This window comes from Ranitomeya variabilis, chromosome 1, assembly GCF_051348905.1.
Source record: "Ranitomeya variabilis isolate aRanVar5 chromosome 1, aRanVar5.hap1, whole genome shotgun sequence".
In the NCBI taxonomy this organism is placed as follows: Eukaryota; Metazoa; Chordata; class Amphibia; order Anura; family Dendrobatidae; genus Ranitomeya; species Ranitomeya variabilis.
This window is the reverse complement of record NC_135232.1, coordinates 180,609,864-180,681,952: the sequence shown is the minus strand read 5'-3', so window position 1 is coordinate 180,681,952 and position 72,089 is coordinate 180,609,864.

The window sequence follows — 72,089 nt, the reverse complement described above, 5'->3', positions numbered from 1 at the left end:
ACCACCAGAGGGAACCCATGAGCAGAATTCACAACACCAAACTCAACTTTTTCTTTGAAACTCCTTTTCTAATTTTGGTCACCATGCAGAAAGAGCAATTGGTAGCATGATTGGTTGGCTCTTTCCAGATCATTGGAACTGCAAAACTGCTAAGTTGGCATTTTTTGTTTGGTCATCCCAAGATGATAGAATACTAAAGGCTAAAAAATGATGTAATATAATAGCTTCTAACAATGCAACACTGATGATGAAATAATAAAGACACATTTTTTCTATAATTCTGTATGAAAGATGTCATAAGTAATTACAACCTCATCTGGATGTTGAAAATTAGAGTCAATCAGGAAATGTAAGGATCATATTCATTTTCTGCACCACAAAATTAGTTAGGTTGCTCTTTTTTTGTCTCTGAACCAATTTGGCTATGGAATAGTGTAGTAAGACATTGGATCTCATATATCAAGGTATCATTTTACACAGCTTTCTTTGACCTAGATGTCCATATTGATGACATAGGAGGGTTGATGCTACTGAAAGTTTCCCTTTTAAAAATTAAGACTTAATAAGAACAAATGCTATGACTTCAGTGTCATTATTTACATGTTGTCTAGCAATAAAATCCAACATTACTCCAGATTAGGGAAATGCAAAAGGCCAAGAAAATAACCAATCTATTTTTGGACATGCACCATACATAAAGCTTGTTGGGCTAATTGTCATAGTAGTTCTCTAGAATTGCATGGATTTTTAGTGGAAAAAGTCAATAAAGTCACCTCTGCCAGCAAGCAATTTCCAGATAGAACAAAAAAATGGGCATTAAAATTCAACATGTCCCATTTTTAGTGTTGAGCGATACCGTCCGATACTTGAAAGTATCGGTATCGGATAGTATCGGCCGATACCCGAAAAGTATCGGATATCGCCGATACCGATACCCGATACCAATACAAGTCAATGGGACACCAAGTATCGGAAGGTATCCTGATGGTTCCCAGGGTCTGAAGGAGAGGAAACTCTCCTTCAGGCCCTGGGATCCATATTACTGTGTAAAATAAAGAATTAAAATAAAAAATATTGATATACTCACCTCTCCGGAGGCCCCTGGACATCACCGCTGGTAACCGGCAGCCTTCTTTGCTTAAAATGAGCGCGTTTAGGGCCTTCCATGACGTCACGGCTTCTGATTGGTTGCGTGCCACTCATGTGACCGCCACGCGACCAATCACAAGCCGTGACGTCATTCTCAGGTCGTAAATTCCGAATTCTGTTAAAATGTGTTTGTACAGTAGTCCTCAAGTCCAAGATACTATGTAATTGTTACCAAATCCTAAGTAGGTAAATTACCAATTATTGCAGTTAAAGCTACATTATTTTTCTAATAGATAATGAAATTTATAAGATAATGAAATTTATAAAAAAAAATATAAACAATTGTACTAGATGTTTTTACAATTTCATGTGAAGATTAACATTAAACAGGAATCATTTCTATTGTATGATTAAAACAATCTCTAAAATCATCATAATCCCTGAAAGAAAGAAACTATGATTCAGTTAAGACTTTTCTATGTAAAAACTTTGATGCCATGTCCTATCAACTAAGAATATAATAATAATAATAATAATAATAATAATAATAATAATAATAGCAATAATAATAAGCAGAATATAGTAGATAAATAAATCTTGGCACACAGTCTTGTCACTTATGTTTAGACATACAGTATTGCTTGCATTAGTATATAACAATGGTATATGACAATTCCACAGCATAGACATAGCTATACGGAATTCAGAGGCAGCTGCTGCAACAGGGCTGTAGGGGATCAAAGGTCACTTGAGAAGACACACGTGATAGATAATGCACGTAGTAGGTTCAGACCATGTTACAAGTTGCACTGAGGCACATGAGCCAATTTCATTCAAATAGTATTGTCTGGTTTTGCTATCACCATAGCTCATCACAGCCATCATAGTAGCAGCTCCTACATTTACAGTGGTGCTGGAACGTTTGTGAACCTTTCTGAATTTTCCTTATTTCTACATAGATTTCACCAAACGTTACATTAAAGGGGTTGTCCACTACTTTCAATTAACCCCCAATGTATCCCCCGGGGGCCCCTAAACAATTTTGTAAATACTTTATGCTGCTGTTTTAGCCTGTGAGGGGCACTTAGCCGGCCGCTGAGTCCGGGTCACGTGACCCCCAGGCGCCGCTAATTTCCACCAACGTCACATCAATTCCCAGACTCTGGAAATTGACATGATGTCATCAGTAGGAGTGACCCAGCCTCCACAGACAGTGGTCACTCATCAAGAGTGACTGGGCTGTGGGTGGTGCTGGGGGCTGCGCTGGGATCTGGGGGCGGGGCGGAGCGTGATGGGGCGGTCTGCTGGCTGTGCAGCCGATGCTGGGATCTGCATGCGGGGAAGTCTGCACGGTGGGTCTGTGGGCAGCGCTGGGATCTGCTGGCGGTGCTGGGATGTGCGGGCGGTGCTGGGATGTGTCGGTGGGGGGTCATTGGTGTGTGTGCCTCTGTGTGTGCAGGCATCGTCCAATGGGACTATAAGTCCCATCCGGCTATGCCTGCTACAGTGACAGTGAGTGACACATTATCCAATGATAGGACAGTAGTAGTCCCATCATCAGGCTAATGTGTTGAATGTAAAAAAAACACATAAACATATACAGTAGATACATACAACATACATTACACACATACATTACATACAACAAGCAACATGCAACATACAACATGCAACACACGACATGCAACATGCGACATACAACATGCACCATGCAACATACAACATGCACCATGCGACATACAACATGCAACATGCGGCATGCAACATGCGACATACAACATGCACCATGCAACATACAACATTCACCATGTGACATACAACATGCACCATGCGACATTTAACATGCAACATGCAGCATACAACATGCAACATGCGGCATGCAACATGCAACATACAACATGCGACATACAACATGCACCATGCAACATACAACATGCACCATGCGACATACAACATGCACCATATGACATACAACATGCAACATGCAGCATACAACATACAACATGCAACATGACACATACAACATGCACCATGCGACATTTGACATGCAACATACAACATGCACCATGCGACATACAACGGGCAACACACAACATGCACCATGAGACATGCAACATACCACATGCACCATGCGACATACAACATGCGCCATGTGACATACAGCATACAACATGCACCACGTGACATGCAACATGCAACATACAACATGCACCATGCGACATTCAACATGCGTCATGCAATATGTGACATACAACATGCACCATGCGACATACAACATGCAACATGCCACATACAGTACATGCATACAACACACATATAGACACAGTACATACAAATAGACATACAGTACATACATACATTACATACAGTACATACATATAGACATACAATACATAAAGCATAGAGTACATACTCACCATCACTTTGTCACCTTGATCCCCGAAGCCAGAGTCACCTGTAAAAAATATTAAAATAATAAACAAACACTATACTCCCTGATCCGCAGATATCCAATTAAAACTAGTGTCCCACGATGATCTCCCGTGGAGAGCAGCAGCATCAGCAGCTGATGTGATTGCTCTCCAGGGACTCCAGGAATACAATGACAGAAGGTATCCTTCCGCGCTGTATTCCTCCGCCCCTGTGTGAAATAGTCCCTAGTCTCACTTGTGGCACTGCTGTGTAAGAAAATTCCCACGCAGCATTGCCATAAAGTGAGACCCTGAACTCAGGTAACCTCTTCAGTGATACACAGCAGGAGCCATTGTCTCTTGTCAGAGTGTCACTGAAGGCCCTATCACCCGATGTCACTGTTCTTTAGGGGAGATCATTGTGGGACACTCGTTATTAATTGGGCTATGGCGGACAGGTAGTATACAGTTGGTTTATTATTTACATTTTTTTGCAGGGGATCGAGTATGGTAAGTATGGTTAAATTAAGAATATTAAAATACTTTTTTCAGGCTGTGTCTTTATTTTTTGTAACCTTTTCAGTACTATAGAATAATGGATAGACATCTTATTGACACCTCTCCATTATTAACCGGGCTTAATGTCACCTTTCAATAGCAAGGTGACATTAACCCCTTATTACCCCATATCCCACCGCTACAGGGGAGTTATTTTTTTTACTGAAACATATTGTTAATTAACCCCTTTTTGCCAGCTGACAGAATAGTAAGTCAGCTGGCAGTATGCACAGTTTTGAGGTGGGCTCCGGCAGTGAGCCCACTTCAAAGCCACAACATGTCAGCTGTTTTCAATAAAAAAAATTACATGATTGCTAAATGGCGTAGCGAGAAAAAAAATCAAAAGCCAAAATTATGTTTTTCTGGTTGCCGCGATATTGCATTAAAATGCAATAAGGGGCAATAAAAAGAACGTATCTGCACAAAAGTGGTATCGTTAAAAATGTCAACTCGGCACTCAAAAAATTAGCCCTCACCCAACCCGATATCTCAGAAAATATAGACGCTATGGGTATCGGAAAATGGCACAATTATTTTATTTATTTTTTTTAGCAAAGTTTGGAATTTTTTATCACCACTTAAATAAAAAAGCACCTAGACATGTTTGGTGTCTATGAACCTGGAGAATCATAATGGCAGGTCAGTTTTAGGCTGTGTGCACACATTGCAGATTTGGGTGCAGAATTTTCTGCATCTCCTAGCAGAAAATGCAGCTGTATTTTTTTTGCATGGTTTTGATGTGTTTTTGGTGCGGTTTTTGCACGGTTTTGATTCAGTTTTTGGTGCAGTTTTGATGCGTTTTTGATGCAGTTTTTGGTTCTTGATTCAGTTTTGGTTCTTGATTTGGTTTTGATTCAGGTTTTGGTGGTTTTGATGCGTTTTTGTTGCAGTTTTTGATTCTTGATTCAGTTTTTGGTGCAGTTTTGATGCGTTTTTGATGCAGTTTTTGGTGCGTTTTTTTGCGCGGTTTTGATGCGTCTTTGGTGTGTTTTTTATGCAGTTTTTGGTCTGGTTTTTGGTGCATTATTTGCACGGTTTTGATGCGTTTTTGATGCAGTATGGGGTGCGTTTTTTGAGCAGTTTTGATGCCATTTTTGCTCAGTTTTTGCGTGGTTTTGATTCAGATTTTGGTGCAGTTTTTAAGCGTTTTTTATGCAGTTTTTGGTACATTTTTTGCACAGTTTTGATGCATTTTTGGTTCCGTTTTTTGCACGGTTTTTGAGCAGTTTTGATTCTGTTTTTGATGTGTTTTTTATGCAGTTTTTGGTCCTTTTTTGTGTTTTTTGCGTGGTTTTGATGCAGTTTTTGGTGCGGTCTTGATGCAGTTTTTGGTGCGCTTTTTGCGCTATTTAGATGCATTTTTGTATGCCTTTTTGAAAGCTAAATAAAGATGTATTATTGAACAAAAAAAAAGATTTGTGATGTCATTATTGTCCAACCTCCTCTTTTACATTTGTCCAACCCACACTCCATTACACACACAGATAGATGATAGATGAGATGGATAGACAGATCTACATATAGATAGATCTATAGATGCATACATCTATCTATTCATGTATCAATCTATAGATATATCTAGATAGATATGTCTATTGATTAGTGTTGAGCGATACCTTCCTATATTGAAAAGTATCGGATTGGATCGGCTGATATTCAAATAAATATTGGATATCGCCGATACCGATACCCGATACCAATGCAAGTCAATGGGACCAAAATATCAGAATTAAAATAAACCCTTTCTTTCCTTGTAGGTTCATTCCATATGAAGGAAAACAACTAAGAATAATGTAGGATGTATTGGGGGAGGTGGAGGAGACAGCAAAGGCATAGAGGTTTAGCCCAATCAAATGGAATAGCAGGAATTAAGTTTTTTTTTAAGACGTTCGGAGTTACAAAGATATTGACTATGTTAAGATTTTTTATATTTGTCAGATATTGATGTTTCACTAATTCCATGCTCTTCACCTTCTTTATTACTTCTCCGACACTTTCATCATCCTCAGCAGCAGCATCTTTTACATCAACTTCTTCTTCACCTTATTCATCTTCTTTTTCATCTTCTACCTATTATTCTTTTTTGTTACATTCTTCATATTCTTTTTATTCAACTATTATTCTTCTTCATATTCTACTTCTTCTTCATATTCTTATTTGTGACAGGCATTCCCGTAGTTGTTATCTATAAAAGTTTGAAGATTACACCTTCCGTTCTGCCTGTCACAAAAGAGTTACATTTGTCCGCGTTCAGTTTGGCCTGCAGCATCAGGCTTTATCCAGGGGCACCACGAGGAGGAACGGACTCACCCCCATACATCATCGTCTCCAGGGTCGTCGTCATCTCAGTGGTTGTCGTCTCTGGTGTCGTCGTCATCTTAGGGGTGGTCTTCCGGGTCGTCGTCTTTAGGGTCTTGAACTTGGAACTCTGTGCAATGATATCTATGTACTTTATGGATTATCTGGCTGCACAGCATTCAGAAATGGAGGATCTTGCCTATAACAACGGCATGGATTTGGGAAATTCATGTATGAAGATCCATTGGACCAATCCAATTATGACTACCAAGGCTTATTATACTATAAATTGTTTGGTATAATACGGTATACAACATTGTTATTAGTAGTCTAATGTCTGCAACAGTTTGAATTTCGGAGATATCGAGACAGCGCCACGAGTTACTATTGTTGGCGTTGCCCCATTTTCTCTTTATGTTATAATGTACATATGGGTTGGGGTCTTTGTATGCTGATGGTGGGGTATATGTTTTATGTATCTCTATTTTCTGTCAGACATGTATCTGTGCTGGTTTTGCAATGCTCACTTTTTCCCTTGGTATATTGTTTTTACACTTTATAATTTGTAACAATGTTTCTGATCAGGTTCTTTTGTTAAGGTTTGGAATGTTGAGTTAGCAATTACCTGGGCACAGATGAGTGTCATATCTTGTTTTCTCCTTTTTCCGTGCACCCCTTCCTTTTGTCCGGGCCGGAGCGCGCACTGCGCATGCGCTGCCTCGCGCGGTGGTGGGAGGTGCTCAGTACAGGTGATACATTGCCATGGTCGCGGGTCCGGTCATGTGACCGGACCATGTGACATGATGACACGCACCTTGAGCGCCGTTCTCCTCGGCGCATCGCAACATGGCGGGGGCACGCTGCACATGGCTGCAGGTAATTGAATTGGATATTTCTACTATTTAAAGGGGTTATGAATGCCGCTTACTCACCTCCTGACGAAGCCACAGATGTGGTGAAACGCGCGTCGAGGTGTAGCTTTTACGGGACCGTACTAAGAACGCCATGACTGCAGGTATAATATGATTGCTACCATAGCCGGACTATCCTATGGGATGTATATGTGAATATAGGCTATAGGGTGGAGTGCAATAATTGTGGTTACTGTGTATTGGATATTTTGAGTGACCTTTTTAGGATTCACACATTGCACTTTCATCCCTTTGAAGCCAGTACTTGTTACCCATGGATCGTTGTAACAGGTTTACGGCTGTGAGCAGTCTATAAGATTCAGTGTGGTTACATGGTTTTTTGTTCTATGATCCTGTATATTCTCTCTCTCTGCCAAAACCTCTGTTTAGATGGATTTACCGTTTGTGTGTACTCTTCTCACTATATGTGTTTATAACTAATTCTGTACTGTAATAATTTTATGGAGAATAATTAATAAATATTGTTATACTGGGAACTGCTCCCTCAATTGTTTCTCTATTGGTATATATTTAAATGTGAAGGTATACCCCCTTTTTCTTTTTTTTTTTTCACGAGTATATGAGGTGCTCTCTTTAAGTATATCATTTGATGTCAGCCTGTGCGGTCGCGCTGCCCATGAATCCCAGCCCCGCAGTGTCTTCTGATTTATTCACACTGCGAGGCTGGGATTCATGGCCTTGCGCAGTAAATATGTTCGCCTCTCACTCATGTTCTTACGCCTGCTTCAGACTGTTCGGCGTCAGCTGATCCCTAATCACATGCCACGGTCGTGAAGCCGCACAATCTGAAGAAGGCGGAAGGAGATGAGTGAGAGGCGAAGATATGCACAGCGCATGCCCATGAATCCCAGCCCCACAGTGTCTTCTGATTTATTCACACTGCGGGGCTGGGATTCATGGCCTTGCGCAGTAAATATGTTCGCCTCTCACTCATGTCCTTACGCCTGCTTCAGACTGTGCAGCGTCAGCTGATCCCTAATCACATGCCACGGCCGTGAAGCCGCACAGTCTGAAGAAGGGGGAAGGAGATGAGTGAGAGGCAAAGATATGCACTGTGCATGCCCATCAATCACAGCTCTGCAGTAAGAATAAATAAGACACTGCGGGGGCGTGATCTCGGGCAGGGTGGCCGCACAGGCGCAGCCAGCCTGACAACAAATGATGTCAGAAGATGGGCAGCGCTAACTGCGCATGGCCAAGGGATAACATAACAGCGCAGGCTTAGGGACAGATTCAAACAGCTGAGGAGTAGTGTTGAGCGATACCGTCCGATACTTGAAAGTATCGGTATCGGAAAGTATCGGCCGATACCGGCAAAGTATCGGATCCAATCCGATACCGATACCCGATACCAATACAAGTCAATGGGACTCAAGTATCGGACGGTATTCCTGATGGTTCCCAGGGTCTGAAGGAGAGGAAACTCTCCTTCAGACCCTGGGATCCATATAAATGTGTAAAAGAAAGAATTAAAATAAAAAATATCGCTATACTCACCTCTCCGACGCAGCCTGGACCTCAGCGAGGGAACCGGCAGCGTTGTTTGTTTAAAATTCGCGCTTTTACTTGGTTACGTGAAGTCCCGGCTTGTGATTGGTCAGGGCGGCCATGTTGCCGGGACGCGGACCAATCACAGCAAGCCGTGACGAAATTACGTCACGGCTTGCTGTGATTGGTCCGCGTCCCGGCAACATGGCGCCGTGACCAATCATAAGCCGGGACGTCACTGGAGGCTGGACACGCGTGTTTTTTAAAATGCGCGCATGTCCAGCCTCCCGTGACGTCACGGCTTGTGATTGGTTAATGGCGGCCATGTTGCCGGGACGCGGACCAATCACAGCAAGCCGTGACGAAATTACGTCACGGCTTGCTGTGATTGGTCCGCGTCCCGGCAACATGGCGCCGTGACCAATCATAAGCAGGGACGTCACTGGAGGCTGGACACGCGCGCTTTTTAAAATGCGCGCGTGTCCAGCCTCCCGGCTTGTGATTGGTTGACCGCGGTATTTATTCTATTTATGTATTTATTCTTCTTTTTAAGATTTGAAAGCTAGAACGTCCATATCCATCACATTGATTTCTGGGCTATGAAAAGCCTCTTCAGTATTCCAAGAAGCCGCTGTACTATATCCATGCCAGTGCAACCTTCAGAGTGCTGTGCCACTGATGGAGCGTTGGCGCTGCATACTGAGCAGGACCTGGTGATTGATCTAGTAAATTAGAAATGCGTCTTAAAAAAAATGAGATTGACAAAGAAAGATGTAAGATTTTTTTCACAAAACTGAAAATCCGCATTTGAAAATGCGCGCGTGTCCAGCCTCCCGGCTTGTGATTGGTTGACCGCGGCGCAACCAATCACAAGCCGTGACGTCACGGGAGGCTGGACACGCGCGCATTTGAAAATAAGCGCGTGTCCAGCCTCCCGGCTTGTGATTGGTTGACCGCGGCGCAACCAATCACAAGCCGTGACGTCACGGGAGGCTGGACACGCGCGCATTTTAAAATAAGCGCGTGTCCAGCCTCCCGTGACGTCCCGGCTTGTGATTGGTCACGGCGGCCATGTTGCCGGGACGCGGACCAATCACAACGCCGGAACGTAATTTTAAAATCCTGCAGGACCTGAAATTACTTCACGGCTTGCTGTGATTGGTCCGCGTCCCGGCAACATGGCCGCCGTGACCAATCACAAGCCGGGACGTCACGGGAGGCTGGACACGCGCTTATTTTAAAATGCGCGCGTGTCCAGCCTCCCGTGACGTCACGGCTTGTGATTGGTCACGGCGCCCATGTGACCACGACGCGCCAATCACAACGCCGGAACGTAATTTTAAAATCCTGCAAGGACCTGAAATTACGTCACGGCTTGCTGTGATTGGTCCGCGTCCCGGCAACATGGCCGCCGCGACCAATCACAAGTCGGGACTTCACGTAACCAAGTAAACGCGCGAATTTTAAACAAACAACGCTGCCGGTTCCCTCGGTAAGGTGCAGGCTGCGTCGGAGAGGTGAGTATAGCAATATTTTTTATTTTAATTCTCTCTTTTACACATTTTTACATTAATGTTGTTTCGATACCGATACCCGATACCACAAAAATATCGGATCTCGGTAGAATTCCGATACAGCAAGTATCGGCCGATACCCGATACTTGCAGTATCGGAATGCTCAACACTACTGAGGAGGCAGCGCATGGCGACAAGGATGTTTCTGCGTGTCATTACGAAGGAAAGTCACACCTCCGGGACGGTTTAACGGTCTCAGGGGACACGTTTTATAAGTGTTTAGGTCTGCGTGTGCAAGGTGACTAACTAAAAGAGACACCTTGTCCAAATGCAGCATTAGTGCTGCACAAGGTGGCTCTTTTAGTTACAAACGCCTGGGGGGGGAAAGGTTCCGTTTAATTTCTGTTGTTGTGTCAGCATGGAGGTCGCAGGACACATTGCCGGATACACAGCAGGGAAGCAGCTGACGTTACTGAACCCCACTAACACTAGAGCAGGTGTTTTTCTCTGTGCAGGCAGCACTTCCGGGAAGCAACTAGCGGTGTTGGAACCCAGGGACAGCAGGAGGAGCAGACTTGAGTGAATGCCACACACACAATAGAGGAGCATCTGACATTACTGAACCCCACTAACACTGGAGATTATGTTTTTCTCTGTGCAGACAGCACGTCCGGGAAGCAACTGGTGGTGTTGGAACCCAGGGACAGCAGGAGGAGCAGACTTGAGTGATTGCCACACACACAGCAGGGGAGCAGCTGGCGTTACTGAACCCCACTAACACTGGAGCTTGTGTTTTTCTCTGTGCAGACAGCACTTCCGGGAAGCAACTAATGGTGTTGGAACCCAGGGAATGCAGGAGGAACAGAGTATCGGTCAAGGCCTAATTGGAGCAAGTTGAAAGGGAACCTTTAATCCACCGCAGGCGTTAGTAACTGAAAGAGTCACCTTGTGCAGCACTAAGGCTGCACAAGGAGGAAAATGTGGCTCTTTTTACTATGCTCCTTGCACATGCTGAGCGAAACACTTATCAAATTTTGTCCCTCATACCGTGAAAACGTCACCGTGGTGGGACTTTCCTTCTTAATGAGATGCAGCACAGCTGTCAAAAAAAAACCCTTGGCGCTGGGCACAGCCTCCTGAGCATTGCTATTTTATGTACCAGAGTCTGCGCTGTTATGTTATCCCTTGGCCATGCGCTGTTAGCGCTGCCTGTCTTCTGACATCATTTAGTGTCAGCGTGTGCGGTCACGCTGCCCATGAATCCCAGCCCCGCAGTGTCTTCTGATTTATTCACACTGCGAGGCTGGCATTCATGGCCTTGCGCAGTAAATATGTTTGCCTCTCACTCATGTCCTTACGCCTGCTTCAGACTGTGCGACGTCAGCTGATCCCTAATCACATGCCACGGCCGTGAAGCCGCACAGTCTGAAGAAGGCAGAAGGAGATGAGTGAGAGGCGAAGATATGCACAGCGCATGCCCATGAATCCCAGCCCCGCAGTGTCTTCTGATTTATTCACACTGCGGGGCTGGGATTCATTGCCTTGCGCAGTAAATATGTTCGCCTCTCACTCATGTCCTTACGCCTGCTTCAGACTGTGCGGTGTCAGCTGATCCCTAATCACATGCCACAGCCGTGAAGCCGCACAGTCTGAAGAAGGCGAAAGGAGATGAGTGAGAGGCGAAGATATGCACAGCGCATGCCCATAAATTCCAGCCCCGCAGTGTCTTCTGATTTATTCACAGTGTGGAGCTGGGATTCATGGCCTTGCGCAGTAAATATGCTCGCCTCTCACTCATGTCCTCCTGCGTGGAGGTTGCAGGACACATTGCCGGATACACAGCAGGGGAGCAGCTGACGTTACTGAACCCCACTAACACTGGAGCAAGTGTTTTTCTCTGTGCAGACAGCACTTCCGGGAAGCAACTGGTGGTGTTGGAACCCAGGGACAGCAGGAGGAGCAGACTTGAGTGATTGCCGCACACACAGCATGGGAGCAGCTGGCATTACTGAACCCCACTAACACTGGAGCAAGTGTTTTTCTCTGTGCAGACAGCACTTCCGGGAAGCAACTGGCGGTGTTGGAACCCAGGGAATGCAGGAGGAGCAGACTTGAGTGATTGCCGCACACACAGCAGGGGAGCAGCTGGCGTTACTAAACCCCACTAACACTGGAGCTTGTGTTTTTCTCTGTGCAGACAGCACTTCTGGTAAGCAACTGGCGGTGTTGGAACCCAGAGAATGCAGGAGGAGCAGAGTGTAGGTCGAGGTCTAATTGGAGCAAGTTGAAAGGGAACCTTTAACCCCCCGCAGGCGTTAGTAACTGAGAGAGTCACCTTGTGCAGCACTAAGGCTGCACAAGGAAAAGGTGGCTCTTTTAATTATGCTCCTTGCAAACGCTGAACTAAACACTTATAAAATGTGTCCCCTGATGCGGTGAAACTGTCCCGGAGGTGACTTTCCTTCATAATGAGACGCAACACAGCCTTCATTCCTACCCCCTTGTCGCCGTGCGCCACCTCCTCAGCGTTGTTTGAATCTGTCCCGGAGCCTGCGCTGTTATGTTCAACCTTGGCCATGCACAGTTAGTGCCGTCCGTCTTCTGACATCATTTGGTGTCAGGCTGACTGTGACTGTGCGGCCGCGCTGCCCGAGAACCCACCTCGCAGTGTCTTCTGATTTAATCCCACTGCGGGCCTGGGATTCATGGCCATGCGCAGTGCATATCTTCGCCTTTCACTCATCTCCTTCCGCCTTCTTCAGACTGTGCGGCGTCACGGCTGTGGCATGTGATTAGGGATCAGCTGATGCCGCACAGTCTGAAGAAGGTGGAAGAAGATGAGTGAGAGGCGAAGGTATGCACTGCGCAATGCCATTAATCCCAGGCCCACAGTGGGATTAAATCAGAAGACACTGCGAGACGGGTTCTCGGGCAGCGCGGCCGCATAGGACAGTCAGCCTGACACCAAATGATGTCAGAAGACGGACAGCGCAAACTGCGCACGGCCAAGGTTGAACATAGCAGCGCAGGCTCCGGGTCAGATTCAAACAACGCTGAGGAGGCGGCGCATGGCGACAAGGGGGTAGGAATGACGGCTGTGTTGCGTCTCATTACGAAGGAAAGTCCCACCTCTGGGATGGTTTCACGGTATGAGGAGACACATCTTATAAGTGTTAAGTTTAGCGTGTGCAAGGAGCATAACTAAAAGAGCCACGTTTTCTTTGGGCATCATTACTGCTGCACAAGGTGGCTCTTTGAGATACAAACGCCTGGGGGAGGGGACAGGTTCTCTTTAATATCTGTTGTAGCATCAGCGTTTTATTCGCAGGACACATTGCCGGATGCACAGCAAGGGAGCAGCTGATGTTACTGAACCCCACTAACACTGGAGCTTGTGTTTTTCTCTGTGCAGACAGCACTTCCGGGAAGCAACTGGCGGTGTTGGAAACCAGGGACAGCAGGAGGTTTGAGTGATTGCCGCACACACAGCAGGGGAGCAGCTGGTGTTACTGAACCCCACTAACACTGGAGCAAGTGTTTTTCTCTGTGCAGACAGCACTTCCAGGAAGCAACTGGTGGTGTTGGAACCCAGGGAATGCAGGAGAAGCAGACTTGAGTGATTGCCGCACAAACAGCAGGGGAGCAGCTGGCGTTACTGAACCTCACTAACACTGGAGCTTGTGTTATTCTCTGTGCAGACAGCACTTCTGGGAAGCAACTGGCGGTGTTGGAACCCAGGGAATGCAGGAGGAGCAGACTTGAGTGATTGCCGCACACACAGCAGGGGAGCAGCTGGCATTACTGAACCCAACTAACACTGGAGCTTGTGTTTTTCTCTGTGCAGACAGCACTTCTGGGAAGCAACTGGCGGTGTTGGAACCCAGGGAATGCAGAAGGAGCAGACTTGAGTGATTGCCGCACACACAGCAGGGGAGCAGCTGGCGTTACTGAACCCTACTAACACTGGAGCAAGTGTTTTCTCTGTGCAGACAACACTTCCGGGAAGCAACTGGTTGTGTTGGAACCCAGGGAATGCAGGAGGAGCAGAGTGTAGGTCAAAGCCTAATTGGAGCAAGTTGAAAGGTAACCTTTAACCCCCTGCAGGCGTTAGTAACTGAAAGAGCCACCTTGTGCAGCGCTAAGGCTGCACAAGGAAAAGGTGGCTCTTTTAATTATGCTCCTTGCAAACACTGAACTAAACACTTATAAAATGTGTCCCATTAGGTGTACACCCAATAATCAGCCATGTTGAGAATGTGGGCGATGCGGCGGTCGTTTCTCAGGCACTGCAGCATGTAATCAACCATGTGTTGCAGACTGCCAACTGGCCAAGAAACACTGTCCCCTGCTTGAGCTGTGATCTCTGCCTGCTCTGCATCACCCCACTCTCGCTCTACACACTGACTACTGGAGAATTGTGTAACTCCCTCCTCTGGACCGATCTTTTCCTCCTCCATTGACTCCTCCTCATCCTCCTCACAAAGTGTCCCCTGCCTAGGCCTTTGTGAGGAACCACGTAGCACTGACTGTCCAGAAGCTGATGGAATTGGTGACTCCTCATCCTCCACCTCTTCCACAACATCATCCCTTAGCGCTTGCAGTGTTTGTTGAAGCAGGCAGATAAGGGGGACAGTCATGCTGACTAGTGCATCATCTGCACTCGCCATCCGCATGGAATCATCAAAGGAATGCAAAACCTGGCAGACGTCCTTCATAGTGGCCCACTCAGTGGTTGTGAAGTCTGAACGGCATGCAGTGTGACTTCTTTGCGCCTGATGCAGCTGGTACTCCATTACTGCTTGCTGCTGCTCACACAACCGCTCCAAAATATGTAACGTGGAATTCCACCTGGTGGGTAGGTCACATATGATGCGATGTTCCGGAAGGTGGAATCGGCGCTGCAGAGCTGCAATGCACGATCTTGCCATGCTGGAACGCCGCAAGTGAGCACACTCTAGGCGGACCTTGTGCAGCAGTGTATCAAGATCCGGATAGTCCCTCAAAAAACTCTGCACGACCAAGTTGAGCACATGTGCCAGACATGGGATGTGAGTGAGGTTGCCTAGGCCCAGAGCTGCCACAAGATTTCGGCCATTGTCACACACTACCATGCCTGGCTGGAGATTCACTGGCACAAACCACACGTCGCTCTCCTGCTTCATGGCATTCCAGAGCTCCTGTGCTGTGTGGCTTCGATTCCCCAAAGAAATTAATTTCAATACGGCCTGTTGACGTTTGGCCATGGCTGTGCTCATATCGGTCATAACAGGTCCATTCACAGGTCCATGTGGAGGTGGACTGTGATGGCTCCTGCAGCGATGATTCTGAGGAACTTGAATATGAGGAGGAGTCAATGCATACAGACTGGATTCCTGCAATCCTTGGAGTTGGCAGAACACGTCCTGCGCCACTCGCATGATGTGTACCCGGCTCAACATCATTAACCCAATGGGCAGTGAGGGAAAGGTATCACCCCTGTCCATGGTGACTGGTCCATGCATCGGTGGTGAGGTGGACCTTGCTACTGACGGCGTTCAGTAGCGCGTGTTTTATGTGTCCCTCCACATGCTTGTGCAGGGCAGGGACGGCTTGCCTGCTGAAATAAAAGCAGCTGGGCACATTGCATTGTGGGACTGCCAATGCCATTAAGTTACGGAAGCTGTCAGTCTCCACCAGCCTGAATGACAGCATTTCAAGGGAGAGTAGTTTTGCAATGCCAGCATTCAGAGCCTGTGCTCGGGGGTGGTTTGCTGAGAATGGCCACTTTTTCTCCCATGCCTGTGCTACCGATGGCTGTAGACTGGGCTGGGAGTGTGAGGGTGACTGAGAACGTGGTGCTGTGGGTGGAATTACACTGGGTTTCTGGCCAACAGTGCCAGAGGTTCTTCCATGGCGATCCTGTGAGGAAGCCGAACCAGCTGTGTGTGAGCTAGAGTAAGAGGCAACAACACGAGCTGAAGAGGTGGTAGCTGCCGCTGTAGGTTGGCCTAGGTCTTCAGTGTGTTTTTGTAACTCCACCGCGTGCTTGGTCCGCACATGTTTCCACATATTTGTGGTATTGAGGTTGCTGACATTTTTCCCTCTTTTGACTTTCTGATGACACACCTTGCATTTGACAAAGCAAATGTAATCTGCAACTGTGTCAAAAAAGGACCAGGCACTGCAAGTCTTGGGAACGCCCGTTTTGGCTTTTGGAAGAGGCATGCTCCTAACGGGTGCCGAAGTGGAGGCTACAGGCACCGCAGTCTTCACCCTCCTTCTCCCTGTTTGTGTCGTTCGGGGAATCTCTTCCTCAGAGCTGCTCCCACCACATTCCTGTACCTCACGCCATGATGGGTCAAGGACCTCATCATCTACACTCCCCTCTTCCACCAACTGATTCTCCGGGGTAGTCTCGGCAGCACAGTACGGACCTGAAAGTGGCACCTAAGTCTCATCATCAGATGCGTACTGAGGTGTGCTGACCGGAGGCACTGGCCCACCCGTCTCTTCAGAGTCAGAGAGACAAAGCTGTTGGGCATCACTGCATACTGCCTCTTCTTCCATTTCTCCAATGCTGCTTGGCTGGCCCCCTCTTTCCAAGCCAAGAGATTCAGAGAACAGAAGTAGAGATGGCTCCTGTCCTGGGCTCTCTGACTGCCTGGGCAATTTGGCAGGTGGTGAAGAGAAAAATGGGTGCTCTTCATTGCTCTGTGCCTGAGAGGATGTAGCACTAATTGAAGTCCATGCATTAGCTGCCATCCATCCGACAATGGCTTCAATTTGTTCGTCCCGCAGCAGCGGGGCACGGTGAGCTCCTACAAAGCTGCGCATGGAGGACTGTTCCCTGCTAAAACTGGGGGATTATGATTCACCGGAGCCCGCAGCAGGCACGGAATCCCCACGTCCTCCCCCTGCTCCACGCCCACGTGCCTTACTCCCTGCCTCCTTCATCCTTGTAGACTGATAAAGATAGGCAGAAAGGTACTAAGGGCTTAGGCCCCTGTCACACTAAGCGAGGTCGCTAGCGAGACCGCTGCTGAGTCACAAGTTTTGTGACGCAACAGCGACCTCAGTAGCGATCTCGCTATGTTTGACACGTAGCAGAGACTAGGCCCCTGCTGTGAGATCGCTGGTCGTGTCGGAATGGCCTGGACCTTTTTTTGATCGTTGAGGTCCCGCTGGGTAGCACACATCGCTGTGTTTGACACCTTACCAACGACCTCGTTGACTACAACGTCACACAGGACGTCCCTCATCGAGGTCTGAATCGTCATAATAGCTGCCATGTGACAGGGTCACAACGACCAATGACATAGTTGTACATGTCGCTACAGGTCGCCGCATCGCTGCTGCGTCGCTGGGAAGATCTCACTGTTTGACATCTCACCAGCAACCACGTAGTGACGCAACAACGATCCCTGACAGGTCGTATCGTTGTCGGGATCGCTTTAGCGTCGCTAAGTGTGACAGGGCCTTTAGTGTGCTTATTCCTGAACAGCTGCTAACAGTTATAAGGAACACTAATTTTATCAAGTGTTGACTAGACTTTAATATGAGCTAATGTGGCATACACAACTCTAAAGTGGAGTGTTTGGTGAACTTTATAAACTTTTTGTTTTTTCCGCAGAACAGACTACAGAGCAAGCTGCACTCACACACAGACCGTGCAGACAGCCGTAAACGGCGCTGCAAGGCCAAAAAAAGCTATAGTGTTTTTCCACAATCTAGCAGGAAACAGATGGAAAGCCACTAATAGGATAAATTTTAAAAAATGTGCAGCAGGATGCACTATTTGAAAAACGGACACTGGAACGGTATGAGGCAGTGACGCACCCTGAGCTGACTACAACCGGCTGTGGCGGCAGAACAGATTACAGAGCGAGCTGCACTCACACACAGACAGTGCAGACAGCTGTAAACGGCACTGCAAGGACAAAAATAGCTCCTCTATGTAATCCTATATAGTGTTTTTCCACAATCTAGCAGGAAACGGATGGAAAGCCACTAATAGGATAAATTTGAAAAAAAATGTGCAGCAGGCTGCACTAATAGCTAAAAAGGACAATGGAATGGTATGAGGCAGTGACGCACCCTGAGCTGACTACAACCGGCTGTGGTGGCAGAACAGACTACAGAGTGAGCTGCACTCACACGGAGACTGTGCAGACAGCTGTAAACGGCGCTGCAAGGCAAAAAAACCCTCCTCTATGTAATCTTATATAGTGTTTTTCCACATTCTAGCAGGATATGGATGGAAAGCCATTAATAGGAGAAATTTGAAAAAAATGTGCAGCAGGCTTCACTAACTGCAAAAAAGGAGAATGGATTGAACAGTATGAGGCAGTGACACACCCTAAGCTGACTACAACCAGCTGTGGCTGCGGACAGACTACAGAGTGAGCTGCACTCACACACACAGAGACCTTGCAGACAGCTGTAAACAGCTCTACAAGGCAAAAGCAAGGTTCTCACACAGCGGTTGCTAAATTAGCCTGGGTAAAGCACAATGAAGCAATTCACTATCTCTAAACTGGCCCTCAGTCAGAACTCAGCATCCTGTCCCTAACTGAATTCACAGCAGAGTGAGCCCAAAATGGTGGTGGCGACTTTTATAGTGCATCATGACATCATTTCAGCAGCCAATCACAGCCATGCCAGTAGTTACATGCCTACCATGCAGAACAGGATGTACCCACACTTCTAATTAGTCCTCATTGGCTGAATTCTGGCTCTGTGAATTATGGGAACTTCCGATTCCGGTATCCAATATATTGAAAGTATTGGAACTCGGTATCGGAATTCCGATACCGCAAATATCGGCCGATACCCGATACTTGCGGTATCGGAATGCTTAACACTACTATTGATAGATGTATGGATATTGTAGGGTGCGTGTCCACTGTCTGGATTACATCCGGATTAGCTGCAGATTGGATGCTGCGTACTTGTAGTCCCATCGGATGATGCCTGCACACACACGCCCAAAGACCCCCCAAACAGACCCGCACACACCCTAACAGCCCCGCACACACCTGCACACGCACGAACAGTCCCGCACACACCCGAACATCCAGGCACACACCCGAACAGTCCCGCACACACCCGAACAGTCCCGCACACTCCCGAACAGCCCCACACACACCCGAACAATCCCGCACACACCCGAACAGTCCCGCACACACCCGAACAGCCCTGCACACACCCAAATAGACCCTCACACACCCGGACAGTCCCGCACACCCGAACAGCCCTGCACACACCCGAACAGCTTCGCACACACCCGAAAAGCCCCTCACACACCCGAACTGCTCCGCACACACCAAAAACAGTCCCGCACACACCCGAACAGTCCCGCACACATCCAAACAGCCCGCACACCCCGCCCGCACACACATACATGCACACATTCACCGCCCACACACTTTCCTCCTCCCGAACTGCAGTGTTTCTCGGACGCACATCCGCAGCAAAACTGCAGATCTTTTTTACATCTGCGGTTTTGCTGCGGATGTGCCCGACTCACTGCAAGTCTAAGGGTGCAGAAAAGCTGCAGTTCCGCACAAAAGAAGTGACATGCTGTGGAAAAAAAAGCTGCGTTTTGGTGCTGCTTTTTCCGCAGCATGGGCACAACAAGTCTGCGGCTCCCATAGACTTACATTGGTTGTGCACTACACTGCGGATTTGATGCAATTCCATGAGGCAAAAAATGCTGCGGATCTGCAATCAAATCTGCAACTTGTGAACATAGCCTTAGCATTTAGTGAACCTAGCAAAAAAGCCAAGCAAAAAACAAGTCTAGGATTGCACTTTTTTTGCAATTTCATCTCACTTTGAATTTTTTTCTCATTTTCTGTTACACGACATGGTAAAACCAATGATGTCGTTCAAAAGTAGAACTTATCCCGCAAAAGATAAGCCCTCACATGGCCATATTGACAGAAAAATTATGGCTCTGGAAAGAAAGGGAGCGATAAATGAAAACGAAAAAACGAAAAAAGCTCCAGGGGTGAAGGGGTTTAGAAACATGGATATGGACATATCTATGGAAATAGATATAGATATATAGATATATCTCTGTATGTATCTATCTATTATCTATCTATCTATCTATCTATCTATCTATCTATGTGTAATGGAGTGTGGGTTGGACAAATTTAAAAGAGGAGGTTGGACAGAAATGACATCACAAAACTTTTTGAAGGTTTGGGTGTGTTTTGGAGTGGGTGTGCTAGGTTCGGGCATAGAAGCCAATGCAATGCAGCATGGAACTTGTAGTATTAGAGCACAATGTCAGGAGAAAGGAAGTTGTCGATTAACCCCATGAGAGCTGGATCCAGCACTGAAGATGTGTTGCTACAGCATGATAAAAGGTAATATTGCTAAAATAAACACAGTGGATCTTTTCAGTGGCACATAATAGCAAGATTTATAAAAAAAAAGTTATTGTGGTGGGCAACTTCTTTAATATTTCACAAAAATAATAAAATTGGATAAAGAGAACAAAATCAAACAAATAAATAAAATATGTTAGACTAGTAAAGTTTTAAAAAGGAAATTATCCAATATCACAAATCTGTGAGTGCAAAAGTATGTGAATCTTTAGAATTAGCAGATAATTTGAATGTGAAATGGGAGTCTAGTGGTTTTAGTAGGGATGAGCGAATGTGCTCGGTGATACTCGGGTATCACTTGAGTATCTGGGTGTTCGGATGCACTATGCACATTATGAGGATTGGCAGATGCTTGATTTGAAGCTCAAGTCGCAGCCTGTTACACAGCTAATAAACCTGCGCAGATTACCTGCCAGTCACTGTAATGCCATAGCCATCTTGGTAGTGGCATTATTGTGATTGGCTGGCCGCATTACCTCATCACAGGTTATAATAGGAGGTTATAAAACTGGCTTGAATAAAGAAGAGTTTTCTTCTGACACCGAGCGCCACCTATTTATTTCTGAACCTGGATTTACTAAGATTTTGATGGTCTACAGTGTTGCACCTGTCATCCAGGAAGCTAATCAGCTGCATTCAGTTATTGGACTCCTCACAAAGTATGGTAGCATTGAATTTTGTCGGCGTCATTGTATTCTCTGCATCATACTAACAGTCTTTCTAAGAGCTAATCCTGTACTTTGCTGTTTGCATCAGACAGTTGCAGGAGCAGAGAGAGTCAGACTTTAACGCACTGCTAAGTGTTACTTTATGGTTGGATAAAAAATGCAAAAGCATTAAAAAAAATTCTGGATTCAAATAGTTATCTATACAGTTTAACATGGATAGTGTTAAATTACAGTGGAATATACAACTAAAAAAAAGTTAACATTTTTTTCTGGATTCAATTAGTCATGCATAGACTTCAACAAATTGCTGAGTGTTACATGTGGTATATAAAACTCTAAAGAAACAATAAATTTTTTTTTCTAGATTAGACCCCCAAAACACATTGTCTGCATATTGAGATTCTGGTTTGGCTATTATCCTAAGTCATGTGACAAGGCTCGTTAAAGGGCTAACATTGACTTGTAGGATTGCTGCTTCCAATAGGTGGCACTAGAGTTCTTGTCCTCTTCCTCTCTGAAGAGACAATTTGCATACATTCCCCTCCCCTCTTGTTAATCTTGTTTTTAATAAATAAGTTGTAGCCTTCAAGGTTTGTATTCCAATCAGGTGTATCATCCCACCAAGTTTCAGTAATGCCTATGACAACATATCTCTCTTCCTATGTTAGCAGCTCCTATTCTCTTTATTTGATTCCCATGCTCGGTGCATTTGTATAGACACATTTTAGTACGTAGTCAGTTTCTATTGCTCTATTTTCATTTAGAGTTTGTTGTTTTTGTTCTTTATTTCTACTTCTTATAGCAGGGTTCTCAAAGTAATTCATTATCTGCATATTTTTTTCTGTCCTTATATTTCCCATCCCATTTTGCTTTAGTTTAAAGCTTTCCTGATGAGTGCAGAAAGGTATCTACCAAATATGTGTTTTCCGCCTTTCTTAAGATGCAACCCATCTCTTGCAAGTAGTCCATCATACAGGAAATTCTCCTCATCTCGACATACTTAGCATGTCAATCTCCGCACGGAGAAATGATACTTCTTGGATATTGGTCAGACGCCTCTCACACAGCCAAACCAGATCTCCACTTTGCACTGACGAGGGGCTGTACCCCGAAACACAGTATCTGCAAATTGAGATTCTGGTTTGGTCATTATCCTAAGTCATGTGACAAAGCTCGTTTAAGGGTCAACATTGACTTGTAGGATTGCTGCTTCAAATAGGTGGTACTAGAGTTCTAGTTCTCTTCCTCTCTGAAGAGACAATTTGCATAATTAGCAAATTTCCCAGAGGAGCATTCCAGCACTTGGCTGCACAAGTAGGCGCACAATACGCACTGTTCAGCAATAGGAGAAATCCATTTGTATTACCATTTTTTATCTATTTAGTGACCATTACCAGTGTCTTTACCAATCGGATCGCCATCACCCAAACCCATACATGCTGCCTTTTTCTATTCTGCAGTAAGTGTATGCCATTTATGATACCAAGTGTACAACTAATATAGGTACTACACTCATTATTTTCCTATCCTTTGAAGCACAATCTTGCTAGTGCAAGCATACTGACAGCAAGTGCTCTGATTCCTGCCCCTATGCCTATTTGTACTCATCACAAACAGCGGAATTTTATGGACATATAAATCTCAGAGTAAGTACTACATTTCAGTTTATAGCATATCGGCACCATATAAATCACATCATTTTTATGCAACTTATACTGTTACTATTTTATCAGTATCAACCACAACCAGAGGAAATCCTCACTCATTCCCTGAATGCGCTCCGTACCTAACACCAAGTAACACCAAGTGAGTATCCAATCACTTATTATCGTATTATCTCAGCATTGCACAGTGATTCGTTTTTATAATTCTATTTGCGAAGCGATACTTCTGAGACATAAGCTTGCATTTCTGACATTTAACCCCTTAGTCACAGAGCCAATTTGGTACTTAATGACCAAGCCAATCTTTACAATTCTGACCACTGTCACTTTATGGGGTTATAGCTCTGGAACACTTCAACGGATCTCACTGATTCTGAGATTGTTTCTTCATGACATTGTACTTCATGTTACTGGTAATATTTCTTCGATATAACTTGCATTTATTTATGAAAAAAACTGAAATTTGTCAAAAACTTTGAAAAGAGAGGTGTCACACAAAATAGTTAATAAATAACATTTTGCCACATGTCTACCATACATCAGCACAATGTTAAGTGTGCCTTGATTAGCTGCCGGAATCAACATGCATAAAGTTAAGGAGAAAAAAAATGGTGCTCCTCTAACCTCTCCACACCTCCTCCCCTCATCAAACACGTCCTCTCCGTCCCTCCTGTTCATCCTACAGCACCACTATCCTAGCCAAAGTAATAACAAAAACATTAGCGGAAATGTGATAATTTACCAAATTGTGACTGAATTTTGTTAACTTTGAATAAAAATGCTTGTGAAGCCGAAGATGAATCCGAATGTGCTACATTTGTGCTGAACATTTTCCGAACAAGTTTGCTCATCTCTAGTAGTCTCAGTGTGCTGACGCATCGTGTAGTGTATGTATATAAAAAAGAAGAGAATGTCCAGCTTCACCGAATCTGTAAAAAAGAGTTTTCTTTATTCACAAACTTTAAGCATAGAGGATACAGACTTCAGCACGAGCCATACGGGTAAGAATCTCAACGCGTTTCTGGAGACCAAGCTCCATTAATCATGACATGTCTTTATTACGGATTCGGTGAAGCTGGACATTCTCTTCTTTTTTGGATTCTATATGCCTGAACACAGCGGGTCCGTGCTCCCGAAAATTGGTTTATGCATCACGGGTGAGCTGGTTTATATTCCTTCTTTCTAAGTGTATGTATATAGCCATATGAGGGCTTGTTTTTTATTGGACGAGTTGTACCATTCAGTCTACTACATAGTGTGCTAGAAAACAGGAAAAAAATGACAAGTGTGTTGAAATTGCAAAAAAAGTGCAAGTTTACAATTGTTTTGTTTTTTTTGATAGATCAGACTTTTACAAATGCAGTTATACCAAATATGTGTATTTTTTAAAATTGCTTTATTGTTAATGGGGCAAAAAGGGAGAGATTTTAACTTTTGCATTTTTTTATTTTGTATATATTTTTGAAAATTTTTTATTTCACTTTTTAATGTATTTAATAGTCCCCTTAATGAACTTGAAGCTGCGAGCGATCATCTCATCGCTTATGCTATACATACCAGTGGATCAGCACTGCTACGTATAGCTAAATTCACTATAGCTAAAATCAAGATCTCTTATAAATGTGAGCCGTGGACTGGCTTATATAGGAGGATCATATTGACAGGCACAGGGGTTTAAAGGAGACCCCGGACTGTCATGACGACCCATCACATTACTAGTGCATCGATGGGAGTGTGGAATTACATGAGCCCCTCGGGGTGCGTGTTAAATGCCGCTGTCAGAGATTGACAGGAGGATTTAACAGTTTAAAGGGAACCTGTCATCTCCCTCAGGCGTTTGTAACTAAAAGAGCCACCTTGTGCAGCACAAATGCTGCATTCTGACAAGGTGGCTCTTTTAGTTATGCTCCCTGCACACGCTGAAATAAACGTTTATAAAATGTGTCCCCTCTTACCCTGAATCCGTCCCGGGGGCAGGACTTTCCTTCTTAATCAGGCACAGCACAGCCGTCGCTCCGGGCCTGTGTGCTGGGCACCGCCTCCTCTTGCTGCATTATCGTCCCCAGCGCCTGCACATTAAGTATGAAGAGCAGCGCAACTGCGCATGCCCAGAAAAAAAACTTAATGCGCAGGCGCCGGGGATGCCAATGAAACAAGAGGAGGCGGTGCCCAGCGCGCACAGGCCCGGAGTGACGGCTGTGCTGAGTCTGATTAAGAAGGAAAGTCCTCCGGGACGATTTCAGGGCATGAGGGGGCACATTTTATAAACGTTTATTTCAGGGATGCATGGGATCATAACTAAAAGAGCCACCTTGTCAGAATGCAGCATCAGTGCTGCACAAGGTGGCTTTTAGTTACAAACGTCTGAGGGGGTGACAGGTTCCCTTTAACAGCTGTGGGCAAAGTTTCACTCCACCTGTGGGTGTTAGAGGCACATGATGGCTGATGAAATCTGCCATCATGTGCAGGGAAAGATGCAGGTTTGGCAAGAAAGCCTGCATCAAAGGCGGGAACGCAACATATGGCTTACGTTTAAGTCATATGTCATGAAGGAATTCATGTTGGATGGTCGCTGCTACACACAATGCCTTTTTATGGACCAAAATAGCAAACTAAGTGCTCACTTCATCTCCATATCGGCGTCTGTGTTACATAGCTACTTATCTAGTGCAGTCGCATAAACACTTATATATTCTTCATTTTCATTGACATATACTTAGTTATTAATTATACTTAAAATGAATCTGTCAGCAGGTTTTTTCAACCTCATCTGAAAGCAGCAGGTTGTATGTAGGCAAAGAGAAGCTGAATCCAATTATGTATCACTTGGATTACTGGGTGCAGACATTCTGACACAAGCAGAGATATTAGATTTATCAATGAAGCAGAGCTGAGAAAGCTGCCCCTGCCCACACCAGGCTCTGTATATACAATGTCCATAGACAGTGAGCTGCTTATCACAGAACGTGGCGTTGCTGGACCAGGAGGCAAGCACTGCTGTGTCTAAGCCAGAGGTGTCAAACTGCATTCCTTGAGGGCCGCCAACAGGTCATGTTTTCAGGATTTCCTTGTATTGCACAGGTGATAATTTAATCACCTGCACAGAATGATTCCAGCACCTTGTGGAATGCTAAGGAAATCCTGAAAACATGACCTGTTGGCAGCCCTCGAGGAATGCAGTTTGACACCAATGGTCTAAGCAATGATATGCTCCTTATGCTAAAACAATCATTGCAAGTAAACAACAGCACAGAGCTTGATGAGAGTCATTGCTGAAACCTGTGTTTTAACCCCTACAGCATGTTGTCTTCTGCTTACACAGCACATTTTTTTTTATTATAGTCAGTTTTGTGAAACAGTAAAGTCGTTTTTAAAATCGGTACAACATTTTCGCTTTTTAAGATGCTGTTGCATTTATGGCTATCATCCTAAGCTTCTGTATACTGTACAAGAACAGTCATTTCGCTGTATATTTAGTCCAGTCATTTGCAAAAGAAGCTGAACACTTTGAATCCATTTGCAGAATGTTCAGACAGATTACTACTAGTGTTGAGCATTCCGATACCGCAAGTATCGGGTATCGGCCGATACTTGCGGTATCGGAATTCCGATACCGAGTTCCGATATTTTTGTGATATCGGAAATCGGAATCGGAAGAACCCAGTGTATGGTTCCCAGGGTCTGGAGGAGAGGAGACTCTCCTTCAGGCCCTGGGATCCATATTCATGTAAAAAGTAAAGAATTAAACAAAAAAATATGGATATACTCACCCCTCCAGAGGCCCCTGGACCTTACCGATGTAACCGGCAGCCTCTGTTCCTAAGAATGAGGAGTTTAGGACCTGCGATGACGTCGCGGCTTGTGATTGGTCACGTGACCGCTCATGTGACCGCTCACGTGACCAATCACAAGCTGCGACGTCATCACAGGCCCTACACTCACTCATTCTTAGGAACGGAGGCTGCCGGTTACATTGGTAAGGTCCAGGGGTCGCCAGACGGGTGAGTATATCCATATTTTTTATTTTAATTCTTTATTTTTTACATGAATATGGATCCCAGGGCCTGAAGGAGAGTTTCCTCTCCTTCAGACCCTGGGAACCATCCAGGATAGCTTCTGATACTTGTGTCCCATTGACTTGTATTGGTATTGGGTATCGGTATCGGTGATATCCGATATTTTTAGGGTATCGGCCGATACTATCCTATACCGATACTTTCAAGTATCGGAAGGTATCGCTCAACACTAATTACTACTGTACTCAATAAAGGATTTGTTCTTCTATGAATCTCTGGAATATTTCTTCTTTTCACAGTGTTCCCCCATTCTAGATGTCTAATTGCTTCTTTTTCGCAGGTAGAGATGATCAAACCGTTTCTAATCAAATTTCCAGAAACTTGCAGGTCCTTGCAAATTTGTAAAGTTTGCATTTCCATTTGAACGGTTCGGACAATAAAATAAAAGCTTAGCACCACTTCGCACACATTGCTGAAAGGGCTAATGATGACAGGCGCTGACGGGTGGACTTCCCCATAATGCCCTGCAACTATGATATCACATGGTCTAGCATAGCGAACAAGAGGAGACTATCAGAGCCAGTATAAAAGATGATGGCTGGCCAAGCAGGACAATTTTAGGTTTTTACAGTTTAGGGATAGAGGTGAGGTACACAATTTCTCTTTCAATAGAAGGCAGCAAAGTATTTTAATGCATACAATGTGCACATATTACTGATACCTTAAGGAGAGGTAAATTCAAAGAAAATGCCAGAGTGCTCTTTCAATTCCGCAAGACTTTGCTCTACTTATTGCACGACACTGCTATATGCTGACCGACCACAAATAGTTGGAATAAATAAGTATTGACTTATTCTTCTCTTCATAGGGCATATTCTGTCTATACCTGATGCTTAGGATGAGACTACATCAATCATAACTTTGAGTCCTATTCCAAGAAATTTACAGCCCCTAATGACCTAATGGAATGAAGCATTACTTCACTTTTACCAGCCGTGTACTATATCTATGACTGTCAATACCGTTCAGCCATTGTGATATGTATATCATAAACATAATGTATTGTATAATTAAATCTCAATCAGCACCCTGCATTGTTGACAGCTGGCAGGCCTAATTTATGTTGCTATGAAGCTTTTGCAATAAGCGCACCTCTTTTTAGTATGGATAAAGGCAAACTAGGTTATCACCATACTCATCAATCAAATTCTCCATTATCCATACCTTACACTCCTCACTCAGCAATTACGTGATAGCTGAGGAATTCACATGCGTCCCTTTGTTTCATAGCTTTGTATTGTCTATTTGGAGCATATGCCTCCCAGTCTAACACTTTACCTGCATGTTTCAAATAATATGAGACAAGATTATGGGGCATATTTATGAAAACCATTTAATTCTTAGACAAATCAAACTTAGAACAGACAGTCTTACAATTCATCTAATTTATCACAGCTATTCATGCTGCTTGATAAATCTGTCTCATTTTATGACTGTCTAGTAGTGTTGAGCATTCCGATACCGCAAGTATCGGGTATCGGCCGATATTTGCGGTATCGGAATTCCGATACCGAGATCCGATACTTTTGTTGTATCGGGAATCGGTATTGGGATCGATATAATGTGTAAAATAAAGAATTAAAATAAAAAATATTGATATACTCACCTCTCCGACGCAGCCTGCACTTTACCGAGGGAACCGGCAGCCTTCTTTGCTTAAAATGCGCGCGTTTACTACCTTCCGTGACGTCACAGCTTCTGATTGGTCACGTGCCGCCCATGTGACCGCGACGCGACCAATCACACAAGCCGTGACGTAATTTTCAGGTCCTGAATGCCTAATTCTAGGCCAATGGCTAGGGGCTAATGTTAAAAATCTGGCAGAACGGACAGTACCCCATAAGGCTCCCAAGCTATTAATAACTATAAATAACTATAAATTCAAACCAGCAAAGTCTAGACAGGCAGCTGTGGGTTGATATTAATAGCCTGTGAAGGGGTCAAAGATATTGCCCCCCAGGCTACCAATATCAGCCCGAAGCCAACCAAGAAATAGTGCATCCATAAGATGCATCAAATCTGGCACTTAGCCTCACTTTTCCCATTTGCTCTGTGGCAGTGGCAAGTGGGGTAATACTGTATTTGTGGGGTTGATGTCATGTTTGCATTGTCAAGTGACATCAAGTCCACGGGTTAATAATGGAATGGCATCTATAAGACGCCTTTCCATTACTAACCCCATAGTCATATTGTAAAAAAGAAACAGTATGGATAAAGTCCTTTATTTGAACTAAAATCCACGTAGTTTTACAGCTTTATTTAAAAATAAAAACCGTTTCATTGAAGCCCTTCTCCCCTGTAGCAAACAGAAAGTAAAAAACAACCATATACCTCACCTGTCTGAAGTGATGATTAGTAATACTGTTCAATGCCGTAATCCATGTCTGTGATATTAGGTGTACAAACTGGATGCTGGCATTATGTGACCATCCAGGCTGAAAACCATGGGAGAATGAGATACTGCAAGCACAGCCATAGTGATCAGTGGTGACATCATAGAGTTCATCGCCAGTCATTGAAGCTGAGTTCCCACACTTCACTGTGAGCGGCCTGATGAACCATGAGAAAATGCAATAGCTAACAGCCGTCAGCCAATCATAGGCCGGTAGCTGACGTCATCACGCGTGTCGCCTGCGTAAGACATCACCATCACTGCTTCAGGTGAATCAGGGAGAGGACACCGCTGAACCACAGCCAAGTAAGGAGAAACTTTTTTTTACTGTTTTTGTAAAGCCACACCATGGTGGCAGAATGAAGAGATATGGGGGCAGAATAGAGAGACATGGGGCAGAATTGAAAGACATAGGGGCAGTATGGAGAGATGGGGCAAAATTGAGAGTCATTGGGGCAGATTGGAGTCACATGGGGCAGTATAGAGATACATGGGAGCAGTATGGAGTGACGTGGGTCAGAATGGAGAGACATGAAGCAGAATGGAGAGACATAGGGCAGTATGGTGAGACATGGAGCAGTATGGAGAGACATGGGATCAGAATGGAGAGACTTGGGGGCAGGATGGAATTACATGGGGGCAGAGTAGAGAGACATGGGCCAGAAATGGGAGAACATATGGGGTGAATGGGAGAACATATGTGGCCAAAAATGAGAGAACATATGTGACCAGGAATGAGACATATGGGGTCCAGAATTGAGTACATATACGAGCAGGATGTGGGACATTATTACTGTAGGGGCTAATTAAGGGATATCGGAAGGTATCCTGGATGGTTCCCAGGGTCTGAAGGAGAGGAAACTCTCCTTCAGGCCCTGGGATCCATATTCATGTAAAAAATAAAGAATTAAAATAAAAAATATGGATATACTCACCCATCCGGCGGCCCCTGGACCTTACCGATGTAACCGGCAGCCTCCGTTCCTAAGAATGAGGAGTTTAGGACCTTCGATGACGTCGTGGCTTGTGATTGGTCGCGTGACCGCTCATGTGAGCGCTCACGTGACCAATCACAAGCCGCGACATCATCGCAGGTCCTAAACTCCTCATTCTTTTTACATGAATATGGATCCCAGGGCCTGAAGGAGAGTCTCCTCTCCTCCAGACCCTGGGAACCATACACTGGGAACTTCCGATTCTGATTTCCGATATCACAAAAATATCGGAACTCGGTATTGGAATTCAGATACTGCAAATATCAGCCAATACCCGATACTTGCGGTATCGGAATGCTCAACACTAGTGAGGACGTGAGTGGGTGGTGGGACTGTGGAATGTTCCTGGGGTGGAGGTGGAGGTGGAACTGGGGTGGAACCTGGGCACAGTGTCAAGCATGCCTGAACATTTTACCAGCATGGAGCCCTGAAATTTCTGGTGGCAGCCCTACCTGTAGATTAAACCTACATCTGCAAGTTATTAGTATTTCTGGACTTGACGGGTTCCCTTTAATTCTCATTGCTAGCGGGTGTAGAATTAGGCAACAAGTGAACATTCAGTTCTTGAAGTTGATGTGTTAGAAAATGGAAAAATGCTCAAATGTAAGGATCTTACTAAAATGTGATAAAAAGGCCACATTGTGATGGTTAGAAGTATCTCCGAAACAACAGATCTTGTTGTGCCTTCCCAATGTGTAGTGTTTAGTATAGTACCTCTCAAAAGTGGTTCAAGGAAGGGCATCTGTGAATTGACAACAGGATTATAGACATCCATCATCCAAGGGCCACTTATGAGCTTGGAGAGTGAAGGCAAGACAAACCAATCAGGTCCAATCCCACAGAAAAGCTACTGTAAAATTGCACAAATTAATTTTGGTTATAGTGAAAAGGTGTATGAACCCGTAGTGCACCGCATCTTGTTCAGCATTTGACTACATAGCCAGGGAAAAATCAGTGTCTGTTCTTACCTCAGTCCACTGACAAAGGCCCCTACAGTGAACTTCTCAGTAATGCATCAGTAGGAAAAAGTAGTTTCCCCTTGTAAATAATAGCTTCTTTTACATTATATGGATCTCATACAGAACTAGCTCAGAATTTGATCTTACTTGGTGGTTTCAGTTACACCAAATTGTGAATAACATTAATCTTTCAGGATGTGGGTACATGTTACATAGCTGAAGATTATAATCCAAAAATGGTAGCATACTAAGATGTTGACTAAAAAATATATTTTTTTTTAACTACAAATAGATTAATATCTCTGCTCCATTGTCTCCTAACACTGATTAGTCACTTAATTATCTAGAGAGGTAAAACTGTATCTAATAATTCACCTACTGGGATGAAAGTGTCAAAATACATTACATAGAAAAACACCGGAAAAAATAATGAACCATATATTTTTCCTCCAAACTGCTATGGATATTACCCTTCAGCAGTTTCAAAATTACTCTGAGTATTGATTTTCAATTGATTTTACGATACATATTTTTTCATTTGATATCACCTATTAAGAACTAATTAGCCGTAAAATATATATTGCGCTCTTGCATAATAAAATAATAAAATGAATTCTCAAAAATGTTGTATAGAAAATGACTACAAGTATGGATCATTTTAATAAAATAATGCAGTTCCTGTAGCCAATTTTTTTCTGTGATTTATATATAATTGCAGGTAAACTCAAAATAATTAGTTTTATTCATATAAATACAGTGGTGGAAATAAGTATTTGATCCCTTTCTGATTTTGTAAATGTGCCCACTGACAAAGACATGAACAGTCTATAATTTTAAGGGTAGGTTAATTTTAACATTGAGAGATAAAATATCAAAAATAAAGTCAAGAAAAATCAAATTGTTTAAATTATATACTGTAAATGTATTTGTATTTTGCAGTAAGAAATAAGTATTTGATCCCCTACCAACCATTAAGAGTTCTGGCTCTTACAGACCAGTTAAGAGCTCCTAATCAACTTGTTACCTGCTTTATAGACAGCTTTCCTACACAGTCACCTTTATAAAAGACTCCTGTCCACAGACTCAATTAATCAGTCAGACTCTAACCTCTACAACATGGGCAAGACCAAAGAGCTTTATAAGGATATCAGGGACAAGAATATAGACCTGCACAAAGCTGGAATGGGCTACAAAACCATGAGTAAGATGCTGGGTGAGAAGAAGACAACTGTTGGTGCAAGAGTAAGAAAATGGAAGAAATACAAAATGACTGTCAATCGACATCGATCTGGGGCACCATGCAAAATCTCACCTCGTGGGGTATTCTGGATCATGAGGAAGATGAAAAATCAGCCTAAAACTACACAGGGGAAACCTGATCTCAAGGCAGCTGGAACCACAGTTACAAAGAAAACCATTGGTAAAACATTACGCCTTAAAAGTTTAAAATCCTGCAGTGCCCGCAAGGTCCCCCTGCTCATGAATGCACATGTGCAGGCCCATCTGAGGTTTGCCAATGAACACCTGGATGATTGTAAGTATTGTAAGTATTTTTTCCGGGCATGAGCAGTTGCGCTGCCCTTCAAACTTACAGTGCAGGCGCCAGAGACGCTAATGAAGAAAGAGGAGGCGGCGCCTGGCGCGCACAGGTCTGGAGTGATGGCTGTGCTGCGTCTGATTAGGGGGGAAAGACCCGCCCCCCGGGACAATTTCACGGTATGAGGGGGGCACATTTTATAAGCGTTTATTTTGGCGTGTACACGGAGCATAACTAAAAGAGCCACCTTGTCAGAATGCAGCATTAGTGCTGCACAAGGTGGCTCTTTTAGGTACAAAGGCCTGGGGTGTGACAGGTTCCCTTTAAGTCTTCACTGTAGGTGAAATGAAAAATCTTATGGCTACAATATTGGTGTAAAATCTTTATATTTCAGTTCATATCTTATTTTATTTAGTCATTTAGTTCTTAGTTATAAAATCCTCAATACTCAGGATTCTGGCTCCTATAGCAATTCAGGTGATCAGCTGCTGGTTATAATCTGTGCTATTTGTCATAGGCTAGGTCAATTTTAGAACCCAGATTCCTTCATTAATTCAATTTGTTTAATTAAAAAAATTGTCATTTTTTTTAATGCTTTATTTTCTATTTTTTTCTATGGCATTTTTATGTACATGACATTTTTTTCAATATGCAGTATACCTCTAAAGGTCCAAAACAGTACCAGTTTTAGCACCTGGGAGTCAGTGTTTTTGATTAAAAGACATATGTTCCCATACGTTTGCATTGTTCATGTACATGTTTGTTTTATATTTTTATCATCTGCTCTACTTAAAAATTGCAAAAATAATTCTTAAAAAATTGAACAAATACAGATAAAACCACGCAAATCAGAACAAAATTGAACCATGCAAGAAAAAATACTAGAACTAATTGTAAAAATATATCACATAAAAGTCAAAAGCTGGCACTCTTTTAAATTTGAAATATATTTATTCAGGTAAAGCAATCCCAAGGATCATGTAACGTTTTAGTCTTACATACAGACCTTCCTCAGACGGATTGCTGTAGAGTTCATGTAGCATGCAAATAGCGCAAGGAAGTGGGAAAGTTCCCTGAGGAGAAGGTCTGTATGTAAGACCAAAATGTTACATGAATCTTTGGGATTGCTTTACCTGAATAAAAATATTTCAAATTTAAAAGAGAGACAAAATTTGACTTTTATGTGATATAGGAGTGGTATCCCTTTAAATTTTTCTCTCTTTATTTCATTGCATCCATTTGGTAAATTCAAAAAAGTTCATTTTTTTCTCATTAATGTATACTCTGCACCCCATCTTGACTGAAAAAAACAGAAATGTAGAAATTTTTGCAAATTTATTAAAAAGAAAAAACGAAATATCACATGGTCATAAGTATTCAGACCCTTTGCTCTGACACCCATATTTAAGTCACATGCAGTCCATTTCCTTGTGATCCTCCTTAAGATGGTTCTGCTCCTTCATTGGAGTCCAGCTGTGTTTAATTAAATTGATAGGACTTGATTTGGAAAGGCACACACCTGTCTATATAAGACCTCACAGCTCACAGTGCATGTCAGACCAAATGAGAATCATGAGGTTAAAGGAACTGGCCAAGGAGCTCAGTGACAAGGCAGAGATCTGGCCAAGGATACAAAAGAATTTCTACAAGACTCAAGGTTCCTAAGATAACAGTGGTCTCCATAATCCTTAAATGGAAGAAGTTTGGGATGACCATAAGTCTTCCTAGACCTGGCCATCCAGCGAAACTGAGCAATCGTGGGAGAATAGCCTTGGTGAGAGAGGTAAAGAAGAACCCCAAGAAGATCACTGTGGCTGAGCTCCAGAGATGCAGTAGGGAGATGGGAAAAAGTTCTGCAAAGTCAACTATCACTGCATCCCTCCACCAGTCGGGCATTTATGGCAGAGTGGCCTGACCGAAGTCTCTCCTCAGTGTAAGACATATGAAAGCATGCATAGAGTTTGCTAAAAAAAAAACACATGAAGGACTCCCAGACTATGAGAAATAAGATTCTCTGGTCTGATTCTAATTGGTATGTGTGGAGAAAACCAAGTACTGCTCATCACCTCTGAAGAGACCTGAAAGCGGCTGTCCACCAACGTTCACCATCCAACCTAATGAAAATGGAGAGGATCTGCAAGCAAGAATGGCAGAGAATCCCCAAATCCAGGTGTGAAAACTTGTTGCATCATTCCCAAGAAGACTCATGGCTGTACTAGCTCAAAAGGGTGCTTTCACTCAATACTGAGCAAAGGCTCTGAATACTTATGACCATATGATATTTCAGTTTTTCTTTTTAATAAATTTGAAAAATGCCTACATTTCTGTTTTATTTCAGTCAAGATGGGGTGCATAGTGCACATTAATGAGAAAAAATGAACTTTTTTGAATTTAACAAATGGCTGCAATGAAACAAAGAGTAAAAATTTTAAAGGTGTCTGAATACTTTCTGTACCCACTACAGTATGATGGCCCCACATATATACCTCCATATAGTATGATGACCCCCACATATACACCCCCATATAGTATGATGGCTCCACATATAACCCCCCCATATAGTATGATGGCCCCACTATAACCCACATGTAGTTTAATGGCCCCTCAAATAACCCCCCCATATTGTATGAAGTCAACATATACCCCCCATATAGTATGAAGGCAACATATACCCCCATATAGTATGATGGCCCCACAAAGTACTGATTGATTAAAACTAAATAAATAAATAAAAATACTCACCTCTCTTCATTCCCCGCTGCTCCAGCAGGGACACGGCTGCAGCTGCAGTGTTCCTAGAAGCGCAGAGAGCAGAACGCACACTCTCTACCCACAGGACTTGCTGACATATGACAGTGTCAGCACGTCTCTGGCCCAAGCCATATGTGCGTCACAGCGTTCAGTTGATGAAAGCTGCGTGCGCGCACCCCACCCCTGAAGTTACTGAACCCCAGCAGGCATCTGGAAAATTAAAGGGGCCAAAATAGTGTCACACCACGGCCATCAGGCAAGTGCCCGGAAGGGCAGATTAGGTGACCAGGCCTGGCCTTATTTCGACTTTAAGCTATGTATAAGCCTGAATTCACACATTTCAGCTGTGGGATGGGGGTGTATCACATACCCAAGAACTATGCGTTTTCTGCCACGTAGAAGTGAATCACATAAGCACTACCTGCTCAGCCTGTACTTTCAGCCAATAGGTGGCAAGTCGCTGTAAACGGCATGGCCTTTTGACATGCGGTTCTTACCTATGTGGAATGAAGAAAAAAAGAAGCATAACAATTCAAAGGGATCACCAATATGATTTTACTCATGAGGAAGCTACATAGTCAGTGGCGCTGCATGTGGGGTTCTTTCCCCAGTTTCATTGTTGCCAGTGTACACATGTTCTGGACTTTATAACACTCTATGCTCTTTTTTGCATCTAATGGTTATGTGGATTGAGGGTTGGGCTGTGCTGTTGGTAAACCATATTCCTATTTCTATTTGTGTCATTTATTAATATATAGGCCTTATATTTTGTGACTAGCACAGCCACCATTTTATGTTTATATCACATACATGCTGTCCGCTTTCCAGTGTACCATTATTTAAATAGGCATCTGAAGGTAGACATTTGCTTTATTCTGAGCCTGTATTTAATTTGTTCAGTCTATTGGGTATTTTAATTGTTTTTATACCATGCAGGTTTTTTTGTCCTTTCATTAATAAATAGTGATTATTAGTGTTGAGTGATACCTTCCGATATCGGAAAGTATCGGTATCGGAAAGTATCGGCCGATACCGTCAAAGTATCGGATCTAATCCGATACCGATACCCGATCCCAATGCAAGTCAATGGGACGAAAATATCGGAATTAAAATAAACCCTTTCTTTCCTTGTAGGTTAATTCTACATGAAGGAAAACAACAAAGAATAATGTAGGATGTATTGGGGGAGGTGGCGGAGACATTAAAGGCACAGAGGTTTAGCCCAATCAAATAGAATAGCAGGATTTTTATTTTTTTTTATGACGTTAGGCGTTAGAAAGATTTTGACTATGTTAATTTTTTACTTATTTTGTCAGATATTGATGTTTCACTACTTCCACGCAATTCACCTTCTTTTTTACTTCTCCGACACTTTCTTCTTCATTATCCTCATCATCAGCTTCTTTGACATCAACTTCTTCACCTTATTCATCTTCTTTTTCATCTTCTACCTATTTTTTTTTTTGTTACATTGTTCATATTCTTTTAGTTTAACTATTATCTTCTTCATATTCAACTTCTTCATCATATTCTTATTTGTGACAGGCATTCCCGTAGTTGTTATCTATAAAAGTTTGAAGATTACACCTTCCGTTCTGCCTGTCACAAAAGAGTTACATTTGTCCGCGTTCAGTTTGGCCTGCAGCATCAGGCTTTATCCAGGGGCACCACGAGGAGGAACGGACTCACCCCCATACACTGCTTAGTCTTCTTCTGCTTATAATTTAGATAATATCTTTTGCTCTGATATTTAGTCTTATGCTTAATGTTCTTCTGCTCTTTGTTCTGAAGCCTCTTGTTCTTCTGCTTCTCGGTCTTCCAGGTCGTCGTCGTCTCCAGGGTCGTCGTCTCTGGGGTCGTAGTCATCGGGGTGGTCTTCAGGGTCATCGTCTCCAGGGTCGTCGTCATCACGGTGGTTGTCGTCTCTGGTGTCGTCGTCATCTTAGGGGTGGTCTTCCGGGTCATCGTCTTTAGGGTCTTGAACTTGGAAATGTAGCAGAAGGTACAAGAAGGCTGAGAAAATGCCGAGAAACAGCTGATGGAACTGGAACTCGGATGGCTACCCGAAGGTCCAAGAGCCAATGGAACTACCGTGGACCAGCTGACGTTACTGGAACCCGGTTACTAAGCAGGAGGTACCCGTGCCTGAAAGCACTACCAAGGACCACCTGACATTGGTGGAACTCGGATACCCAGAGGGAGGCACCTAAGCCAAAGGCTCTGCCCGGAACCAGCTGACGGTACTGGAACCAGGATGGGGAGCAGAAGGTACAAGAGCAAAAGACACTGCCGAGAACCAGCTGACGGTACTGGAACCCGGATGGGTAGCCGAAGGTCCAAGAGCCAATGGAACTACCGAGGACCAGCTGACGTTACTGGAACCCGGTTACTAAGCAGGAGGTACCCGTGCCTGAAAGCACTACCAAGGACCACCTGACGTTGGTGGAACTCGGATACCCAGAGGGAGGCACCTAAGCCAAAGGCTCTGCCCGGAACCAGCTGACGGTACTGGAACCAGGATGGGGAGCAGAAGGTACAAGAGCAAAAGACACTGCCGAGAACCAGCTGACGGTACTGGAACCCGGATGAGTAGCCGAAGGTCCAAGAGCCAATGGAACTACCGAGGACCAGCTGACGTTACTGGAACCCGGTTACTAAGCAGGAGGTACCCGTGCCTGAAAGCACTACCAAGGACCACCTGACGTTGGTGGAACTCGGATACCCAGAGGGAGGCACCTAAGCCAAAGGCTCTGCCCGGAACCAGCTGACGGTACTGGAACCAGGATGGGGACCTATTCAAGCTTGTCTTCCTAGGGCCCCAACTGGCGGTGTTAGAGCCCAGGGTCAGCAGGAGGAGGAGCAGGAGGAGGAGCAGGGGGAGGGGAGTGTAGGCCGAAGCCTGCACTGGCGGCAGCTTTGGGTCTGTTGTGTCTGCGTGGCGGTCGCAGGACACGTTGCCGGCTACACAGCAGGGGAACAGCTGGCGGTGCTGGACCCCACTGACACATTGGCGAGGTGTTTGGCTCTGTGCAGCCAGCAATTCCGGACAGCAACTAGCGGTGTTGGAGCCCGGGCTCTGCAGGTGGAGCAGAGTGTAGGCCGACGCCTAATTGAACCGATTTCAAAAGTAACCTTTAACCCCCCCTCAGGGGTTACAAACTAGAAGAGCCACAGCTTATGCAGCAGTAGTGCTGCACAAGTCAAAGGTTGCTCTTTTAATTTTTCTCCTTGCACACGCTGAATGAAACACGTATAACATTTAGCCCTTTATACAGTCAAACTGTGTTGGAGGCGAGAGTTCCCTTCGTAATGAGACGCAGCACAGATGTCAAGAATCCCACCTTGGTGCTGGGCGCAGCCTCCTGAGCGTCGTTATTTGCTGTACAGGAGTCTGCGCTGTCGTGTTATCCCTTGGCCTTGCGCTGTTAGCGCTGCCCATCTTCTGACATCATTCAATGTCGGCCGTTGCGCTTTGCGATGACCATGAATCCCAGCCCCGCAGTGTCTTAACATTGTTAAAACACTGCGGGGCTGGGATTCATGGCCTGGCGCAGTACATATGTTCGCCTCTCACACTCGGGTCCTTACACCCGCTTCAGACTGTGCGGCGTCAGCTGATCCCTTATCGCATGCCGCGGCCATGAAGCCGCACAGTGTGAAGAAGGCGGAAGGAGATGAGGGACAGGCGAACATAGGCACTGCTCATGCCCATCAATCACACCCTCGCAGTCCAAATAAATAAGACACCAAGGGGCGTTGTGTGGGTCAGGGCGGCCGCAGAGGCGCAGCCAGCCAAACAATGATGCCAGAAGACGGGCAGCGCTACCAAGGGGGTTGCAGCGTGTCATTACAAAGGAAAGTCACACCTCCGGGACGGTTAAATGGTCACAGAGGACACATTTTAGACGTGTTCGGTTCCCCATGGGCAAGGAGAATGAGTTTCCGAGCCACCTTGCACACATGCAGCATTACTGCTGTACAAGGTGGCTGTAAAACATAGAAACACCTGGGGGAGGGGGGACAGGTTCCCTTCAATTTCAGTTCTTGTGTCTGCGTGGCGGTCGCAGGACACGTTGCCGGCTACACAGCAGGGGAACAGCTGGTGGTGCTGGACCCCACTGACACATTGGCTGGTGTTTTTCTCTGTGCAGCTAGCACATCTGGGCCCCAACTGGCGGTGTTAGAGCCCAGGGTCAGCAGGAGGAGGAGCAGGAGGAGGAGCAGGGGGAGGGGAGTGTAGGCCGAAGCCTGCACTGGCGGCAGCTTTGGGTCTGTTGTGTCTGCGTGGCGGTCGCAGGACACGTTGCCGGCTACACAGCAGGGGAACAGCTGGCGGTGCTGGACCCCACTGACACATTGGCGAGGTGTTTGGCTCTGTGCAGCCAGCACTTCCGGACAGCAACTAGCGGTGTTGGAGTCCGGGCTCTGCAGGTGGAGCAGAGTGTAGGCCGAAGCCTAATTGAACCGATTTCAAAAGTAACCTTTAACCCCCCCTCAGGGGTTACAAACTAGAAGAGCCACAGCTTATGCAGCAGTAGTGCTGCACAAGTCAAAGGTTGCTCTTTTAATTTTTCTCCTTGCACACGCTGAATGAAACACGTATAACATTTAGCCCTTTATACAGTCAAACTGTGTTGGAGGCGAGAGTTCCCTTCGTAATGAGATGCAGCACAGATGTCAAGAATCCCACCTTGGTGCTGGGCGCAGCCTCCTGAGCGTCGTTATTTGCTGTACAGGAGTCTGCGCTGTCGTGTTATCCCTTGGCCTTGCGCTGTTAGCGCTGCCCATCTTCTGACATCATTTAATGTCGGCCGTTGCGCTTTGCGATGACCATGAATCCCAGCCCCGCAGTGTCTTAACATTGGTAAACACTGCGGGGCTGGGATTCATGGCCTGGCGCAGTACATATGTTCGCCTCTCACACTCGGGTCCTTACACCCGCTTCAGACTGTGCGGCGTCAGCTGATCCCTTATCGCATGCTGCGGCCATGAAGCCGCACAGTCTGAAGAAGGCGGAAGGAGCTGAGTGACAGCCTGGCGAAGATATGCACTGCTCATGCCCATCAATCACACCCTTGCAGTCAAAATAAATAAGACACCGAGGGGCGTTGTGTCAGGCAGGGCGGCCGCAGAGGCGCAGCCAGCCAAACAATGATGTCAGAAGAAGGGCTGTGCTACCAAGGGGGTCGTTGCGTGTCATTACAAAGGAAAGTCACACCTCAGGGACGTTTTAATGGTCTCAGGGGACACATTGTAGACGTGTTCTGTTCCACGGGTGCAAGGAGAATAAGTTTATGAGCCACCTTGCACACATGCAGCATTACTGCTGTACAAGGTGGCTGTAAAACATACAAACACCTGGGGGTGGGGCGACAGGATCCCTTCAATTTCAGTTCTTGTGTCTGCGTGGCTGTTGCAGGACACGATGCCGGCTACACAGCAGGGGAACAGCAGGCGGTGCTGAACCCCACTGACACATTGGCTGGTGTTCTTCTCTGTGCAGCTAGCAGTACCGGGCACCAACTGGCGGTGTTAGAGCCCAGGGTCAGCAGGAGGAGGAGAGGGAGCAGAGTGTAGGCCGAAGCCTGCACTGGCGGCAGCTTTGTGTCCGCGTGGCTGTTGCAGGACACGTTGCCGGCTACACAGCAGGGGAACAGCTGGCGGTGCTGAACCCCACTGACACATTGGCGGGTGTTTTTCTCTGTGCAGCCAGCACTTCCGGACAGCAACTAGCGGTGTTTGAGCCCGGGCTCTGCAGGTGGAGCAGAGTGTAGGCCGCAGCCTGCACTGGAGCAAGTTGAAAGGGAACCTTTAACCCCCCCCCCCCCCAGGCATTTGTAGCTGAAAGAGCCATCTTGTACAGCACTAATGCTGGAAAAGGTAAACTTAGCCCTTTTAATTATGGTCCTTGCACATGCTGAACCTAACACTTTTGAAATGTGTCCCCTCACACGGTTAAACCATCCGGTCGGTGGAACTTTCCTTTGTCATGTGACGCAGCACAGCTGTCATTCTTACCCCCTTGGCACCGTGCGCCTCCTCCTCAGCGTTGTTTGAATCTGTCCCGGAGTCTGCGCTGTTATGTTATCCCTTGGCCAGGCACACTTAGCGCTGCCCGTCTTCTGACATCATTTGGTGTCAGGATGGCTGCGCCTGTGCGGCCGCGCTGGACGAGATCCCGCCTCGCCGTGTCATCTAATGTAATCACTCTGCGGACCTGTGATCCATGGGCATGAGCAGTGCATATCCTCGCCTCTCACTCCCCTCCCTACGGCTTCTTCAGACTGTGCGGCGTCACGGCCGTGGCATGCTATTAGGGATCAGCTAACAGCGCACAGTCTGAAGAAGGCGTAGGGAGATGAGTGAGAGGCGGAGGTTAAGATATGCACTGCTAATGTCCATGGATCACAGGTCCGCAGTGGGATTAAATCAGAAGACACTACGAGGCGGGATCTCGTCCAGCGCGGCCACACAGGCGCAGCCATCCTGACACCAAATGATGTCAGAAGACGGGCAGCGCTAAGTGTGCCTGGCCAAGGGATAACATAACAGCGCAGACGCCGGGACAGATTCAAACAACGCTGAGGAGGAGGCGCACGGCGCCAAGGGGGTAAGAATGACGGCTGTGCTGCGTCACATGACAAAGGAAAGTTCCACCGACCGGACGGTTTAACCGTGTGAGGGGACACATTTCATAAGTGTTAGGTTCAGCATGTGCAAGGAGCACCACGAAAAGAGGCACTTTTTCCCTTTGCATCATTACTGCTGCACAAGGTGTCTCCTTCAGTAACAAACGCCTGGGGGGGGACAGGTTCCCTTAAATTTAACTTGTTGTGCCTGCGTGGCGGTCGCAGGACACATTGCCGTATACACAGCAGGGGAGCAGCAGGCTTTACTGAACCCCAATAACAGAGGAGGGACTGTTGGGACTGTGCGGACAGCACTTCTGGACGGCAACTAGTGGTGTTGGAGCCCAGGGACAGGAGGAGGAGGAGGTGGAGGAGATAGGAGGGATTGCCACACACACAGCTGGGGAACAGCTGACGTTACTGAACCCCAATAACAGAGGAGCGACTGTTGGGACTGTGCGTACAGCACTACCAGGCAACAACTAGCGGTGTTGGAGCCCAGGGACAGGAGGAGGAGGAGGTGGAGGAGATAGGAGGGATTGCCACACACACAGCAGGGGAGCAGCTGACGTTACTGAACCCCAATAACAGAGGAGCGACTGTTGGGACTGTGCGTACAGCACTACCAGGCAACAACTAGCGGTGTTGGAGCCCAGGGACAGGAGGAGGACGAGGTGGAGGAGATAGGAGGGATTGCCACACACACAGCTGGGGAACAGCTGACGTTACTCAACCCCAATAACAGAGGAGCGACTGTTGGGACTGTGCGTACAGCACTACCAGGCAACAACTAGCAGTGTTGGAGCCCAGGGACAGGAGGAGGAGGAGGTGGAGGAGATAGGAGGGATTGCCACACACACAGCTGGGGAACAGCTGACGTTACTGAACCCCAATAACAGAGGAGCGACTGTTGGGACTGTGCGTACAGCACTACCAGGCAACAACTAGCGGTGTTGGAGCCAAGGGACAGGAGGAGGAGGAGGTGGAGGAGATAGGAGGGATTGCCACACACACAGCTGGGGAACAGCTGACGTTACTGAACCCCAATAACAGAGGAGCGACTGTTGGGACTGTGCGTACAGCACTACCAGGCAACAACTAGCGGTGTTGGAGCCCAGGGACAGGGGGAGGAGGAGGTGGAGGAGATAGGAGGGATTGCCACACACACAGCAGGGGAGCAGCAGGCGTTACTGAACCCCACTAACACATTGGCGAGGTGTTTGGCTCTGTGCGTACAGCACTTCTGGACAGCAACTAGCGGTGTTGGAGCCCAGGGACAGGAGGAGAAGCAGAGGAACACAATGTAGGCCGAAGCCTGATTGGAGAAAGTCGAAAGGGAACTCCCCCCCCCAAGGCGTTTGTAGCTGAAAGAGCCAGCTTGTGCAGCACAAAAGATGCAAAAGGAAAAGGTGGCTCTTTTCATTATGCTCCTTGCAAACACAGAACTAAACACTTATAAAATGTGTCCCCTGAAACCGTGAGACCGTCCCGGAGGTGGGACTTTCCTTCGTAATATGACGCAGCACAGCTGTCATTCCTACCCCCTCGGCGCCATGCCCCGGCTCCTCAGCGTTGTTTGATTCCATCCTGGAGCCTGCGCTGTTATGTTATCCCTTGGCCAGGCACACTTAGCTGTTGTGAAATTGGATTCTGGGCTCCCCCGGTGGCCACTGGTGGAATTGAACTTGTGTGCATCATCCTCTCTGTTCACCTGTTCCCATCAGGATGTGGGAGTCTCTATATAACCTTGCTCCTCTGTCAGTTTCATGCCGGTCAACAATGTAATCAGAAGCCTTTCTTTGCATGTTCCTGCTACTAGACAACTCCCAGCTAAGTTGGACTTTCGTCCTTGTTTGTTTTTGCATTTTGTTCCAGTTCACAGCTGCTGTTTCGTTACTGTGTCTGGAAAGCTCTTGTGATCTGAAATTGCCACTCTGGTGTTATGAGTTAATACTAGAGTCTTAAAGTAATTTCTGGATGGTGTTTTGATAGGGTTTTCAGCTGACCATGAAAGTGCCCTTTCTGTCTTCCTGCTATCTAGTAAGCGGACCTCGATTTTGCTAAACCTATTTTCATACTACGTTTGTCATTTCATCTAAAATCACCGCCAATATATGTGGGGGCCTCTGTCTGCCTTTTGGGGAAATTTCTCTAGAGGTGAGCCAGGACTGTATTTTCCTCTGCTAGGATTAGTTAGTCCTCCGGCTGGCGCTGGGCGTCTAGGGATAAAACGTAGGCACGCTACCCGGCCACTGTTAATTGTGCGGCAGGTTTAGTTCATGGTCAGTTTAGATTCCATCTTCCAAGAGCTAGTTCTTATATATGCTGGGCTATGTTCTCTCGCCATTGAGAATCATGACAGTTTGACCGGCCCAAAAGGGTTAAATTATTGGCTGAGAAAGGAGAGAAAAAAGAAGTCTGCTGAAATTTTTTTTTTTTTTCTCTAGTTCTGAGTGTGCTCATAATTGAATCACTTGCTAGTCTGCCTATACTGCAGCCTTCCTCTCTTTCTCTCCTTCTAATCCTTGAATGGCTCTGTGTTCACCTGTTTGAAATGGATCTTCAGAGTGTAGCTACAGGTTTGAATAATCTCGCCACGAAGGTACAAAATTTGCAAGATTTTGTTGTTCATGCACCTATGTCTGAACCTAGAATTCCTTTGCCTGAATTTTTTTCAGGGAATAGATCTTGCTTTCAAAATTTTAAAAATAATTGCAAATTGTTTTTGTCCCTGCAGTCTCGCTCTGCCGGAGATCCTGCACAGCAGGTCAGGATTGTAATTTCCTTGCTCCGGGGCGACCCTCAAGATTGGGCTTTTGCATTGACACCAGGGGATCCTGCGTTGCTCAACGTGGATGCGTTTTTTCTGGCCTTGGGGTTGCTTTATGAGGAACCTCATTTAGAGCTTCAGGCGGAAAAAGCTTTGATGTCCCTATCTCAGGGGCAAGATGAAGCTGAAATATACTGCCAAAAATTCCGTAAATGGTCTGTGCTTACTCAGTGGAATGAGTGCGCCCTGGCGGCGATTTTCAGAGAAGGTCTCTCTGATGCCATTAAGGATGTTATGGTGGGGTTCCCTGTGCCTGCGGGTCTGAATGAGTCCATGACAATGGCTATTCAGATCGATAGGCGTCTGCGGGAGCGCAAACCTGTGCACCATTTGGCGGTGTCTACTGAGAAGACGCCAGAAAATATGCAATGTGATAGAATTCTGTCCAGAAGCGAGCGGCAGAATTTTAGACGAAAAAATGGGTTGTGCTTCTATTGTGGTGATTCAACTCATGTTATATCAGCATGCTCTAAGCGTACTAAGAAGCTTGATAAGTCTGTTTCAATTGGCACTTTACAGTCTAAGTTTATTCTTTCTGTGACCCTGATTTGTTCTTTATCATCTATTACCGCGGACGCCTATGTCGACTCTGGCGCCGCTTTGAGTCTTATGGATTGGTCCTTTGCCAAACGCTGTGGGTATGATTTGGAGCCTTTGGAAGCTCCTATACCTCTGAAGGGGATTGACTCCACCCCATTGGCTAGTAATAAACCACAATACTGGACACAAGTAACTATGCGTATTAATCCGGATCACCAGGAGATTATTCGCTTTCTGGTGCTGTATAATCTACATGATGTTTTGGTGCTAGGATTGCCATGGCTGCAATCTCATAACCCAGTCCTCGACTGGAAAGCTATGTCTGTGTTAAGCTGGGGATGTAAAGGGACTCATGGGGACGTACCTTTGGTTTCCATTTCATCATCTATTCCCTCTGAGATTCCTGAATTCTTGTCTGACTATCGTGACGTTTTTGAAGAACCCAAGCTTGGTTCACTACCTCCGCACCGGGAGTGCGATTGTGCCATAGATTTGATCCCGGGTAGTAAATACCCTAAGGGTCGTTTATTTAATCTGTCTGTGCCTGAACACGCTGCTATGCGAGAATATATAAAGGAGTCCTTGGAAAAGGGACATATTCGTCCTTCGTCATCTCCCTTAGGAGCCGTTTTTTTCTTTGTGTCTAAGAAAGATGGCTCTTTGAGGCCGTGTATTGATTATCGGCTTTTGAATAAAATCACGGTTAAATATCAATATCCGTTACCACTGCTGACTGATTTGTTTGCTCGTATAAAGGGGGCCAAGTGGTTCTCTAAGATTGATCTCCGTGGGGCGTATAATTTGGTGCGAATCAAGCAGGGGGATGAGTGGAAAACCGCATTTAATACGCCCGAGGGCCACTTTGAGTATTTGGTGATGCCTTTTGGTCTTTCAAATGCCCCTTCAGTCTTCCAGTCCTTTATGCATGACATTTTCCGCGATTATTTGGATAAATTTATGATTGTGTATCTGGATGATATTCTGATTTTTTCGGATGACTGGGACTCTCATGTCCAGCAGGTCAGGAGGGTTTTTCAGGTTTTGCGGTCTAATTCCTTGTGTGTGAAGGGTTCTAAGTGCGTTTTTGGGGTTCAAAAGATTTCCTTCTTGGGATACATTTTTTCCCCCTCTTCCATCGAGATGGATCCTGTCAAGGTTCAGGCTATTTGTGATTGGACGCAACCCTCTTCTCTTAAGAGTCTTCAGAAATTTTTGGGCTTTGCTAACTTTTATCGTCGATTTATTGCTGGTTTTTCTGATGTTGTTAAACCATTGAGTGATTTGACTAAGAAGGGTGCTGATGTTGCTGATTGGTCCCCTGATGCTGTGGAGGCCTTTCGGGAGCTTAAGCGCCGCTTTTCTTCCGCCCCTGTGTTGCGTCAGCCTGATGTTGCTCTTCCTTTTCAGGTTGAGGTCGACGCTTCTGAAATCGGAGCTGGGGCGGTGTTGTCGCAGAGAAGTTCCGACTGCCCCGTGATGAGACCTTGTGCTTTTTTTTCCCGTAAATTTTCGCCCGCCGAGCGGAATTATGATATTGGGAATCGGGAGCTTTTGGCCATGAAGTGGGCTTTTGAGGAGTGGCGTCACTGGCTTGAGGGGGCCAGACATCAGGTGGTGGTATTGACTGACCACAAAAATGTAATTTACCTTGAGTCTGCCAGGCGCCTGAATCCTAGACAGGCGCGCTGGTCGTTGTTTTTCTCTCGGTTTAATTTTGTGGTGTCATACCTACCGGGTTCTAAGAATGTTAAGGCGGATGCCCTTTCTAGGAGTTTTGAGCCTGACTCCCCTGGTAATTCTGAGCCCACAGGTATCCTTAAGGATGGAGTGATATTGTCTGCCGTTTCTCCAGACCTGCGGCGGGCCTTGCAGGAGTTTCAGGCGGATAGACCGGATCGTTGCCCACCTGGTAGACTGTTTGTTCCTGATGATTGGACCAGTAGAGTCATCTCTGAGGTTCATTCTTCTGCGTTGGCAGGTCATCCTGGAATCTTTGGTACCAGGGATTTGGTGGCAAGGTCCTTCTGGTGGCCTTCCCTGTCACGAGATGTGCGAGGCTTTGTGCAGTCTTGTGACGTTTGTGCTCGGGCCAAGCCTTGTTGTTCTCGGGCTAGTGGATTGTTGTTGCCCTTGCCTATTCCGAAGAGGCCTTGGACGCACATCTCGATGGATTTTATTTCGGATCTGCCTGTTTCTCAGGAGATGTCTGTCATCTGGGTGGTGTGTGACCGTTTCTCTAAGATGGTCCATTTGGTTCCCTTGCCTAAGTTGCCTTCTTCTTCCGAGTTGGTTCCTCTGTTTTTTCAAAATGTTGTTCGTTTGCATGGTATTCAGGAGAATATCGTTTCTGACAGAGGGACCCAATTCGTGTCTAGATTTTGGCGGGCATTCTGTGCTAGGATGGGCATGGATTTGTCTTTTTCGTCTGCTTTCCATCCTCAGACTAATGGCCAGACCGAGCGGACTAATCAGACCTTGGAGACATATTTGAGGTGTTTTGTGTCTGCGGATCAGGATGATTGGGTTGCTTTTTTGCCATTGGCGGAGTTCGCCCTCAATAATCGGGCCAGCTCTGCCACCTTGGTGTCCCCTTTTTTCTGTAATTCGGGGTTTCATCCTCGATTTTCCTCCGGTCAGGTGGAATCTTCGGATTGTCCTGGAGTGGATGCTGTGGTGGAGAGGTTGCATCAGATTTGGGGGCAGGTAGTGGACAATTTGAAGTTGTCCCAGGAGAAGACTCAGCTTTTTGCCAACCGCCGTCGTCGTGTTGGTCCTCGGCTTTGTGTTGGGGACTTGGTGTGGTTGTCTTCTCGTTTTGTCCCTATGAGGGTTCCTTCTCCTAAGTTTAAGCCTCGGTTCATCGGCCCGTACAAGATATTGGAGATTCTTAACCCTGTGTCCTTCCGTTTGGACCTCCCTGCATCTTTTTCTATTCATAATGTTTTTCATCGGTCATTATTGCGCAGGTATGAGGTACCGGTTGTGCCTTCTGTTGAGCCTCCTGCTCCGGTGTTGGTTGAGGGTGAGTTGGAGTACGTTGTGGAAAAGATCTTGGACTCCCGTGTTTCCAGACGGAGACTCCAGTATCTGGTCAAATGGAAGGGATACGGTCAGGAGGATAATTCTTGGGTGACTGCCTCTGATGTTCATGCCTCCGATCTTGTCCGTGCCTTTCATAGGGCTCATCCTGATCGCCCTGGTGGTTCTGGTGAGGGTTCGGTGCCCCCTCCTTGAGGGGGGGGTACTGTTGTGAAATTGGATTCTGGGCTCCCCCGGTGGCCACTGGTGGAATTGAACTTGTGTGCATCATCCTCTCTGTTCACCTGTTCCCATCAGGATGTGGGAGTCTCTATATAACCTTGCTCCTCTGTCAGTTTCATGCCGGTCAACAATGTAATCAGAAGCCTTTCTTTGCATGTTCCTGCTACTAGACAACTCCCAGCTAAGTTGGACTTTCGTCCTTGTTTGTTTTTGCATTTTGTTCCAGTTCACAGCTGCTGTTTCGTTACTGTGTCTGGAAAGCTCTTGTGATCTGAAATTGCCACTCTGGTGTTATGAGTTAATACTAGAGTCTTAAAGTAATTTCTGGATGGTGTTTTGATAGGGTTTTCAGCTGACCATGAAAGTGCCCTTTCTGTCTTCCTGCTATCTAGTAAGCGGACCTCGATTTTGCTAAACCTATTTTCATACTACGTTTGTCATTTCATCTAAAATCACCGCCAATATATGTGGGGGCCTCTGTCTGCCTTTTGGGGAAATTTCTCTAGAGGTGAGCCAGGACTGTATTTTCCTCTGCTAGGATTAGTTAGTCCTCCGGCTGGCGCTGGGCGTCTAGGGATAAAACGTAGGCACGCTACCCGGCCACTGTTAATTGTGCGGCAGGTTTAGTTCATGGTCAGTTTAGATTCCATCTTCCAAGAGCTAGTTCTTATATATGCTGGGCTATGTTCTCTCGCCATTGAGAATCATGACACTTAGCGCTGCCCATCTTCTGACATCATTTGGTGTCAGGTTGGCTGCGCCTGTGCGGCCGCGCTGGCCGAGAGCCCGCCTCGCAGTGTAGTCTAATGTAATCCCACCGCGGGCCTGGGATCCGTGGCCATGCGCAGTGCATATCCTCGCCTCTCACTCCCCTCCCTACGGCTTCTTCAGACTGTGCGGCGTCACGGCCGTGGCATGCTATTAGGGATCAGCTGACAGCGCACAGTCTGAAGAAGGCGTAGGGAGATGAGTGAGAGGCGGAGGTTCAGATATGCGCTGCGCATGTCCATGGATCTCAGGCCCCCAGTGGGATTAAATCAGAAGACAATGCGAGGCGGGCTCTCGGCCAGCGCGGCCGCACAGGCGCAGCCAGCCTGACACCAAATGATGTCAGAAGATGGGCAGTGCTATGTGTGCCTGGCCAAGGGATAACATAACAGCGCAGACTCCGTGACGGAATCAAACAACGCTGAGGAGCCGGGGCACGGCGCCGAGGGGGTAGGAATGACAGCTGTGCTGCGTCATATTACGAAGGAAAGTCCCACCTCCGGGACGGTTTTACGGTATCAGTGGACACATTTTATAAGTGTTAAGTTCTGCGTGTGCAAGGAGCATAATGAAAATAGCTACCTTTTCCTTGTGCAGCATTACTGCTGCACAAGGTGGATCTTTCAGTAACAAACGTCTTGGGGGGGGGGGACAGGTTCCCTTACATTTCAGTTGTTGTGTTAGCGTGGCGGTCGCAGGACACATTGCCGGCTACACAGCTGGGGATCAGCTGACGTTACTGAAACCTAATAACACTGGGTCGTATGTTTTGACTGTGCAGACGGCACTTCTGAGCCTCAACTGGCGGTGTTGGAGCCCAGGAATTTAAGTTCAGGTGGTAGAAAGATGAACACAACAGGAGACCTGGATAACGTAGACAGTCACCTAATTATTTAATCAGGAAGAGGAGTGGCAAATTCCTTCGAGATCCAGGCCTTGTTCATTTTCAGGAAAGTAAGCCGGTCAACGTTATCGGAGGATAGTCGCATGCGACGGTCAGTTAGTACACCACCTGCAGCACTAAAGACGCGTTCCGATAATACACTAGCCGCAGGGCAAGCCAGCACCTCCAGTGCATACTGGCTTAGCTCTGGCCATGTATCCAGCTTTGAGACCCAAAACTTGAAAGGGGAAGAGCCGTCTGGGAGTACAGCAAGAGGGCAAGACATGTAGTCTGTCACCATCTGACGGAACCGTTGCCTCCTGCTGACTGGAGCCGTCTGTGATGGTGTAGACTTTTGTGGCGGGCACAGAAAACTGTGCCACAGTTGGGCCATACTGGTCTTGCCTTAAGCAGAGGCACTGCTTCTGCTCCCTCTTTGTGCAGAGCCTCCACCACTGCCTGGACGCACTGAGCTGCTTTGTAATGCACTAGCAGCACTTCTCTCACTTGGAATGGAGAAGATGATGGAATTCACCAGTGTGTCTTGGTACTCCCGCATTTTTCGCTCCCGGTTCAACGGTGTGATGAGGCTTTCTACGTTGTCCCGGTAGCGAGGATCGAGGAGGGTGAACACCCAATAATCAGACATGTTGAGAATGTGGGCGATGCGGCGGTCGTTTCTCAGGCACTGCAGCATGTAATCCACCATGTGCTGCAGACTGCCAACTGCCCAAGAAACGCTGTCCCCTGCTGGAGGCGTGATCTCTGCCCGCTCGTCATCACCCCACCCTCGCTGTACACACTGAGTACTGGACAATTGTGTAACTCCCTCCTCTGGACGGATGTCTTCCTCCTCCATTGACTCCTCCTCATCCTCCTCACAAACTGTCCCCTGCCTACGCGTTTGTGAGGAACCACGTGGCGCTGACTGTCCAGAAGATAATGGAAGTGGTGAATCCTCATCCTCCACCTCTTCCACAACATCATCCCTTAGCGCTTGCAGTGATTTTTCAAGCAGGCAGATAAGGGGGACAGTCATGCTGACTAGTGCATCATCTGCACTCGCCATCCACGTGGAATAATCAAAGGGACGCAAAACCTGGCAGACGTCATTCATAGTGGCCCACTCTGTGGTTGTGAAGTCTGTACGGCGCGGAGTGCGACTTCTTTGCGCCTGATACAGCTGGTACTCCATTACAGCTTGCTGCTGCTCACACAACCGCTCCAACATATGTAACGTGGAATTCCACCTGGTAGGTAGGTCACATATGATGCGATGTTCCGGCAGGTGGTGTCGGCGCTGCAGAGCCGCAATGCGTGCTTTTGCCGTGCTGGAACGCCGCAAGTGAGCATACTCTAGGCAGACCTTGTGCAGCAGCGCATCAAGATCCGGATAGTCCCTCAAAAAACTCTGCACGACCAAATTGAGCACATGTGCCAGACATGGAATGTGAGTGAGGTTGCCGAGGCCCAGAGCTGCCACCAGATTTCGGCCATTATCACACACTACCATGCCTGGTTGGAGATTCGCTGGCACAAACCACACATCGCTCTCCTGCTTGATGGCATTCCAGAGCTCCTGCACTGTGTGGCTTCGATTCCCCAAAGAATATAATTTCAAGACGGCCTGTTGACGTTTGGCCACGGCTGTGCTCATGTCGGTCGTAACAGGTAAACGTTCATCACGGGTCCATGTGGAGGTGGACTGTGACGGCTCCTGCAGCGATGATTCTGAGGAACTGGTGTAAGAGGAGGAGTCAATGCGTACAGAATGGATTCCTGCAATCCTTGGAGTGGGCAGGACACGTCCTGCGCCACTCGCACGATCTGTACCCGGCTCAACGACATTAACCCAATGGGCAGTGAGGGAAAGGTATCACCCCTGTCCATGTTGACTGGTCCACGCATCGGTGGTGAGGTGGACCTTGCTACTGACGGCATTCAGTAGCGCGTGTTTTATGTGTCCCTCCACATGCTTGTGCAGGGCAGGGACGGCTTGCCTGCTGAAGTAAAAGCGGCTGGGCACATTGTACTGTGGGACTGCCAATGACATCAAGTCACGGAAGCTGTCAGTCTCCACCAGCCTGAATGACAGCATTTCCAGTGACAGAAGTTTGGCAATGCCTGCAGTCAGAGCCTGTACTCGTGGGTGGTTTGACGAGAAAGGCCGCCTTTTCTCCCATGCCTGTACTACCGATGGCTGTAGACTGGGCTGGGAGTGTGTGGATGACTGGGAAAGTGGTGCTGCGGGTGGAATTACAGCGGGTCTCTGGACAACAGGGCCAGAGGTTCTTCCACGGCGATCCTGGGAGGAAGCCGAACCAGCTGCGTGTGAGCTGGAGGAAGAGGCAACACAAGCTGAAGAGGTGGCAGGTGGCTGCCGCTGTTGGTTGGCCTAGCTCTTCAGTGTGTTTTTGTAACTCCGCCGCGTGCCTGTTGCGCACATGTTTCCACATGTTGGAGGTATTGAGGTTGCTGACATTTCGACCTCTTTTTACTTTGTGATGACACACCTTGCATTTGACATAGCAAATGTCATCTGCAACTGTGTCAAAAAAGGACCAGGCACTGCAAGTCTTGGGAGCGCCCTTTTTGGCTTTTGGAAGAGACATGTTCCTAACGGGTGCCAAAGCGGAGGCTGCAGGATCCGCAGTCTTCCCCCTCCCTCTCCCTCTTTGGGCCGTACGGGGAATCTCTTCCTCAGAGCTGCTCCCACCACCTTCCTGTCCCTCACGCCAAGATGGGTCAAGGACCTCATCATCTACACTACCCTCTGCCCCCAACTGCTCCTCCTGGGTAGTCTCAGCAGCAGAGCACGCACCAGTAAGTGGCACCTGAGTGTCATCATCAGCGGATGCGGCCTGCGATGTGGTGACCGGAGGCACTGGCCCACCCGCCTCTTCAGACTCAGAGAGAAAAAGCTGTTGGGCATCACTGCACCCTGCCTCTTCTTCCATTTCTCCAATGCTGCTTGGCTGGCCCCCTGTTTCCAAGCCAAGAGATTCAGAGAACAGAAGTAGAGACGGCTCCTGTCCTGGGCTCTCTGTCTGCCTGGGCAATTTGGCAGGTGGTGAAGAGACAGATGGCTGCTCTCCAGTGCTCTGTGTCTGAGAGGATGTGGCACTAATTGAAGTTGATGCATTAGCTGCCATCCATCCGACAACGGCTTCAATTTGTTCTTCACGCAGCAGCGGTGTACGGCGCTCTGCGACAAAGCTGCGCATGAATGACTGTTCCCTGGTGAAAGTGGGTGCTGATGAGTCACCGGTGCCCGCAGCAGGCACAGAATCCCCACGTCCCCTCCCTGCTCCGCGCCCACGCCCACGCCCACATGCCTTACTCACTGCCTTCTTCATCTTGGTTGACTGATAAAGATAAGCAGAAAAGTACTAACGGCTTTGTGTGCTTATTCCTGAACAACTCCTAACAGGTATAAGAAACACTAATTTTCTAAAGTGTGGACTAGACTTTAATATGAGCTAATGTGGCCTACACAAATGTAAAGTGGTGTCACTGGTGTGTTTGGGCTGAACTGACAACAGAGAGAGCTGCAGTCACATGGAGACCGTGCAGACAGCCGTAAACGGCGCTGCAAGGCCAGAAAACCCTCCTCTACGTTATCCTATGTAGTGTTTTTCCACAAATTAGCTGGAGACGGGTGGAAAGACACTAATAGGATTTTTTTGAAAAAATGTGCAGCAGCCTGCACTACTTAAAAGAAAAGGAAAATTGATTTTACGGTATGACGCAGTGAAGAACCCTGAGCTGGAGACAACCAGGCTATGGCTGCTCACAGACTACAGGGCGAGCTGCAGTCACACGGAGACCGTGCAGACAGCCGTAAACGGCGCTGCAAGGCCCAAAAACCCTCCTCTACGTTATCCTATGTAGTGTTTTTCCACAAATTAGCTGGAGATGGGTGGAAAGACACTAATAGGATTTTTTTGAAAAAATGTGCAGCAGCCTGCACTACTTAAAAGAAAAGGAAAATTGATTTTACAGTATGACGCAGTGAAGAACCCTGAGCTGGAGACAACCAGGCTATGGCTGCTCACAGACTACAGGGCGAGCTGCAGTCACACGGAGACCGTGCAGACAGCCGTAAACGGTGCTGCAAGGCCCAAAAACCCTCCTCTACGTTATCCTATGTAGTGTTTTTCAACAAATTAGCTGGAGACGGGTGGAAAGACACTAATAGGATTTTTTGGAAAAAATTAGCAGCAGACTACACTACTTGGAAAAAAAAAAAAAAAAACAGTATGAGGCAATGAACCACCCTCCCTGAACTGAATACAACCAGCTATGGATGGCCTATGTGGCTGCACTCAGACTAGAGAGTGGGCTGCACTCACACACACACACACACACAGACCTTGCAGATCGCTGTGAAAACAGCGCTACAAGGCAAAAGCAAGGTGAATAGTAGGTGAACACAGCGGTTGCTAAATTAGCCTTTGAAAAGCACAAAAAAGCAAATCGCTATCTCTAAACTGGCCCTCAGTCAGCAAACAGCGTCCTGTCACTAACTGAATTCACAGCAGAGTGAGCGCAAAATGGCGCCAGCGACTTTTAAACTGCATCATGACATCATTTCAGCAGCCAATCACAGCCATGCCAGTAGTTTCATGCCCTCCATGCTGAACAGGATGTGCCCACACTTGGAATCATTGTCATTGGCTGAATTTGTGCAGTTTGAATCTGGGAACTTCCGATTCCGGTATCCGATACGCGGCAAGTATCGGAATCCCGGTATCGGAATTCCGATACCGCAAGTATCGGCCGATACCCGATACTTGCGGTATCAGAATACTTACTCTGCTCCTGACGAAGCCACCTCTGTGTGGCGACACGCGTTGGGCTTTGGGCCCCGTCCCCCCCGCTCTTTACCTGTGCCGCATACTGCCTGCTCCAGCTTTGATCTATAGGACCACGTGACTACTTGCTGCTTCTGGCCGTACAAAGTAATGTATGACTACACTGTCTTTTTCTACCTTCTATTTGGTTGTGCATTGATCATGTTCAATAGGTACTTGCCAAATATGGGTCAGTTTGCTTAAAAGACACGTGGAGGTGTCCCACAGTTATATTTATTGGCAGATATCTGTTTATTCAGTCAGATTTACACCCCATATTATACAGGTGTCATCCTTACCAGCGGCATCTGTGTTACGGGCATTCCACCTGACTGTTGGAGCTCACTCTTATCTAACTTTTAATATTCATTATTTGACATTATGAGTAGGAGGGGAGGGGTTATTTACATCCTACAGAGTATATTGTGCAATTCTGCTTTTAAATGTTTTTATATGTTGTAGGTCTGTGTGCACTCTATAATAAAGTTCATTGGTTTACATATTTTGGTGGTCTCCCCCTTTTCTAGCGTACACTTTTCTTTTTTGTCTATTTATTACAGTGGTTCTGTACGCTGTGGGATTGATCCCTTTTCTGTGGACTGTTAGTCCTTTAGATGGTGCCCTCCATACGTTGTTTAGCCCACACAGTATATAACACAGCTTACGTAGTATATATCACAGCCCACGTAGTATATAGCAATGTGGGCACCATATCCCTGTTAAAAAAAGAATTAACATAAAAAATAGTTATATACTCACCTTCCAGCGGCCCCCGGATCCAGCCTAGGCCTTTATCGATGCTCCTCACGATGCTTCGTTCCCATTAAAGCCTTGTGGCAATAACCCGTGATGATGTAGCGGTCTCGAGAGACCGCTACGTCATCATCTCGCGAGACCACTACGTCATCTGGGGTCTTTGCCGCAATGCATTCTTGGGACCAGAGCGTCGCGAGGAGCGAGAACGGCTGCCGCGGATGGCGGAAAGTGAGAATATAATGATTTTTTACATTATATGTTTTTACTATTGATGCTGCATAGGCAGCATCAATAGTAAGAATTGGTCACATACAGGGTTAATAGCAGCGTTAAAGGACTGCGTTACAACATGTTATGCTGTGGTGTAACGCAGTCCGTTTACCGGACTGCTAAAATGCTATGTGGGCGCTGACTGGAGGGGGCGCTGGCTGGAGTGGAGTAGGGAGGGGCCAATTCACAGCCAGATTATGCTTGTCGCCGCAACCAATCAGAGACGCAGGATTTCCGGGACAGACAGACACCTTAGACAATTATATGTATAGATAATGATAGGGGTCGAGTTCCCGCCTCTGCACAAGGGGAATCTCAGGCCATCTCCGCTGCGGTCTCCCATCCTTCTCCTGCCGCAGTGGAGCTTGCTCAGCGGAGATGTCGGTCCCAGTGTCTTGCTCAGTCCCACTCTGTACAAAGAGTTACTGCTGCTTTTCCTGCTTATGCCATTGAAATCAGTGCTGGGCAGTGGCGAGCAGACACTTCTGGGACTAAGTCCTGCTTTTCTCATTCTGAGCATGCCCTGAGTAAGATCTCTCAGTGGGGATCGAGGGTCACATGGTCAGATACTGCAGCTAAGTCCATTGGTCCTTTCAGGAAGGTCCTGTAGGTGCTAGGACTAAGTCCTGCTCTGCACACACTGAGCATGCCCAGGGCAAGATCTCTCAGTGGAGATCTAGGGTCACATGCTCAGGTATGGCAGTCTCTCATTGGTCCTTCTAGGAAGGTCTTTTACTTGCTGCAGCTATTAAGTCACGGCCATGCGCTAGTATCAAATCAGTTATGTGCATGCGCCAGTGTGGACACGTTTATGTGTGTTCAGGGACTCGGCTGAAATAAGCCCCTAGAATGCTGGCACCTCCAGCGAGGAGATTGTGTGCGTGGATTTAGGGCCCCGGCTGAAATAAGCCCCTAGATTACCGGCTCCTCCGGTGAGGAGATTGTAATTTTGCGTGACCACAGACTGCCTTCAGCTCGGCAGTTAGCTGTCAACTCCTGTGGGGTTAACAGGGCACAGCGTCTTATTTCCGTGCGTCTCTGTGAAGTAACAGAGTTCGCTTAAACCGCCATATAGTGCCACATTTGCTAGCAGCAGGTTCCTCCTGTACGGTGGACCCCGGGCTGCGAACGCACCAATAAAAACATCTATATTTAATCAGTGCGTTCCGCTAGCCCTAACATAATACTAGCGCCAGGGTCTGGCTAGCAATGGCGGACAAACAGCAATCTTTGCAGCACATCCAGCAGCTGGAAGGTAGGGTGGCGGCTCTCGAGTGCACAACCTCAGCTGTGGATGTTACCGCAGTAGCTGTTCAGGCTGCTAGCGTGGCTGCAGCAGCTTTGTCCACTGCCACTACTGTTCCTACCCTGTCTCGCCTCCCGCTGCCAGAAAAATTCTCTGGTGATGGCAAATCATGTAGGGGTTTTGTGAGCCAGTGCTCTATACACCTCGAGCTCCTGGCTGCACGTTTCCCTACAGAGCTGGCAAAGTGGAGTGGGCTACGCCGCTGTGGGAGCGTGGCGATCATGTGGTGCAGCGTGCTCCACTGTTTCTGAGCACTCTGAAACAGGTCTTTTTAGGACCTCGAGTCACCCATGATATGGTGCTCCAACTGTTGGCATTGACTCAGGGCTCGTCCTTGGTCAGCCATTTTGCCGTCCACTTCCGCACCTTAGCATCTGAGCTGGAGTGGTCGGATAAAGCCCTCATCTCTATATTTTGGAGGGGGCTGGCTGACCATGTTAAGGATGCTCTGGCCACTAGGGAGGTTCCCGCCACACTGGAGGAGTTAATAGCTGTATCTACTCATATTGACCTCCGTTTTAATGATCGGAGGTTAGAGCGAGCCCAGTGTAGGCAGAGGTTTCAGCTGGCTCCCACCTTCGCCAAGCCTTTGGAATCTCTGGTCCAGGCACCTGAGTCACATGAGGCCATGGAGGTGCTACGAGTGGGACCTAAGTCCCAGACCGCTCGTGCACTTAGGGTCTGTCATGTTTGCCGGTAGTCAGGACATCTTGCCACCAGATGTCCTCAGTGGTCGGGGAAACGTTAGCGTCTAGTGGTAGTAGGTGGAGGTTCACTAGACATGGCGACGTTTGCTTCCAAATTGTCCTTTAAGGGGACAATTACCATTGGCCCATCCTCTCATTCAGTAGAGCTTTGTGTGGATTCCGGGGCGGAGGGCAATTTTATATCTTCTGCCTTCGCCCAACGACACGCAATACCTCTGGTGATGCTCGCCCAACCAGTGACCGTACGAGTGGTGAATGGGTCGACACTGCCCTCACAGATTACACCCCAGACCATCCCATTTACTCTATCCATGTCGCCATCTCATCAGGAGATATTATCTCTGCTCATCATTCCTGAGGGAATTGATGAGGTACTCTTAGGGATACCTTGGCTACGGTACCACTCTCCTCATATTAAGTGGTCCACAGGCAGGATTTTGGGATGGAGTGAATCTTGTGGGGGTAGATGTCAGAGGGAATGCGTTCAGGTTGCTACTACAAAGGTACCCGCAGATCTCTCCTCTCTCCCCAAGCAATATTGGCCCTATGCGGATGTGTTCTCCAAAAAGGCTGCGGAGACTCTTCCGCCTCACCGCCCCTATTACTGTCCTATTGACCTCTTGCCTGGTGCTGAGCCTCCCCGGGGCCGAGTCTACCCATTGTCTCTCCCAGAGACGGAGGCAATGTCTCAGTACATTCAGGAGAATCTGGCAAGGGGATTCATTAGGAAGTCTGTGTCACCTGCAGGGGCTGGTTTCTTCTTCGTACAGAAGAAGAATGGAGAATTACGTCCATGCATAGATTACAGGGGTCTTAACTCCATCACCGTTAAGAAAAAGTACCCTCTGCCCCTGATATCTGAGCTTTTTGACAGGCTTCGGGGAGCAAGAGTGTTTACTAAATTAGATCTGCGGGGTGCTTACAACCTGATTCGCATCCGTGAGGGGGACGAATGGAAGATGGCTTTTAACACCAGGGATCGGCACTATGAATATCTGGTGATGCCCTTTGGGCTTTGTAATGCCCCCGCCGTTTTCCAAGACTTTGTAAATGATATCTTCCAGGATATGCTCTCCACCTCGGTTGTAGTCTACCTGGATGATATTCTCATCTACTCTCCAGATATAGACTCCCACCGGAGAGATGTGTGCAAAGTCTTCAACCTCCTACGGGCAAATTCCCTCTATGCCGAGTTGGAGAAATGTGTGTTTGAGCAGGAGTCTTTGCCTTTCCTGGGCTATATCATCTTGGCCCAAGGATTGCCAATGGATCCTGCCAAGCTACAGGCTGTGATGGACTGGCAAGAACCCCATTCTCTCAAAGCGGTGGAGCGCTTTATGGGGTTCATTAATTACTATCGCCAGTTCATTTCCCACTTCTCAACTTTGGTAGCTCCTTTGGTTGCCCTCACCAAAAAGGGAGCAAATCCCAAGTTGTGGTCAGAAGAGGTCTCCAAGGCCTTCCTCTCTATTAAGTCCCACTTTGCTAGTGCTCCCATTCTACATCGCCCTGATGTAGATAAACCTTTCATAATGGAGGCGGATGACTCGTCTGTCGGTGCTGGAGCTGTCCTATTCCAAAAGGATTCTCAAGGTCGGAAGCATCCCTGCTTCTTTTTCTCTTAGACCTTCACACCGGCAGAGAGGAATTATTCCATCGGGGACAGGGAGTTGCTAGCTATGAAGTTGGCCTTCTCGGAGTGGAGACATCTCTTGGAGGGGGCTCATTTTCCCTTCCAAGTTTTCACCGACCACAAGAACTTGGTCTATATTCAGACTGCCCAGCGGCTAAATTCTCGCCAGGCCAGATGGTCCCTGTTCTTCTCCCGGTTCCATTTCACCCTCCATTTTCTCTCCGGGGAGAAGAACATTCGTGCCGATGCTCTCTCCCGCTCCGTAGTGTCATCAGCGGAGGAGGAAGAACCTCGGCTTATCGTCCCACCTGAGAGTCTGAGGACCGTGGCTCCAGTTTCGCTAGAGTCTGTGCCCCTGGGTAAGACTTTCGTGCCAGCAAATTTGCGACCAGAGGTTCTCTCTTGGGCTCACTCGTCCAGGGTGGGTGGACACTTTGGGACCAAAAGGACATCTGAACTTCTGGCGAGGACGTACTGGTGGCCGCATATGGCCCGTGATGTCGGAGACTATATTCGGGCGTGTGTCTCCTGCACCAAAAATAAGTCTCCTCGACAACGGCCAGCTGGCTTACTTTATCCCATGCCGGTGGCAGACAGGCCCTGGGAGATGGTCGGGATGGACTTTGTGGTGGGCTTACCCAAGTCCCGTGGCTCGACCATTATTTGTGTGATCACCGACCATTTTTCCAAAATGGTACATTTGGTGCCTCTTCCACAGCTACCTTCTGCACGGGCTCTGGCAGCGTTGTTTATTAAACATGTCTTTCGCCTACACGGTATGCCGGACAAAATTGTCAGTGACCGGGGTCCCCAGTTCGCATCTCGGTTCTGGAGAGAGCTTTGTCATCTACTCAGCATTGAGTTGAATCTCTCTTCAGCATATCATCCCGAGACTAATGGGTTGGTAGAGAGGGTCAACCAGACTCTGGTCACATATCTGCGACATTTTGTTTGTTTCTGCTAGGCAGGATGACTGGGCATCCTTGCTACCGTGGGCGGAGTTTGCGCTTAACAACGCCGTAGCCGACTCCACTGGTCAGACTCCATTCCTTCTTAATTACGGTCAGCATCCGTGGGTTCCTGTGCCTATGCCCGTGTTTTCTGCTGACTCCAGGGTGGCAGACTGGGCTGTGGAGGCACGGGACATTTGGGACCGCACTCAGGATGCCATCCGGGCCTCCAAGGAGAGAATGAGGTCCTCCGCCGATGCACATCGGCGCCCCGCTCCGATCTTTGCTCCTGGCGACTTAGTGTGGCTCTCCACCCGTAACATCAGGCTGCGAGTTGAGTCCACTAAGTTTGCACCTCACTACTTGGGTTCAAGGTCCTCGCACAGGTTAACCCTGTGGTCTACCGTCTTGCCCTTCCTCCTCGCCTGGGTATCACTGACACCTTTCATGTGTCCCTCTTAAAGCCCGTATACATATCCCAGTTTTCTGAGTCATCTGCTGGGACATCGGGTTCATCTTCGGATGATTACGAGGTGAATGCTATCTTGGGGTGCAAGGTGGTACGTGGCAAAAAATGTTATTTGGTGGATTGGAGGGGTTATGGTCCAGAGGACAGGTCCTGGGAGCCTGTTGAGCACATTCGGGCTCTGCAGCTCATTGCTGCCTTTGAGCGTAGCGAGGCCCAAGGAGGGGGGGGCATGTTAGGGGTCGAGTTCCCGCCTCTGCACAAGGGGAATCTCGGGCCATCTCCGCTGCGGTCTCCCATTCTTCTCCTGCCGCAGTGGAGCCTGCTCAGTGGAGACGTCGGTCCCAGCGTCTTGCTCAGTCCCACTCTGTACAAAGAGTTACTGCTGCTTTTCCTGCTTATGCCATTGAAGTCAGTGCTGGGCAGCGGCGAGCAGATGCTTCTGGGACTAAGTCCTGCTTTTCTCATTCTGAGCATGCCCTGAGTAAGATCTCTCAGTGGGGATCGAGGGTCACATGGTCAGATACTGCAGCTAAGTCCATTGGTCCTTTCAGGAAGGTCCTGTAGGTGCAAGGACTAAGTCCTGCTCTGCACACACTGAGCATGCCCAGGGCAAGATCTCTCAGTGGAGATCTAGGGTCACATGCTCAGGTATGGCAGTCTCTCATTGGTCCTTCTAGGAAGGTCTTTTACTTGCTGCAGCTATTAAGTCACGGCCATGCGCTAGTATCAAATCAGTTATGTGCATGCGCCAGTGTGGTCACATTTATGTGTGTTCAGGGACTCGGCTGAAATAAGCCCCTAGAATGCCGTCACCTCCGGCGAGGAGATTGTGTGTGTGGATTTAGGGCCCCGGCTGAAATAAGCCCCTAGAATACCGGATCCTCCGGTGAGGAGATTGTAATTTTGCGTGACCACAGACTGCCTTCAGCTCGGCAGTTAGCTGTGAACTCCTGTGGGGTTAACAGGGCACAACGTCTTGTTTCCGTGCGACTCTGTGAAGTAACAGAGTTCGCTTAAACCGCCATATAGTGCCGTCATTTGCTAGCAGCAGGTTCCTCCTGCACGGTGGACCCCGGGCTGCGAACGCACCAATAAAAACATCTATATTTAATCAGTGCGTTCCGCTAGCCCTAACAGATAATCTCTTTGTATTGACTTACTTCTTTTTTTCCTTCCTTTTATATTATTTGAATTTGTGGTATGCTTTAGGTTGATCCCGGATTTTGGGGTGGTGCCCTCTTTGATCTTCCTATACACTTTTTACCTGTGTGGCACACTACTGTCCCAACTCTATAATATTTGAACATAACCTAAGGAATTTTAAGTTTACAATATTACATTTATAGAAAATTGTTTGCTTTAATTCTTTTGAGTGAAGACATTTAGACTTTGCAGACTAGATGTGGTTGTTATAGTGATATCTATCTGTTCCTGATAAGTGTATGGCTTTGTTTGTGCTGAAGGGAACATTTTCTCTGTATTAAAGATATGTATCAGTTCATTGTTTTATTATATTCTCTTTTCTTTGAAAACTGAAAGTGTTCTCCTGTCTATATCCTGTTTTTCATGTTATCTCTTTTGTATAAGAAATTCAGTGATTCATGTCAAATAAACTGATGCTTTGGTATCAGAAAGTCCCATTTTTGGATTCTCGCCTGTGAAAATGAGATAATCATTTCTAGCATGGATTCATTTATTTATACTTTAATTATGATAATATTTTATTCAATTACCATTACAAACAGAATAGGTTAAAAGAACAATGAAATGAAAAATATAATCATAATTTTTAATGTATTTCATTAAAATTTCATACTTCGCCTCTCAAGCTAACCGCTTTTAGCTACACTGATTGCCTTTCCTTTTAAGAGGTCTTCCAAGTGATTGGCATTGAATGATTTACATAACTTGAGCTTAAGGACATAACCTTTGAAAACTTAGACCACAGCCAATCCATTGGTTAGATCTTCTACAGAAGACTTTACAGATACCAAATTGTGATATGAAGAAAAAAACATAAAAAAACAACAACTTTGGTTGACATGTCTTTCAGACTATAGCTCCTGCACTGCCTAACAACAGCAGATTTCACATGAGTGGAGTCCGCCATACACATTATACGTATGTCAGCCATCTAGGCCACCTCTCCCCTGTACACTGAAGCGCTCGTTTGGCCAAACGATCCTGTGTTCTCTATGAGAGAGCCACCATCAGACATGTCTAGCAGCAACTTACCTCTGGAATACAATGCAATGCAGTGCAAAATCAGACAGGTCTGATCGATAATTCCCAAAACAATAAATTGTCTGGGGCTCTCATTCATATTAGAATGCCAAAAGAAACCCCATCGTTATCTTTTGAAATCCCACTGTTAATGATGGCTCATAGGAATATATACCTTTTAAAACCATATACTTTATTAATTAATTATTATCAAAACACAGTGATATATAAAAAAATATCGATGTCCATAAAATATAACCACAAGGACTACTCAAAATTTATTGCAAAAGGTCTTATATTATATCCATTTCAAAGACATATCTTCAATGGGTAATTATAGTCCACCAAGGGGGAAATCATGCTAAAAGAGACACATCTCCAAAAATATCCCCCTATATGATGTTGGAACGCCAAATGTACTATTTATACAGGTATTTTTTTTTTCTTTTGGGGTATTTTTCCCAATAATAATATTTAATCTGTGGAAGTGATTCATTCGATCTTGTTATTAGTCAGTGGGTGTATGTGTTAATAGGGTGCACTTGGGCACACATGGGCCAGCCGATGGGGAGCAGGGGCACCAAATGCACATACTAAGGATGTGATAGCACATTCCAGAATCATACAGCTGGGCATTCTTGAGGATTTATCTCTTTTATCATCATATCCCTTTTAATGAACTATGAGATGGATGTAATCCAAGACCTTCATAATAAATTTTGGGTAGTACTTTTGGTTAATTCTTGTGACTTTTATTTGCTTCAATGTTTTATATATCACTAGCTGTGTTATGAAATATTTATCTAATAAAGTATATTGTTTTAAAACGCGTCTATTTCTAATAAGTGTCTATACAGTAAGTTATATTTAAATTATTCAGAGAATAGTCTTAATGGTGACACGAGGAGTTAGTTGCGCCAAATTAATTAAGTGGCACAAGCCAATTACTGAATTTGTGAATGTTTTCAGAGGCGTGCACCTGTGTCTGCTGAAATGTGCCAGCTTGTCGTAGTGGCAAATAAAACATTTTTCCCATCATACCAAATATACTGTACCCCACATTCCCAGGAAATGATCACCCCACCTCTTTTATCTCCTCCAAATCCTGCAGTATGGACATTGAGGGTACCCAAAGACACTGGGTGGTGCTGATCAGGTGCAAATTTGTGTTCATCCTCCATCTCTTATTGCATGCTAGAGTCTATTTTCCAGGATAAATATTAACGGGATTACATTCCGCAAGTGTCTCTGCTGACAGATTTTGTAACCTCTTCAAAGGGTTTCAATAAGTGACACACATTACTCATTAGCTGGATATGTCAAATTTCAAAGTAGCTGATGATTCAGCTTGGTTGCTGCATAATGTAGCCCATCATCACTTTACACTATTCAAACAAATGATGATAGATATACAGCTTTGAATTTAAGTGAATTTAACCATGATGCTGCCACCACTATGTTTGACAGTGGGGATGGTGTGTTCAGGGTGATAAGCTGTGTTGCCTTTACGCCAAACATATCATTTGGCATTGTTGCCAAAAAGTTCGATTTTGCATTCATCTGAACAGAGCACCTTCTTTCACATATTTGGTGTGTCTCCCAGGTGGCTTGCTGCAAACTTTAAACAACACTTTTTTATGGATATCTTTGAGAAATGGCTTTCTTCTTGCCACCCTTCACTAAAGGCCAGATTTGTGCAGTGTACGACTGATTGTTATCCTAGGGACAGACTGTCCCACCTCTGCTCTAGATCTCTGCAGTTCATCGAGAGTGATCATGGGCCTCTTGGCTGCATCTCTGATCAGTCTTCACCTTGTTTGAGATGAAAGTTTAGAGGGACGGCTGGGTCTTGGTAGATTTGCAGTGGTATGATACTCCTTCCATTTCAATATCGCTTGCACAGTGCTCCTTGGGATGTTTTAAGTTTTAAAAATCATTTTGTATCCAAATCCAGCTTTAAACTTCTCCATAACAGTATCACGGACCTGCCTGTTGTGTTCCTTGGTCTTAATGATGCTCTCTGTGCTTCAAACAGAATCACGAGACTATCACAGAGCAGGTGCATTTATACGGAGACTTGATTACACACAGGTGGATTATATTTATCATCATTAGGCATTTAGGACAACATTGGATCATTCAGAGATCCACAAAGAACTTCTGGAGTGAGTTTGCTGCACTAAAAGTAAAAGGGCCAAATAATATTGCACGCCCCACTTTTCAGTTTTTGAATTTCCAAAAAAATTTAAAATGACCAATAAATTTTGTTCAACTTCACAACTGTGTTCCACTTGTTGTTGATTCTTCACCAAAAATTTACATTTGGTATCTTTATCTTTGAAGCATGATATGTGGGAAAAAATTGAAAAGTTCCAGGGGGCCGAATACTTTCGCAAGGCACTGTAAATATTCAGGATGTGGGTCATGCATGAATCGAGATTTTATTTGCCTGACCATAAGACAGCCAGAATGTTATGCCATAATTTCTAGCCTTTCTAGACAGCCTTTAGTTTAACTCAAGTTCAGTTACTGTAAACATATTTTTGCCGAGTGGCATTATATCAATGTATGATTTTTGGAGGTGCTGACCATTCTCTTTTTCAGCACAATGCATGATCTGTCTTTTTTTTTCTTTGGATGTGCACTCCTCACATTTGATACAGGTGATTTTAAACTAGCTGGAGACTGCAAAGAAGGGGTCCAGCCTATTTTTCTCTCACTTGAGAGCTTGAGAAAGGTGAGTTTCAATGCTTCTTTCATTTGGTGTACAATGTAGTGGCCACATTGTTGCTGTGGTTTTGGGCTGGTAGGGAGGTGTGGTCTGGAGTCAAGGGGACTCTGTCTTGCAGCATGGGCCCTGTGAGGCACCAGGCCTTCCGCCTTGCTGGTGCTTTGTCGCTACGGCGATGGTCAGTGCATGACATCGCTCTGTTAAGGCATTAGGGACCTATTGAGAGGTACGCTGTAACGTGGCAGTGGGCTTCATATAGTCTGATCAAAATGTTAAACTAAGAACTTCATAATCAGTAATATATTTTGCCGAGCAGTATTAGATCAAAGGATGAATTTTTGGAGATGTGGACTGTTATGTTTGGCTGGTGGTTAGGAGCACTAGAAATGACCAGATGAGCAAACTAGCAATACAGGACGAGCTCTGGAAAGTGGGAGCTCTGCTGACCGCAACCCCTAATCCTATCACAACAACTAGAAATAGCCGTGGAGCGTTCCTGACTCTGCCTAGACGCCTCTTCACAGCCTAAGAGCTAACTACCCCTAAAGACAGAAAATACAGCCTACCTTGCCTCAGAGAAATTCCCCAAAGAAATAGGCAGCCCCCACCTATATTGACTGTGAGTTAAGATGGAAGTCACAAACACAGGAATGAAATAGGTTTCAGCATAGGAGGCCAGGCTAACTAAACAGACAGAGGATAGAAAAGGTATCTTTGCGGTCAGCATAAAAAACTAACAAAAAACCACGCAGAGTGTGCAAAAGAAACCACCGCACCAACTCACGGCGCGGTGGTGCCACTCTGCATCCCAGAGCTTCCAGCTAACAAGATTAAATCATAATAGCAAGCTGGACAAAAACACAGTGGTAACAAATAAGCTAGCAGGGACTTAGCTTTTTCTGAAATAGACAGGTCATCTGAAAGATCCAAGAGAACTGAACCAGTACTAGGACATTGACAGCTGGCATCAAGTAAAGATCTGAGTGGAGTTAAATAGAGCAGCCAGCCAAGGCCTGAGCGAGATCAGCTGGAGAAGGAATCTCAGAACCAGCAGCTCCACTCACAGCCACCAGAGGGAGTCCATGAACAGAACTCACCGAAGTACCATTCATAACCACAGGAGGGAGCTCGAGAACAGAATTCACAACACTGGTCCATGCCCTTTTTTTGGTGTATATGAGATGGACTTTTGATATTGCCACAGAGAAAAACAATAAGTTGTCTTATTATTATTATTGCATGAAGAAGAGGACTATGACAATGATGATGGTGGTTATTATGACACTGACCATGTACTATTTATGGGTGAGTCAAGATTAACAGAAAGATAAGCATAGTGAGGGAGTGGAGCACAACTTGAGTCTTGCTCTGATTGCTGGCCAGCTTCATTTTACCAAAGGAGCAGGTGATGTCACTTCATGTGCTGATGGAGAGCCATAGTTCTTACACGATTTGAGCTTGGATGTCCATGTCTTATTTTCTTCTTGCGAGAGATAAACTAAGGCACTCAATTTATATGTCGTTTTTGCAATTTCTTGTAGTCATCAAATAACCGTTTCGGCCCAAATACACGGCCTTCTTCAGTAACTACATGAGAAAGAATGTGTATATACAAATAAACAGTTGGTCATCCAACAATAAGTGGTGTACAGAAAAAAAAGAATAACCATAAAAATCATTAAAAAAAACATAAGAAAACAGTCTTACTTGCAGCTATAGTTCTAAACACAATAGTTATTTTTAGGCTCTTATATGTGGCTTATATTATGTACTGACTTTTCTGAAATTTTCTGAGCAATATACACACTCTCCCTGCTAAAAGGATTTGAGATTTATTCAAAGGCCATTATCTACTATTTTGTATATACCTTGATTTCTTATGTTTTTTTATGATTTTTATGTTTATTCTTTTTTTCTGTACACCGCTTACTGTTGGATGACCAACTGTTTGTTTATTTGTATATACACATTCTTTCTCATGTAGATACTGAAGAAGGCCGTGAATTTGGGCCAAAACGTTTATTTGATGACTACAATAAATTGCAAAAACTACATATAAGTTGAGTGCCTTAGTTTATCTCTCACTATTTGGTTTTGGACCCTACTTTGGCACCACCCCTGGCAGTGCATACGGTTTTTCTTAGCTTATTTTCTTCTTGCAGCGCCTGCAGAGTGGCAGAAAATTGTCTAGCAGTAATGTGCGGCATAACCTCCTCTTTTAGGCCAGGTTCACATTTGCATATGATCTGCATACATCCGCATGCGTTATGCATACATATCTTTAACATGGTGTATGCAGGGACATGTGTTTGTATGTATTCGCCGATGCGTACTCATGCGTCATTTCGCGGTGTGCGGCGGTGTCCGGCGAACGCAACATGTTGCATTTTGTTTGAAGCGGCAAATATTGCACAATCGTCCGCATGCAGATGATTGCATCAAAAACGCATTACTGTCTATGGGAACACATTGGCACGCAAGGACATGCATACGCATGTGTTTGATATGCATGCCTACTTCACACTAATCATGTCCAGGAAATTATGTTACCACCTGCAAAATCCCTGATGTAAAGGGGTTCTGGAGACAGGAAGTCCATTACTCTCAAGACTCTGGAAGTATATATGCAAATTGCCTCTTCTGAGAAAAAGAGGACTTAACTCTATAGCGCCACCTGTTGGAAGTAGCGATCCTACAAGTCACAATCAACCCTTTAACGAGTCGTGCAATATGATTTAGGGTAAAAGCCAAATCAGTATCTCAATTCGCAGACACGGTGTTTCGGGCAGTTGGCCCTCGTCAGTGCGAAGCATGAGAAATGATTTGGCTAGGTGAGAGGCTCTGGACTGGGGTCTAAGGGGTAATGTTTCTCCTTATGGAGAGTGACATACCAGCTGGCTTGTCAAGGTAAGGAGGCTTATTCGCCATGCAATGCTCCTCTGGGAAATTAAATATGCAAATTGCCTCTTCTGAGAAAAAGAGGACTTAACTTAACTTAAAAGTATAGAAGCTTTGAAAATGTCTGTCTCTCTCACTGCTTATTCTGTTCCTTGTAGACTGATTTTCTCTCCTGGTGCTGCCGTCTGTTCTGGTGCTGCTGTCTGTCCTAGTGCTGACTCTAAACAGCAAAAGCACAAAAAGAGAATTCAAAGATCCTCCAAAAATTAGAAAAAACAGCAAAATAAGGCAGAGATGCTTACCTGCCTAGGCCTCAAACAAATGCACTCTCAGGATGCAGTGCACCCATGTGGTTGAAGATACACAGGTGCAGCGTAACCGATGAGGCAGCCACTCTCAACCTACCAAACTAATGGAGGGGGTGGCTGCTTGGCACATTGCTGCACATAAAAGACTTGTATGCGGCGCTGTTCACACAATGGAGATGCACAGCATCCAGGCAAGCCTAGTAGTGACACCCTTCTATTAGATCAGGCGGGCCTGCCCAGCGCTAACCAAATGCACCCCATGTGAACAGACACCACAGTTTACAAGAGAAAGTGTTGCATACTGCCTAGGCCTCCGAACAAATGCATTATCATGATGCACTGGACCCATGTGGTTAAGATCGCGGCTACACAGGTGCAGAAATACCATTAAGGCAGCCACTCACAACCTACCAAAGTAATGGAGGGGGTGGCTGCTTGGCATATGACTGCACATTAGAGATTTGTATGTGGCGCTGTTCACACAATGGGAATGCACAGCATCCAGGTTAACAGCCTATTAGAGACGCCCTTCTATTAGCTCAGGCAGGCTGCCCAGCGCTATTACAATGCATCCCATGTGAACAGATACCACAGTTTACAAGACAATGTGGGCCCAACTGCACCCCGAAAAAAATGCAAAAAACACATATAAAAAAATGTGAGGTATTAGTTTATATTCTGGACAAAATATGTAAGCTCGTAACCCAATGTCAAGGGTCTAGGCCTAGGCAAGTAAGCATCTCTGCCTCTTTTTGCTATTTTTTGGAATTTTTGGAGGATCTTTGAATCCTTTTTTTGGTGCTAGCATTGGTTAGAGTAGGACTCGTAAGCGTGGGGACCGTTGACGTTGGGTTACGAGCTTACATATTTTGGCCAGAATATAAACTAATACCTCACATTTTTTATGTGTTTTTTGCATTTTTCGTGGTGCAGTTGGGCCCACATTGTCTTGTAAACTGTGGTGTCTGTTCACATGGGGTGCATTTGGTTAGCGCTGGGCAGGCCCGCCTGATCTAATAGAAGGGTGTCACTACTAGGCTTGCCTGGATGCTGTGCATCTCCATTGTATGAACAGCGCCGCATACAAGTCTTTTATGTTCAGCAATGTGCCAAGCAGCCACCCCCTCCATTAGTTTGGCAGGTTGAGAGTGGCTGCCTCATCGGTTACGCTGCACCTGTGTATCTTCAACCACTTGGGTCCACTGCATCCTGAGAGTGCATTTGTTTGAGGCCTAGGCAGGTAAGCATCTCTGCCTTATTTTGCTGTTTTTTCTAATTTTTGGAGGATCATTGAATTCTCTTTTTGTGCTTTTGCTGTTTAGAGTTAGGACCCATGAGCGTGGGGACCCTTGACGCGGGTCATGAGCTTCCGTATTTTGGCCAAAATATCAACTAATACCTCACATAAAGATTTTTTTCTTATGTGTTTTTTGCACTTTTTTTCGGGGTGCAGTTGGGCCCATTTTTGTCTTGTAAACTGTGGTGTCTGTTCACATGGGGTGCTTTTGGTTAGCGCTGGGCAGGCCCACCTGATCTAATAGAAGGGTGTCACTACTAGGCTTGCCTGGATGCTGTGCATCTCCATTGTGTGAACAGCGCCGCATACAAGTCTTTTATGTGCAGCAATGTGCCAAGCAGCCACCCCCTCCATTAGTTTGGCAGGTAGAGAGTGGCTGCCTCATCGGTTACGCTGCACCTGTGTATCTTCAACCACATGGGTCCACTGCATCCTGAGAGTGCATTTGTTTGAGGCCTAGGCAGGTAAGCATCTCTGCCTTATTTTGCTGTTTCTGTCCTAGTGCTGCCATCTGTCCTGGTGCTGTCGTCTCTCCTGGTGCTGCCGTCCTGGTGAGGACAACACTGTCTATGTAAGTATAGAAGCTTTGAAAATGTCTGTCTCTCTCACTGCTTTTTCTGTTCCTTGTAGACTTGTTGTCTCTCTTGGTGCTGCTGTCTCTCCTGGTGCTGCCATATCTCCTGGTGCTGCTGTCTCTCCGGGTGCTGCCATTTCTCTTGGTGCTGCTGTCTCTCCTGGTGCTGCCATCTGTCCTTGTGCTGCCATCTGTCGTGGTGCTGCTGTCTGTCACTGTCCTGTGCTGACTGCTGTGCTGTTGGACTACTGCCTGTAATGTAGGTATTGGTGTCCATTGTTTTATTTATTTTTGGGGGGCCTACATTGTGTTAACAAGTTTAATTTTTCTTGTCTGTTCTTTTCTGTAGTGTTTCACTTGACTGCTGCCTGCTCTTCAACCATGTCCTCACGTGAAGAACTGACTGTTCCCAGGGTGGACATGATACCGATTATGTAATCAGATTTTCTATACTGATTGGTATGTATTGACCTACAATACTTTACATGTGTTAAATC